At 44.1% G+C, this 68,111-nt stretch overlaps 3 protein-coding genes and 1 long non-coding RNA gene across 4 annotated transcripts in view; 2 read left to right on the forward strand and 2 right to left on the reverse strand.

The window, feature by feature from the left end:
* The window catches only part of GMIP (GEM interacting protein), a 31,904-nt gene extending 30,808 nt beyond the window's left edge, over window positions 1-1,096 (forward strand). The window contains exon 15 of the mRNA XM_075577385.1: window positions 1-1,096. This exon is cut by the window's left edge and continues 5,723 nt beyond it. The gene's annotated coding sequence lies outside the window, so the exon portion shown is untranslated.
* A 1,404-nt stretch (window positions 1,097-2,500) lies between these two features.
* ZNF93 (zinc finger protein 93) lies at window positions 2,501-19,729 on the reverse strand. The gene is made up of 4 exons (XM_075577386.1): window positions 19,646-19,729; window positions 14,842-14,907; window positions 14,403-14,519; window positions 2,501-7,917 (listed from the first exon to the last, which is right to left on the reverse strand). Exons 2-4 carry the CDS (start codon window positions 14,870-14,872, stop codon window positions 6,614-6,616), a joined length of 1,452 nt encoding a protein of 483 aa, XP_075433501.1. The 5' UTR covers window positions 14,873-14,907; window positions 19,646-19,729; the 3' UTR covers window positions 2,501-6,613.
* An 11,713-nt stretch (window positions 19,730-31,442) lies between these two features.
* Window positions 31,443-57,854, reverse strand: LOC142470966 (uncharacterized). The gene is made up of 4 exons (XM_075577771.1): window positions 57,721-57,854; window positions 54,982-56,102; window positions 52,301-52,502; window positions 31,443-32,472 (listed from the first exon to the last, which is right to left on the reverse strand). Exons 2-4 carry the CDS (start codon window positions 56,033-56,035, stop codon window positions 31,443-31,445), a joined length of 2,286 nt encoding a protein of 761 aa, XP_075433886.1. The 5' UTR covers window positions 56,036-56,102; window positions 57,721-57,854.
* LOC142470724 (uncharacterized) lies at window positions 42,491-49,971 on the forward strand. Its single transcript, XR_012789316.1, has 2 exons — window positions 42,491-42,711; window positions 48,620-49,971. It is a non-coding gene; the product is annotated as an uncharacterized LOC142470724 (long non-coding RNA).
* Window positions 57,855-68,111: the final 10,257 nt, after the last annotated feature.

The raw sequence follows: 68,111 nt of genomic DNA on the forward strand, positions 1-68,111 counted from the left end.
CATGGCGCCTGATGGCCACCATACAGCCTGCAGCTTTTCGGAGTATAGTGGACATGTCAACACGATGTTCACTTACATTTGCCCTTGATAAAAGTGCCACGCATGATCATTTTGGTGTTTATATTTAGCATTGGAGTGTTCACTGTGTCATCGTCTGTTAACGCCTCCCTTCCATTATGTTCACATGCAATAAAGAAATGTAACCTATTTTTAACACACGCTCACTGTCACAATGTCTCATTGGTCTTATACGGGACTGCCCCTTTCACCCACTAAACAGGTCACTATGGTCCTACTGTACGTGGGCCCGACTCTTTAACCTGTAATGCTATTGACGCTTGTTTTGTTTTTTTGGCCGATGGTTTTAGGTAGACTTTCACTTTATTGGTTCACTTCGGTGAGGTCCTCACTGACTCCGTAGGGTTGCCAGGTGTCCAGTATTGAACCGGGCTGTCCTGTAATTTTGGAAGCTCTGTCCAGTATAAAATGAGTGGTAATGCTCGACATGTGTATACATACACATGTATGGGTATCATCTCTCTGAACATAGTGACCTGATTGGCTTGGGGGGGGCGCAGGACTTCCCTGAGCAGGGATGCTGCTAGGGGGCTGGGCAGCTTCCTCCACTGTGCTGCTGGGTAATGCAGCCAATCAGGAGGAGCTGTCATGAGCCTAAGGGTGGGGCCAAGCAGAGGAGGAAACAGCATGGAGCAGTGTGGTGTGTGTCCCGAGCGTGCGTGCGCGTTTCTTGAGCATGAGTGTGTTTGTGTCTCGAGTGTGTCACACCTTTCCCCATTGTGTCCAGTATTTTTGGAGATGCCACCTGGCGACCCTCTTTATCTGGTGGGGTTTTAGTTCCTGTTCTTGATGTATTTATACTGTTCCATACGTTAGCATACCCTGATGAAGGTCCCACTTTAATGCCGAAACGTTGGATCATTAATTCTTTAATACACTGCCTCTTCTTTTATCTGGATCCATGGGGTTGGGTAAGGTACCTGTGTATATGATTTCTATGATGTGTGCACTTGCCAGTTTTTATATATAGTGCTATATTTTTTATCATGTTGGATGCAATAAACGGTTTTTAAGTTTATACTTGGAGAGTGCGTTGGGCCTTAATTTATTTTTTTATATATATATATATATATATATATATCAGATATACCAGTCCACCTGCTAAGGAGCAGAATCCCTAATGGGGACAGGCAGCCTAGGAAAGCTGTATGGTTCGTCTTCCAAAAACAAAAAGTACTTGATTGTAGTTGTCCTTAAATGCACAGAGCAATTAGCAGCTATTGCTGCTTCTCAGATGTAGCTGTATGTATGTACAGGTGGTCCTCACTTACCGATGTCCCGGTTTCCGACGAATGCCTTATCCGATGCCCCATAATGCTGTCCGCCGGACGTATTATCCGACACCAGACTCGCTTTTCGGACGGTCACCACCGTTGATTAACATGGGACCTGCAAAACGGCGGTCTGTTAACCGACGGTGGTTAGCGGGACGCATTTCGTCGGAAAAGTGAGGACCGCCTTTATGTATTTATGTATATATATCTTTATTTTTATAGCGCCATTAATGTACATAGCGCTTCACAGCAGTAATACACGTGATAAATCATATAAATAATACAAATAACACAATGGGAAAAAGTGCATTCAGACATAAAAGTGACATTTAGCAAAAGGAGGGAAAGGTACCAGAGTAGAGGGAGGAGTTAAAAATGTGTGTGAGCGTAGGGATTATAGTAGGAGCAAGAGGTTTTAGGAGATGGGAGGGAATGGGGTCAAGAGGGCAAGTGGTAGAGGGAGAAGAGGAGATCAACAGCGACACATCCTCCTCTCTTACAGTGGAAAGAGAGTTGAGGAAGGCAGGAGGAGAGTTAGGAAGAGGTGTAGGATGGGAGGAAGATACACACACAGAAAAGTACGCAGAGCGCAGTAACGTTCAAACACCTTCACATCCAATTAGCGCTTACTGGAATTTACTCACACTAACAATAGTGTTGATTGAGGAGTATTTATGACTTGCATATAGGTGATGAAAGCTGCTACAGTGCATCAGTGGTAACTCCGTGATAGACCAAAAGGAGAAAAATGCAATAGAGTAACACTAAAACCACCATTTAATATGCACTTCCAGCCAATTGCACTTACAGTTTGGCTGGGTAATGCTGCCGTCCGCAGCATGCGCAGGCAAAAGACAGGCGTCACCGTCTTATACCAGGATGATACCTCTGGTCACACTCGCACTTGCTCCGGAGTCACCGTGTGAAGTTAAAATGCATCTGATCTCAGACGCGCTATTAGAGAGTGTCGGGGTTCCTTACAATGCATCTGATCTCAGACGCACTATTAGAGAGGGTTGGGGTTCCTTACAATGCATCTGATCTCAGACGCACTATTAGAGAGGGTTGGGGTTCCTTACAATGCATCTGATCTCAGACGCAATATTAGAGAGGGTTGGGGTTCCTTACAATGCATCTGATCTCAGACGCACTATTAGAGAGGGTTGGGGGTTCCTTACAATACATCTGATCTCAGACGCGCTATTAGAGTGTTGGGATTCCTAAGGCTAAGTCCATGCTGCCGCAGACCTTAAGGCATTGATCGCGCCCATAGACCGCACGGGCAACAGCAAGAGGGGGCATGCGTTGAAACTGATTTATCGGAGCGACCGGCAGGTTATGTGAGCAATTCGCCCAATGAGGACGAACCAGCTGCGTGACGGCACTGACACGCCCTAGACACGCCTCCGATGGCGCTTCTACCATGTCTGGAAAACGCACCCGCACGGGCGAAGGCAGTATGGACCTGCCCTTACAATGCATCTGATCTCAGACGCGCTATTAGTGAGGGTTGGGGATCCTTACAATGCATCTGATCTCAGACACTCTATTACAGAGAGAGAGAGAGTTGGGGTTCCTCAAAAGGCAATATGGAAAAGACAACAGAACAACAATAGTGCAATACAAATTGATATACAGTAACGGGTGAGAGGAATGGGTGGATGTATCACACTCACACCAGCAGATGAAATCAAGCGTGTAGAATGACTTCTAGATGCAGACAAGCGTTATTCCAAATCAGATGTTTCTCCGAGATCCAATGTTGAATACCATTAAAGAGAACACTAAAGCCACATTGTGTAACACAATTTATGGAAAAATGACATGGGTAAAAATGAGAGATATGCCCTCACAAAGCTGCGTTTTTCATGCGCCTTTGGACCACAAGATGAGTCCCTCCCTGCACACCAAACCCTCACATCGTAACACCACAAGAAACTGTACTCTAACACCATAATAAACCTAACCTTACCCCAATCCTCATCATACCCCAATACAACTGGAACTCCCCCCTACATCCCAATTTTCATCCTTCCCCAACACAACCAGAACACACTCCCTACCTCAACCTTTATTATAACCCAATACAAACAGAACCCAACCCCTCCCATAACATTTAACCTGACCCTCACAATAAGTACCCCAAGAAACCCAACCCTCACCCTGCCTTAACACAACCTGAAACTGCCCCGTGCCCCAACTCCTGGAGCACTCCTTCCCGCTCTAGCATCGCATCCCCATCCTCCCATGCCATAGTACGTGGCGCCATGTCTGACTTAGCAGTCTGTCACCTCCGCGACCAGCTGCAGGGCTTCTGGTCATTCTTGCAAAGCATGCTGGGGTCGCGTTACTACCACTCGCAGCGGTGAATGACAGGTCAGTCAGCAGTGCACTCACCATAGGCACCAGCGGTTACATTTTAGGAGCCCGGCCACATTTTTCCATCCCCGAAAATCAAATAGAGAACAGCGAAACAACAGTACAAGCCAATGTATTTATTGAGGCATTGGGCATTGAATATTAATGATGAAATATCATTGCATTTTGTAAAATCTAGGTTTTTTTTTACACCAAGCCCTACTACTAACACTGCTACTAAGATATACAGTGTTAGCAGGCTCAAAACCCAATACACACTCACACACGGTCCCTGAAGAAGCCACTCACGTTGGTGAAACGCGTAGGAGGAGCCTACTGAGGGTCACCAAGCATTGAACATTTGAGCAAGCACTGCTCTTGAGCCTTGCCAGCTCACTTTGGGACTGGACTTGCTAGCCTCGTGATGACTTCCATTGCACACGGGTTTCACATCCGGTGTCTGATGTCACGCCCGGAGTCCGACGTCACTTCCGGGTTCACGGAGGAGAGGCGTTAGAGCCAGCCGCAGCAGCCTGAGCAGCACGAGCCAGGACAAAGGGTTCAACTGAGGATTCCTCCTAGGAGACAACTACCCAGCACAGCAGCTTAACAGAGCGGTAATCAACACGGCACTGAGTGTGACAAGAAAAGGCTGCTAAACACCCACTAGATGCAGCAGCCCCATTATTCAGGCCAAGTGTTTGTTCTTATTTTTGCACCCACGTTTTTTATTGCATTATTGTTTCACTTGTGTCTGTATCACCCATGCCATTTTTCCAATATAAAGGCACTTTTTTGCGCCTCTCTATTTTTCTCTTTGAGGACACACACATTGCAGTGGGTTCAGGTTTTGAACTTGCTAACACTTGTACACTTTGTCCTTTCACCTACACTTGTACAGTATGTCCAAATGTAAACAATTGTTGGGAGGTCCGTGACAGGATGGGATATTTGGTGGCGACACTGGCTTCGGGACTAAATGGCCGCTGGTGCTTCGCCGTGACTCACCTCGCTGCTGCAGCCGATCCGCCGCCGGACGCTTCTAAGCTAAGTTTAATTACTGTTTAGGGTAATTTTATGGGTTTTATTGGTTAGGGTAGGGGTTTAATTTGAGGGGGTTTAGCCATTAGGGTAGGGGGTTCATTTAAGGGGGTTTAGTGGTTACTGTAGGTTGATAATTTAAGGATTTTAGTGGTTAACTTAGGGTTAATTGAAGGGGTTTTAGGGTAAGGGCTTAGGCTAGGGGTTTTAGGATAAGGCACTTAACTTAGCAGCAAAGTTTCTGGTGGCGGGGTGAGTCGCGGAGAAGTTTCCCGGTGACTATTTGATCGTGACGAAACGGCCGGGACCAAATATCCTAGACCGGGCCTGTGACCCCCTCCTCCTTAGTTTTAAGCTCACTCCTCTCACCTTTAATGAGCAGGCCCTAATACACATATTTGAATGAGCAGTCTATGGAGAGAGTTCTTCCTTCAGGAGAGAAGTGGAGAGAACAGTTGCTGTTGCCACAAGCATGAGGGAAGTACAGCTCAACCCCCTTATAACGCTGTGCCTGGGGTCCAAAGAATCACACCGCGTTATAAGCGGATCGCGTTAGAAATAATGTACAATTGTATGCATTGTACAATAAAGAAACCAATAATCGTGTGGTAAAGTATCCATAAATATGAAAATTGGGAGCCACGCTCGCATCGCGCTATAAGCGGATTCGCGTTGTAACGGATCGTAGCTTTATAAATATAATTTTTCTTGTACTTGATATTTTTGATTTTTTCCCCCCTATATTAGGGCACTTCTGGTTTTTAACCAGCTTTAACTGCACTGTAGCTCATACATAGCACATACAGTTTGTCTTCATTTTAACCCTTTAGGCACTGGATACATGTCCCGCATCCAATGCTGTTGGCTATAGTGTGTCATTTCCTCTTCTCTCTATGCCAGTGTTTTTCAACCAGAGTTCCTAGGAGTCCTTGGGTTCCCCCCGGGCCTCCCTAAAGTGTTCCCTGCAATTTTCTGGTCATTTGAAAATGGTATCAAATACAGAAGAATTTACAATGCATTCGATCAGAGACGTTAGAGAGGGTTTGGGTCCCACAGAATTTCACTTAGGGTTCCTTAGCCACAAAAAGGTTGAAAAACACTGCTCTCTCTGCAGTGGAAGAAATACACGAGACAGTATAATATTGGTGGCGTGGGACCTGCTGATAGGGTCACACCGTGACGTGGTTTCAAGTTTAAAATGCTTTGGCCAAAGCTTTTAACTAAATTACTCTAATTATGAGAAGAAACTGATAGTATTGAACTAAATAAGTTGTCATATTGGATGTAGCATCTGGGCCTTTTAGTCTATTGCACTCTACTACAAAAATAAAACACCTATTCCAAACTAATTCTATTAGAGACACAACATGAAAATTTGAACCTATCAGAACTGCTAAACCTATAACAAATCCAGATCCCCGACCCTATTACAAATTCGTAAGCTATTATTACTATCTCCCCCTCTGATAGAGGAGACTCATTAAGGAAGGGACCACAGATGGCAACCAAAGAGACCTTGTAGCCCAGTACGTTTACCATTTAATTTAATCCAGGGGGACACTAAATGGGGCAGGAGAGGGATTGATTTCCTCTGGCTTCTCCATTTTGTTTGATATCACGGTGTGTTCACAGGAGTTTGCACAGGCAAAGAACCATCTCTCCCCCTTACGTTTCTTGGCTCCCCAACAATGGCAGAATAGGCTACTGGTAAATAAACCACTTGACTGCCAAACATTCTCCCATTAAGACCACCCGAAGAAATTGGCATCTGTAATCAATCAAAAGGAAAAAATACCCCAGCCAAATCTTGCCTTTAGCACGTTTAGCTACCTTAAAAGTACGTGTCGGCTACTGTATAGGGTTTAAAGAGAATTTGGGGTGGAACGATCTTTAGGCTTGGACTTCTCTCTAGTGTGGATTTTCTTATGACCAATAAGAGCCGAGCACTGGTTAAAACTTCTCCCACACTCATCGCATGTGTACGGTTTCTCCCCAGTGTGGATTCTTTGGTGCTTATAGAGGTCTGAGCTCCGGCTGAAGTTTTTCCCGCAGTCGCTGCAGGAGAACAGCTTCTCCCCCGTGTGAATTCTCTGGTGCATGTTCAGGTAGGATCTGCAGGTGAAGCTTTTGCTGCAGATTCCACACGTGTACGGTTTCTCCCCCGTGTGTCTCCTCTGATGCACGTATAGATCGGAACTCTGCCCAAAGCTCTTACCGCACTCACTGCAGTTATACGGCTTCTCTCCCGTATGACTCCTCTGGTGCGTACTAAGGTTCGAGCTACACGTAAAACTTTTCCCACACACGCCACATGAATACGGCTTCTCTCCCGTATGGATTCTTTCATGTATATAAAGATCTGAGCTACGAGTAAACCTTTTCCCACACTGGCTGCATGCAAAGGGTTTCTCCCCCGTGTGAATTCTCTGGTGCTTAGTAAGACCCTTTCTGCTAGTGAAGTTCTTTCCACAATCGGCACATGGATACAGCATCTCTCCCTCATGGTCTTTCTGGTGCCTCTTAAGATCTGAACTGCAGTGATAGCTTTCTCCACACTTGCTGCAAATGAATACATTCTCTCCCGTGTGGATTTGCTGGTGTTTAATAAGCGTTGAGCTGCAAGTGAAGCTTTTCCCACACTCTGTGCATGGATACGGTTTCTCCCCGGAGTGGAATCTCTGGTGTACAGAGAGATAAGAGCTACGGCGGAAACTCTTCCCACATTCTCCGCATGTATACGGCTTCTCTCTGGTGTGGATTTTCTGGTGTTTATAAAGACCTGAGCTACAGGTAAAGCTTTTTCCGCATGTCCCGCAGATAAATGGTTTCTCTCCTGTGTGGACTCTCATGTGTCTATAAAGATCTGAGCTGTACGCAAATTTTTTCCCACATTCAGTGCAGACGAATGGCTTTAACTCCCGTGTATTCACTATGTTGAGTTTCTGCTGGGCTTGTTGTCCTACATTCTCTCTTAGATCGTGTCCCTGGGTACTAGTGTCGTTGCGTGTTCCATGTGCAGTGGAACCCTCCAGCGGAGCATCTCCTGCGGCATCACCTTGTGTCCCACTTCTCCCCTTATCTGCTTGTTTGTTTTGGGAAACATACTCTGCCGAGTGGAGAGGGCGGCAATATTCTTCCTCTTTACTCCAAACCGGGAAGCCACAATCTAGTAAAAAGAAGCATGAAGATCAAAAAGGTCATTCAAGATTTGTGAGTTATAAAACAGTCTTGTGATCACATCTTCGATGTATCGTGAAACTCACAAAAGACCACGCTGAACGGATGGAGATTTATTTTCTAAACACTCTAATTGGCTTCCTCAAACAAATGTAACCACCCTAAAAAGCAAAGACCCGGCTGTTTTTGATTATTTGGAAATTAATTACACACTACATTTCCTAGGGATCCCGTGATGGGGGAGGGGAGTGCTTGTCAATTAAGTGTTTTATTTAGCCCTGTCCCACCCTATCCTTATCAGAGAGCTAATAAATATAACGTAGGAATAACAAACCCTCCCCAAGTCTTAGCACACCATATTTACAAACTGTAATACATTATTACAAATCCTAAATGTTAGATTTGGGTCAAAAAAGGCCTCAATCACCCAGATGTGACCCCTTAAACATGTGACTGTCTTTAATACACTCTGGTCATAGAAAGAACGGGCCCCTTAACATGTCTCTGCCGCGACTTACGGGAAATAGAGATCTAAGATGACTGTAACTTCTAGGAACTCCCGTTCGGCCTAACTATATCGGCAAACCTCAACGTTTTAAAAGCATCAAAAAGTGCAGATTAAAAAGCTTTTGTTGTGGAGAGTACCTCCTGCCTGCTCTACTTAGACCGTTAATGGACGATTTGGTCATTTCCCTGAAAGTATATGCTTAAACGAAAATATTGAACCTATCTAGGGGGAGCATATTTGTCCTGGCAAAAACCCGGGACAAATGTCACCTATGCGCATGCGCGGCCGGCTCAGAGAAAAATCGGGACAGTGGCTAGCAAAGTCGGGACGTCTGGTCACACTTGGCTTACCTCATGGTACCATAGAAGCCAGCATCTGCTGCAGGTCTATCTGTTCCTGGTGTTTGTCTGTGGGAATGGCTGCTGAATTCAGCCTCTGGATTTACAAGTTAAAAACTTTGAAACCTCTGGGTCTGAACGTTGAATGACATCAATGCATTCCTCAAGTGATGGTTCAATGTTTTATCTTTCATTTCCCTTTTTTAAGTCCATTCCCTACTATAGCACCTCTTTTTTAGCTTTGGTAGCTTTTTATTTAGCTATTTTTATTAGCCTATTAATTAGCTAGTATTTATCTTTTTATAGCCTCACTTTATATTTATAATTTAATTTTTTTGATGTAGTCCTTTTTATGCAATTGTCCCGGTCTAATATCATTGCTGACATTGAATCATCAGTGAAGTGTATTGAGTAGCTTTATTATGAGTTGTCTGTTTTTAACCCTTGTTGTTTTTTTACTAATCCATGCTGTTTATGTGTTTCAGCATTCTCCGCACATCCTTTTTTAAATTTTGGAATGATTATTATGTGTAGGATGAGACAGGGTTTTTAGCACTTGTTTAATAATACAATATTTCATATCAATTGTATACACTTCTCTATTACCGCATACAGTCCATGATAAAATCCTTTTTTATTTTATATTGTGTTTTTGTAAGCTGATTGTTTAATTGTATTTTAAATATTAAAGATTTGTATGTCTTTTTAAAAACCTATATTAGCTTACTGCATAACTTGTTTTAGTGCATACTAATTAGGCATTCAAGTAGGGAGGCGCCTGGTGCATTCCAGCTCAGGTTTTGCTAATTAGAACAAGCATTACCACCTCTGCTAATCACTGGCTCACTATGTAGGATCCAGCTGAGTTGGCTTTATTTCTGATGCCTAGTTTGGTATATAAGTGCGCCAAAGTTAGCATTAAACATGACCCCCAGATGAAGTCCGGTAGGACGAAACATGCTGGGCCTTTTTTGATGCTTTGAGGCCACCGTACCCAATCTCCTGAGACGCCCTGATTGGTAGGAGACTGCTGAGACGGCCGTGACGCGGCGGGGTGCCCCCACTGCGGGTGAGAGACGCTGGCGGAGGCAATCGCGGTCTGTTCCTGACTGAGAAGTGGAGCGGTCACATCGGGTGGTGCTATCTAAGGAGAAGGGTTGAAGTGCACCCGAAGTCATTTCTTGTTTACTTACCAGCGGGGAGAGTGTGAGTGTGTTACCATCCCCTCTGTGTTGTCTGTCATCTTAAAGTAAATGTGAATGCACTATATCCTTTGCATTTGTGTTTTTTTTTCTTCATATCAGGGTCTACAAAGAGTCTGCTGACCTGGAGAATCTTCTACTTGGAGTTACAGTATTATGTGTTTTTCAGTGCTAACTAACACTGGGTTCATTTGCACATATTAACTGTTTTATCACTTTGCGCCATGAACACTGTTTTGTTTAGGTTTTTTTATACCTCCTCTGGAGTGTCCTGACCGAAATGCCTTTGCTGCCGAACCGGTTTATGGCAAACTGACCTTTTGCAAAGGCCAGAGCAGCCTCGCAGGATCCTCCTCCCTCCCCAGGAACTTGTATTTTAGAAAGTACTCGTATATCGTCTACGAAATATATGATAAAGGGATAATCCCTGTGCCATTCCTGTAACCCCCATAGAAAACCACCATAATGTCCGACTGGTCAATGAGAGCAGGGGGTACATGGACACAGACTGGGCTTTGCACTAGGGGGGGCCGATGCAGCTGTCACCACCTTTGTTCAACAAATGACAAGTCTGTTGACTGAAAGTATCAGACAGCTTGTTACTAAAGAGTTCCTCACCTGAAAGAAGAGCTTGCGGAGGTACATAGCTCTTTTTCGCTGCAGCTGAATATGCCCTCAAAATGTGGTCAAAGGCAGCCACTATATGAAGAACAACTCCCCTCTGAACACCCATTGACCATGGTTGCCCATTGACTGCCATAGTGGCAATCATGCCCATATTATATGGGCGTGGTGTACCATTGTGCCAATCAATGGGCAGAGGGTGGGGGTAGTTGCCCCGGGGAGGGTGGTTAGGCGTCCCGGGTGGGTACTGGGGGAGGCAGCAAAAGCCAAACATTATCTTACAGCCTGGAAGTGAAATCTCTGAGATTGGGCCCAATTGTCACAGCACATCTGATGTACTAAAACCGCTCCTTACACCTGCTGAGGAATGCCCTTATCTTCCATATTTGCCCTGCAAACCTACCCCAATACCGGAAAACTCAGGCTACATGTTAAATACCCCCCAAAAAAACGCCTCAGCAGAAGACCAGTTCTGGTGTAGTGTCCCCAGTCTCGTTAAGCCAGCATGAAGGGTAGACAGCTGCAAGAGTCAACAAGAGGAAGACTGCTCTCTTCTATCTGGATCTTAAACTTTTGCTGTTTTCACAGACAATCCATTTGGTGGCGACAGAGAGAGGATACAGCCCGCGATCACTCTCCAGGCTAATCTCAGAATATAAGTAACAGTGGCTTTCAAGACCACCTGTGCTCATTTATATAAAACATAAAATAGTGATAGATAAGAGCACAGTCTATATCTGAAAGGGAACTGCTTCCTAAGAGGATTTTTATTGTATTTTTTCCATGTCCTACGTTATATTTTATTGCATACTCTAATAGTTGTTGTTATTCTCTTATTGCCCTGCTGCCTGTATCCTACTAGCAGACGTAGGCCGAGATTCTCCAAGCTGCGAGATTGCCAGATGAAAGGTCCATATGGGACCTGAATGTCTTTCCACTGTTCTTGACTGTCACATTAAATGGAGAATTGCATTATGAACTTGTGAGCAGAGCTCTACTTTGTACCTCTCTCCTAGAGGAGACCTGTTCTTTGAAGAATTGGTTGTCTATGTTGTGTTGGCTGCACAAGCAGCATTCTGCTCACCCGAAACCGTTTCCTCCGCACTTTGGAACTGTATCCTACTAGCAGACGTAGGGCAAGATACTCCAACCTGCGAGGTTGCCATTCCGTGTCATCTGACATGGAGAGAGCCCCACTGATGTCAGATTGCACGGAACGGCAACCTAGCAGCTTGGACAATCTCGGCCGCAGCCTTAGATGGGATTCACCACATCCTTTTTTATTGTTTCAGAAAGAGAGATGTCATGCAGTGACTGGGCTCACAGCTCCTGATATTATATATTAAGAGAACCCTGAAGTCCAGTTCCACAGAACTTGTAAATTAGTTCTTTTTTCGTGGATCGGGATAACCTGTTGTGCTGAATACTTGGAAACCGTGTGAGGTTCTGTTAGTAAATGAGTCAAACACACACAATCTTGGCGAGCTCAAAACCCAGAACCACACTATTATATATGTATATATTGGTTTGTGTCCACTAGAGACCCACGGGAAAGTGACGAAGTATACTACAATAGGCAAAGAGGCACCCAAAAGAGGACACATTGTTTAGTACGTTACTATATGTTTTTTCATAAGTATGGGTCATTCAGTTCAATCCTTTGGCCAAAACATATCAAGCCTGCAACCACTTCACGGTAAACCCCTTAGGCACGGCATGCATGTCACACACCCCAGGCTATTGGCTATATTATCGTTTGGTTTCCTCTTTTCTCTTTCTAGTGGAAGAATTACAAAAACACTGTATAAAATCAGTAGTGTAGGACCAGCTGAGAGGGGTTTACCGGGAAGTTGGTTGCAGGCTTGAAATGTTTTGGCCAAAGGGTTTAACTAAATGACTTGTACTTACGAAGAAGCAACATGTAGAAAAAACAAATAGTAACGTACTAAATCATTATGCCGTATTGGATGTAACATTGGGGGCTTCTTTATTTATTTTAGTAAATGACTCAAGTCTTAACATCTCGCCCATCTATACACTATGATAGACCACACACAAGGTATCACAGCTGTTCAACACTTCTTAAACACTTCACGCCTTTCTTCGGCACAAACCACTTTTATTTCAGAATCAATCTTATTCCTACTCGCCCCCAATTATTTCTTATTTGATGCACAGTATTATTTACAGACACGGGGTACTGCTATGGGCACATCTTTCGCACCGTCATATGCCAATGTATTTATGGGAAAATGGGAGTTTACACACATTTTTGGTCACACAAACCCATATATTATTTTTGTACGGTAGGTTCCTTGATGACCTCGTTCTCATTTGGGAAGGTGACACTGATGGAGTTTGTGGACTATTTGAATAAAAATAAATATAACTTATTTTTTTTACATATTTTTTCCACAGCCATCATATCAATTATCTTGACCTGTTATATGTCGATATGGACTTCCATACAAGTCTTAATCAAGTCAAGTCTTAAAATCACGCCCATCTAAAAACACGTTATCCTAAACATTTCTGATTATGGGATTTACTCTGTCGGCGTAACTGTGAGATTTTCCCCTTTCCCTTTTCCCCTTTCTTTGTGATTGTTCATTCTTCACCCAATACAGGCAGTCCTCGCTTTTCCGACACAATGCGTCCCGCAAACCCGCGTCGGATACAGGCGATGGTTTCCGTCGGATGCGCGAAAACCGCGGCAGATAATGAGTTTTTAGACTGCATTATGCGCCGCCGGAAAACGCATCCGACGGAAAGCGAAATGTCGGAAAACGAGGACTACCTGTACTCATATTTTAAGACGCAGCCAGTTTTCGTTTCTTCCTTTCATTTCTAGCTCGTAGAGGGCATAAATATTATTATTATTGTTATTATTATTAAAAAGAAAGGGGCTTTACGATTTATCCTTCTGTATATTCACACGAAACACATAATATGGTTGGAACTGGTTACCCTGCATTGTTTTGTCAAATATAGTATGTACATGTTAAAAATCATGTCAATTATGTAAAATGTGAAAATAGATGCTATTATACTTTATTGAAGGCTACCACTAAATAAAATAAAAAAAACATGTCACTACCATTATGTATGTAAATCTTTATTTATATAGGGCCATTCAAGTACATAGCGCTTTACAATACACGTGAGATAATATTATAACATATGATGGGAATAAGCGCTTCAGACACAAAACAATAGGAAAAGGAGTCCCTGCCCCGAAGAGCTTACAATCTAAGTGAAAAGTGGGACGTACAGAGACAGTAGGAGGGCGTTCTGATAAGTGCGTCTGCAAGGGGCCAAGCTTTATGTATGAGGTGTATAGTATCAGCCACGGAGCTACTCATATGGTTCGTTAAGCAGGTGGGTTTTAGATAGGGCCTAAAAGGTGGATAGAGAGGATGCTAGTCGGGTATTGAGGGGAAGGGTATTCCAGAGGTGTGGGGCAGTCAGTGAGAAAGCTATAAGGTGGGAGAGGGCTTTATATTTAAAAGGGGTAGAGAGAAGAAATCCTTCAGCAGAACGCAAGAGTTGGGCTTGTGTATTGTTGTTACACTAAAGTCTTAGGCGGAATGGACCCCTTAAATATTAGGAGGAATGGACCACTTAGACATGTCACTGCTATTAATACATGTCACTGCCATTAGTACATTTTGGTCTTAGAGGGGATTGAGAGCAAATATTGCCTCTACGGCAGAGAGATTTAGATAACCTCAAGTAGGAAAAACAGATTTGCAATCTCACTTTCAAGATCATTTGAAGGTCATTTGGTGGGGGATCTACTTGCCTGTATTAGTATATCGATGGACTTCTTGATCCTTGACGCCCAGCTGACTGCTCACACACAACTCCTCTTCTCCGTCATTAGATAATACGATATTAGGCTTCATGTTGCCACAGGAGTCTGCGCAGAGCAAAATAAATAATGTCTTTGACTTTATTTTTAATTCACAGCATTTATTTTTCACTGCCATTAAGTCCATAAGTGGGGCTGACCCTTTAACCCATTAAACACGTCACTGTCATTAGGTCACATTGCACCAACCTGGGACTGACCCTTTAGCCCATTAAACACATCCCTGTCATTAGGTCACTTTGCTCCTACGTGGAATTGACCCTTTAATCCATTAAACATGTCCCTGTCATTAGGTCACTTTAGTCCTACCTGGGACTGACCCATTAAAAGTTAGATTGCACCAACGTATAAGGAATAAAATGAGTCTTACCTGCAGAGCTGAGATTATCATGATTTTCCATTCTGACACCCCTGTAACTTCCCTTATATTCTTTTTCTGAGTACAAAAAAAACAAAATAATATCAATTAATTTAAATATCCGTATTTTCACCATTCATTAAGCAACGTTCAAAAATGTTTGTCATCCAAAATTAAGATATTTCACTGGAAAGGAAAATAGCAAGATCTGTAATAGGGTCTAAAGTCAGATTAAAACCTTCAAGAAAAAAAATACAGGAGGGCCCCAGTCATGCGGCGGGTTCCGTTCCAAGGACCCTCGCCGCAAAGCGAAAAATTGCTGAAAAGCGGATCCGGCGATTTTCGTTATGTGTGCGTGCACAGGCCGGTAATGCGCCGTTCTACGCATGCGCAACTTCGGCAAAGCCCCTCATTCTGCGCATGCGCGAACCCGGACAGGCCCTTTCTGCGCATGCGCGACATTGGACTGGCCCGTCCTGCGCATGCACAACAATGGCGGCTCCCTTCTCGGTATCGCCGAGCGGGGCGCCGAGAAGCGGGGCCTTCCTGTATATCAGTTCATAGGATTTTAATGGGTTCGTCAAATTCAGAACCAAACCCGTTGCCCACATGTAATGTAATGAGATGAACCTCTTACACACATCAACATTTCCATCTCTACGCACAACAGTTTATAGGGTTTTAATGGAATCCTACAACAAGTCAACCTTACACCTTATAAATCAACATCCCCCTAAATACCAGATTATAGGATTTTAAGAAGCCTTTTAGCAAATCAGTTGCATATACATACATATGCACATCCAATGTAATGAAAATGGTGGGGAATATTAAGTACTGTATTTTAATCAATATGGTGCTTATGGGGTTAATGTGGTTACCGTTTGTCTTAAAAATAGAATATATTGGGTTTATGACAGCTCAAGACTCTTCCTGGGTCTGCGCAGATCTTCAAAGAGTGTTTCATTGGTGGGTTATCACTTATGGCCCCCTAAAAGCACCACGTGTGTTATATGGGACTGATAGAATCTAGAGATAAGGGCATTTGTTTTGCCAGAGATGGGATTAAATGATGGCTCTCTAGACATGTTTATAAACAAGCCACTTCCAAAGGAAACTGTAGCAGTCTTGAATGATCCCTTGTGCATCCCAGAGAGGGGTGACAACCAGGTCGCCACTTAGTTGGAGGACTGTATTAAATATAAGAAGTGACAGCAATTCATAAGGGTAACCACTGAATATCTGCCACCGTTGCGATGATACAAATCTAAATCATACCACAACACTGCGTGGGTAAGAGGTGCCAAGGACAGATAACTGGTTCTCCTGCAAAAAATAGACGTTAGGCTGTCACACAGATGCAAGCGTGCGTGGAGAGAGCACAGACGCAACCGTGAAAATGGCGACCGGCTAAGAATTCGGTAAACGAAGTTATGACTGTTTCTATATTCAGTCACAACTTCTATACATTAGAATGCTTTCGTGCAAGCGTGTGTGGAGAGCACTGACGCAACCCTGAAGATGGCGTGGGTGTGTAAGGCGCACGACGGATGACGTCACCCGTCGCCGCTAGCGAAAGTTGTAATTCGCTTTCCGGCGATGTCCCGGGCAACCAGGTCTTTGATTGGTTCAGAGGCTGTCACATGTGGCGACAGCCTCTGAAAAATCAAATTTGACCGGCTTCAGAAATTCGCGCCGCCAGCGTGGCGCTTACTATAAGTGCACGTGACGGCGGGAACACATTTGTTTTGCCACGACGTCCGCGCCACTATAAGCGCAGCCTCAGTATTAGCAAAAGGAGGTTATGAGCGTTTATATATTGAGTCAAGATTTTAACCGCCTTTATAAATCAGGGTTTTTTTTTTAAGTCGTTAAACCATCAACTAGCAGCTAATTTACGACAGGGGTGGGCTTATGTTGTTTCAATGGGAAGAAAATAATACATAAGTCTTAGGAAGGTATTATGAAAATAAGAATTCAACAAGGAGGTGTGTTTTGGGATTAAACCCGTGAAATTTTTATCTTTCTGCGCCGGTCACCTCTCTGGTGAAAAATCTATGACATATGGTAACGTGCTGTACAGGTATAGGGATCCCTGTTGTATGTTTTAGCCTGTTATTATAAGAAACTGATCTGCAGTTATTGTAACTGTATGTTCTTGTAATATTTTTTCTGTAATCTAAGCACTGTATTTTTATAGGTATTAAAACATTTAATATGTGAAGCTTTGGGATCTGAATGAACTGATGTAGAGAGTAATTTACATTTTCGGGCACATTTTGCTACAACAGATTTGTGTGTGTTAAGTGCATAGTTTTTCTTTAATAAAGAGGGTCCTGAGACCCTGGCACATATACATTTTACATCTTTTATTTGCATAATTGTTGGGTGGTGACAGCATATAGACATGATTGCAGTTGAGTAAGGGGTTAATATTAACTCATTGAAAGTACCTTGCGGGGTTGATGTAACGAAGTGCTCACCACAAACAAGGCGTGACCGCGAGGCCGAGGTGGGGATTTGATATAACACCAACCCACAGCCGCGTGGGCGGGTCTGGAGTGTAGATTGGTCGAGGTAGCCGGGTCAGGGTAGGAGAGGTCTGGATGGCCAGTAATACTTGCCGAAGTCGGTGTTGGAGAGTAGCGGATCGTAGGCGGTACTTAGCCGTGGTCTGGATTGGAGAGAGGCAGATTGTCGTGTTACTTTGCCGAGGTCAGTATTGGAGAGGTGCGCATCGTCGAGCTGCTAGTCGGGGTCAGGAGAACAGAAGAGCAGAGTCCTGAGGAAAAGCTAAGGTTAGGAGCAAGGATCTGGAAGCACGACAAGACTGCGGAGGCAAGACAGCAGTGAACACTTCGCTCAAAGGAAAGTTTATGCTCAGCCGATGAACCAGTGAAACGGCTGCGCATATAATGCAAACAGGAACCAATGAGAAGAAGGCAAGAGGAGGCGCGTCAGGAACGCTTGCTGCGATGGTGCAGGAGACAGGTGTAGGAGGCCATACAGGCGGAGGCTGGTGACGCGGTACCTGCGCACGTAGAGCGCGCGTCCTGCGCATATGTCCCACGCGTGATGTCGCACACGCGCCCGTAGTCCGACGGCTGACAGATGGCCCAGGTGACGCGCCGCAGGAGGCGGGGGAAGCGGAGCACCCGAACGCGGGCCGAGGTAAGGAGGGGGGCGCGCTGAGTGCAGCGGGACTCACGGATCCTTACATTTGGAAAGGTGAGTTGGCTAGAGTAGCCGTGTGTATTAACCCTGGCTGCATATGTAAGTCACGTGCTCACTTGTGTGCTGTTCGTTACAGATAGTATATGGAGACGGACTGATGGGGAGGTATTGCTTATTTGATGGACCTTTGCGAAGGTGAAAAGTGGGTCAACTTCCGATCTGTGTATTAACCCGTGTCCTGTATGTATGTCACATGGTCATATACATGTTATAAGACTTACCCTATTATAAATCAGTCCCTCTTTACATTATTAATATTATGTCCAGTATCTTACACCTGCACCGATCAGTTTTACCCATAGAATCAAATATGATTCCAGCATTCATTTTAAAGAATCACCATTAATAGGTCACTGGTCTTATAAATAGGTTTCCTCTCTTAAAAAATACTGGTTTCTAAGAAATGAATAAGATCCTACTCACATCAGACTTTAGAATTTTAATGTTGTAGGATATTAACGGGATAACGGATTATAATAGGAGCCTTCTAACACACATACACATATATATATATATATATGATCTTATTAGGGTTCGTTTTGTTTCCCTCTTAACACACGCTGACTTATAGAATATTAATAGGATCCCGTTGCACGTCCTTTTATACAAAAGTAATGGGGTTTTACGCTTTCAAATCAGTTCATCCCCTCCTCAAATAAGTCAGTATGCCCTTTTAACATACACTGATTTGTAGTATATTAATAGGATTATCTTCTAATAAGTCAGGATATAGGATTTTAAATGGACCACTTCTTACAAACATGCATATATCAGATATTCATAGGATAACTACCTCACACATCAGATTATAGGATGTTGATGTTTTTTTTCCCCTCTTTAAATCTATTACAAGTCTGAACACAGGATTTTAAATGGTTGTGCTCCTCAAAAGTCAGTATACATTCTTAACACACTGATTTGTAGGATATTAAAAGGATCCCCTGCCATACATTATTAGAGTATATAACTTGAATCGGGTCTTCCACTTCTAAGTCAGTTTCCCCCATCTAATTAAGTAATACACCCTCTAAACACCCACATAATTATATGATATTAATTGATTCACCCTGTTATATCAGGATATAGGATTTTAATGCAACTACCCTTACACTCATTAATAAATAGGACATTAATAGGGCCAGTGTCCTTCTTATGTGATTGTAATGGGACGCCCACTTATACATATTCATACATAGGATAATAATAGGACCTGCATATTACAAGTCAGAGTATAGGATTTTAAGGGGTTGTACCTCCTATAAATCACTATTCCGTCTTACCACACTGATTTGTAGGATATGAATAGGTTACATCCTCTTATAGATCAGGATATAGTATTTTAGAGGGGTGTCCCTCTTATAAATGAGTATCCCCATCTTACCATACACTGATTTGTAGGATATTAATAGGTCCAGCCTCTTATACGCCAGGGTATGGGATTTTAATAGGGTCCCCTTCTAAAGACACGTTGAGCTATAGGATTTTAATAGGATCAGCCTATTACAGGTCAGTGATGCACTCTCCCACCCATCATATAAACGCCTCACCCCCACATGTATATTATATAAACCCAAAGACTCACCTCATAGCCACAGACAATAATAATAAGGCATGCAAAGCCCCTGCCCGCTGATTGGCTGCGGCGAGTCTTGTGACGTCCTGTTTGCCCATTACAGAGACGTCCTTGTGAGTGGTAGTTCTGTGGCCGATGAAATGAATTGACGCCAAAGCCAGCAGAACTACAAGTCCCAGAGGCCCTTGCGATCCCAGGCTTTCACACAGAGGGTAGCCCAGACTCCAGGCATGCAGGCAGTGAAGTGCTATCAGTTTGTTCTAGTAAAGGTGAATCATTAAACTGAAGCAAATAAGCAGCAGTCTCATGTATTGAAGGGCAAGGTTTATGTATCCAGAGAGTGTGTATATGTGTGTATATATATATTATACACACACCGTTTATTACATACACAGTGTATGCATGTATGTATGTATACTGTATGTGTGCTCATTTGCATGATATTTCCCAGAATCCCTTGCTGCAGTGGGAGCACTGTATGCTAGGTGATAATTGTGAAAGGCAGAGTTGCAGAACTGTCTATGGCTTGTTATATAGTGTGTGCGGCCGTGCCGCGCGTGTGTAAGTGCGAACGCGCGTGCACGTGCCGCATGCTTTTTGTGTGTATGCTGTGAGCTGTGAGCTGTGAGCTGTGAGCTGTGAGCTGAGACGGTACTGTGTGTTTATGTGTGTATGTAGGTGTATGTATATGTGTGTGTGTATGTATGTGTAATTTATTATTTATTTAAAAAAAACACATTGGTAAAAATAAAATATTTATTAACATTGTGCAGACACACACATACATACATTTCAGCGCCAGTAGCGACGCAAAATCATTCTATTCCCCGTCTTCCCCGCTGTCGGCCGTATGCATGCTCACTGCGTGCGCGCTCGGCTAACCTCAGCCAATTATAAGTCCAGCGCACGCGGCCACTATATAACAGCCCTAAGACATGTGAATGTGCTCACAAGTAATATTTTTATATGATATATATATATATATATATATATATATATATATATATATATATATATATACAGTGGTTGACAAATCACCAAAAAATCTACTCGCCACACAAAAAAATCTACTCGCCACCTAGTACCAAACGTGTGCTGCTTGGGCCAATATTTACTCGCCCGGGGGTTAAATCCACTCGCCCGGGGCGAGCAAATGTATAGGTTTGTCGAACACTGTATATATATATATATATATATATTGTGACAGAAACCAGGGGATGGTAATAAATTCCGTATATAGGGCTCCCAGGATACTAGACAGTTTCTATCCTGTTTGGCCTGGGAGTGCAGCCTTATAATACATACACTCCATCCCACAGTTTGGCAAGCGCTGGAACTGAGGGATGAGAGATCCAGACCAGAGTTTGTCTGCTGCCTGATTTCTGTCACCTGTCATGCTAATTAGGAATCAGGTATGAAAGACTGATTTCCTGTTTGCTCTGGTCTCCCCACAAGAGCCAGGAGGCTGGAAGGCTGCTGAACTACAGAGGGGAGAAGCCTCTTCCCCAAACAGGTTCAATCTTTCTGTTCATTTGTGTAAGACTGCAAAAGTACCGTGTTTTGATGTTGGAAGTGGAAAAGCCACTTCCAACCCTGAGTCAGGGATATCTAAGTTAAGTTATCGCTCAGGTGAGCAGCTTTTGTTTTGATCTGTTTTCTGTTGTATGCACTGTGGCAGTCTCAGTGCCTGGGACTGAATAAACCAGGCATAGCCTGTTTAAAGGAACTGTACGTGACGCCTCATCATTTAACCTACCCTAAAAGACCGTGTTCTAAACAGTCCCGGACAAACGACGGAGCCCCGGAGTAAGCCGTTTGTCACATATGGTGGAGAATGCGGGCAGAGCACTAGGGGGTCTGCGGGTTGAAGAACTTTGAAAAAAAAAAAAGAAAAAAGTTTTTTCATCCTCTGCAAACAAGATGGAAGACGTGGTCGGTGCGCTGGTACGCAATGTCGCTGCCCAGAAAGACGCGAATGAAACCCAGCAACAGCTGTTAATAGCCCAGCAAGAAACTAATGCAAACCAGCAGCAGACGAATGCAGCCCAGCAACAGCTGCTAATAGCCCAGCAAGAGATTAATGCCAACCAGCAACAGGCGAATGCCAACCAGCAACAGACGAATGAAGCCCTGCAAAACGCGAATGCAAACCAGCAAGAGACAAACCGCTTGCTGAGAGAGGAGCAACAGCGGTTCGCTCAGGGCTTACAGCAGGAACTCGAGATCCTGAGGGGGACTATCAGTAACCTTCCACTGGCAGCGGCAGCCCCAGTACCGAAAATGACCAGGGCAAGCCACTACCTTCAGAAGATGGGACCCTCGGATGATGTGGAAGCCTATCTTCTCACGTTTGAACGCACGGCACAGAGAGAGGGATGGCCAGAAGCTGAGTGGGCTGGTCTAATCGCACCCTTCCTAAGCGGCGAACCCCAGAAGGCTTACTTTGATCTAGAGCCAGCCGAAGCTAACGTCTATGCAAAATTGAAGTTCGAGATCCTCGCCCGCCTCGGCGTAACCACGGCTGTTCGCGCCCAAAGGTTTCACGCATGGTCCTTCACGATGGATAAAGCCACCCGAAGCCAGATGTATGACCTCATCCACCTCGCCCGGAAGTGGCTACAACCCGAGATCAACTCAGCCAGCCACATCGTGGAACGGTTGGTCATGGACCAGTTCTTGAGGAAACTTCCCTCTGCCTTACGCCGTTGGGTCAGTCGGAGTGACCCCCACAATGCGGATGAGCTTGTGGCCCTCGTAGAAAGGTACAATGCAGCAGAAGAGCACCCGCAACCCACAGTCGTGGAGCAACCCCACTACCCGAGGTTCCAGGACTCTTCCAGAGACGGTAAAAGGGTACCGGGGTTAAGGGGCGCTGAAGAGCGGCGACCACCTTCACGCAGCACCAGCAATAGTGGTTCGCACACTAAGGGCAATAGCCAACATGGGGAGCCGGGAAAAGGCTCTAAGTGGGACACAGACTATGTACCTAAATGTGTAAATTGTCATGAGAGGGGCCACACAGCAAAAATCTGCCCACTAAATGATGAGCCCATGCAATGCAACAGCGTGGAACCTTATTCGCTGTTGTCCCAATGTATGGGCCCTAGCCCAGAGGACCCCTTGAATAACCATCTGTGGGCATTTGTAAAGGTTAATGGTAAGAGGGTTCGGGCACTTCTTGACTCTGGGAGCATGGTCACACTAGTGTCCGAATACCTCTTGCCCATTAAGAAGAAACAGGGAAACAGTTCACAAAGAGTGGCAATTTGTTGTATACATGGGGATAATCATGAATATTCCACTGTTGATGTTTTTTTTGAAACAGAGTTTGGTTCTTTAGATTTCAAGGTGGGTATTGTACCCAAACTGGCACATGATGTGTTAATAGGGACCGACTTTCCCCATTTTCTAAAAATGTGGTCCCCCGCTCAGAATAGCGCCCAGAGTTCAATAGCGGACCATAACGAAGTATTAGAAGAAACAAATCCTTTCCCTTTTTCAGAAATGGAGGTTGACGAGGGCCCAAATAAGAAGGGGGAAAAGGAGGAGTGCTGTAAAATTCCCTTCCCCATCACTACTTTGGTAGGGAATACCCCAAATCAAGATGTTGAGCAGACACTTACCACCCCAGAACCGGATAAGACCCTCGCTGACCTAGAGGTCAGTCCTGGGAGTTTTAAGAAGGCCCAGTGGGAGGACCCCACATTAGCGGTAGCAAGGGGAAATATACGGGACCAGAATAGTACTCCTGGCCAACCAGATAGGTCACTTGCTTACCCCTACTTCGAGGTAGAGAACAACCTAGTATATCGGGTTGATAAAAGGAAATCAGTTACAACTAAACAATTGTTGGTACCACGGACATTCCGTAACGTAGTATTACACCTCGCACATAGTCATCCATTGGGGGGGTCACCTAGGGGTGGAAAAGACAAAAGAAAAGGTTCTCCGAAGCTTCTATTGGCCTGGGGTTCTGGCAGAAATTACGAATTATTGTTCCTCATGCCCAGAATGTCAGATCACCGCCCCGTTCAAGGCGTACCGCAGCCCATTGGTACCCCTTCCCATAATAGAGGTACCATTTGACCGGATTGCTATGGATCTAGTAGGACCCCTAATAAAGTCTGCTAGGGGACATCAGCATATATTGGTAATATTAGATTATGCCACCCGATATCCGGAGGCAGTTCCCCTACGTAGCACCTCAGCTAAAAACATAGCAAAAGAGTTAGTAGTTCTGTTTTCCCGGGTCGGGATTCCTAAAGAGATTCTATCTGACCAGGGAACACCATTTATGTCCCAAGTAACGAAAGAGCTATGTAAACTCCTAAAAATCAAGCATCTCAGAACCTCAGTCTATCATCCACAAACAGATGGTTTAGTGGAAAGGTTCAATAAAACCTTAAAGAGCATGTTACGGCGGGCGGTTGATAAAGATGGGAAAAACTGGGATTGTTTGTTACCGTACCTGTTATTTGCCATTAGGGAAGTTCCCCAATCATCCACTGGCTTCTCCCCGTTTGAACTATTGTATGGCCGACACCCAAGGGGCTTACTGGATATAGCCAAAGAGACTTGGGAACACGAGGTTACCCCTTACAGAAGTGTAATAGAGCATGTTGCCCAGATGCAGGACCGCATTGCTGCAGTCCTACCCATAGTGAGGGAACACATGGAGAAAGCTCAAGAAGCACAGAGGAATACATATAATAAGGGTGCTAGGGTCAGAATTTTTTCTCCAGGTGATAGGGTACTAGTTCTGGTTCCCACCGTGGAGAGTAAATTCCTTGCTAAATGGCATGGGCCATATGAGGTCTTGGAAAGAGTGGGAGAAGTAAATTATAAGGTAAGACAGCCAGGTAGGAGGAAACCTGAGCAAATTTACCATATAAACCTACTCAAGCCCTGGAAAGATAGAGAAGTCTTGTTAACCCTAGTACCCCCAGGTCCGTCAGAGAATCAAGAAACTGACCCAGAGGTTAGCATAGCTGAAACCCTGTCTGTTCATCAGAAACGAGAGGTTCAGAATTTAGTGAAAAGAAACAAAGAAATCTTCTCTATACGGCCAGGTAGAACTAGCGTAATTGAACATGACCTAGTCTCTGAACCGGGGGTCCGAGTTAACCTTAAACCGTACCGAATCCCAGAGGCCAAAAGAAAGGCTATAAGTTTAGAGGTTAAAAAAATGCTAAAACTAGGTGTAATTGAGGAATCCCAAAGTGGGTGGAACAGCCCTATAGTCTTAGTCCCAAAGCCAGATGGTACAACAAGGTTTTGTAATGACTACCGGAAACTAAACGCGGTGTCAAAATTTGATACTTATCCTATGCCCAGGGTAGATGAACTTGTAGAGAGACTGGGCAAAGCCCGATATCTCACAACCCTAGACCTAACAAAAGGGTACTGGCAGGTTCCCCTCACAGAAAGGGCAAAAGAAAAGACAGCCTTCTCAACCCCAGACGGCCTCTTTCAGTATAAGGTGTTGCCTTTTGGCTTACATGGAGCTCCCGCCACATTCCAAAGAATGATGGATAAAATTTTAAAACCACATGCTCGGTATGCTGCCGCCTACCTGGATGATGTGGTAATCCATAGTGAAGATTGGCAATCCCACCTTCCAAAGGTCCAAGCTGTGCTTGACGCAGTCCGGTCTGCTGGACTAACTGCTAACCCCGCTAAATGCACTATTGGTCTGGAGGAGGCCAAGTATCTGGGATATTCTATTGGCAGAGGTTTACTCAAACCCCAAACACTCAAAGTGGAGGCGATACAAAATTGGCCAAGGCCAGTTACAAAAAAACAAGTAAGGACCTTTTTGGGGTTAATTGGGTACTATAGAAGGTTTATTCCCAATTTTGCAACTAAGGCAACCCCACTAACTGACCTCACAAAAGCAAGAGGACCGCTAATGGTAAAGTGGTCCCCCGAAACCGAACAGGCCTTTAGAAGCCTGAAAGAAGCTCTCTGTGCCCAACCAGTGTTGGTCACACCTGACTTCTCCAAAGAGTTCGTAGTCCAAACCGACGCATCTGAGGTAGGGCTGGGGGCGGTACTCTCCCAGGAGTCTCAAGGTGAGGAGCACCCCATCCTTTATTTAAGTAGGAAACTAAATCCCCAGGAGAAAAATTACTCCATAGTAGAGAAAGAGTGTCTTGCAATAAAGTGGGCTGTAGAGACGCTCAAATACTACCTGTTGGGGAGAAAATTCCGGTTGGTCACAGATCATGCACCCCTTACCTGGATGTGTCAAAACAGGGAAAAGAATGCTAGAGTGACCAGGTGGTTCCTAAGCCTACAACCCTTTAAATTTTCTGTGGAACACAGGTCAGGGCACAAACATGGCAATGCTGACGGGTTGTCAAGGATGCACTCCCTAATATCCATGGTCGCTCATCCCTCGAGGTCTGAGCTGGGGGGGAGGATATGTGACAGAAACCAGGGGATGGTAATAAATTCCGTATATAGGGCTCCCAGGATACTAGACAGTTTCTATCCTGTTTGGCCTGGGAGTGCAGCCTTATAATACATACACTCCATCCCACAGTTTGGCAAGCGCTGGAACTGAGGGATGAGAGATCCAGACCAGAGTTTGTCTGCTGCCTGATTTCTGTCACCTGTCATGCTAATTAGGAATCAGGTATGAAAGACTGATTTCCTGTTTGCTCTGGTCTCCCCACAAGAGCCAGGAGGCTGGAAGGCTGCTGAACTACAGAGGGGAGAAGCCTCTTCCCCAAACAGGTTCAATCTTTCTGTTCATTTGTGTAAGACTGCAAAAGTACCGTGTTTTGATGTTGGAAGTGGAAAAGCCACTTCCAACCCTGAGTCAGGGATATCTAAGTTAAGTTATCGCTCAGGTGAGCAGCTTTTGTTTTGATCTGTTTTCTGTTGTATGCACTGTGGCAGTCTCAGTGCCTGGGACTGAATAAACCAGGCATAGCCTGTTTAAAGGAACAGTACGTGACGCCTCATCATTTAACCTACCCTAAAAGACCGTGTTCTAAACAGTCCCGGACAAACGACGGAGCCCCGGAGTAAGCCGTTTGTCACAATATATATATATATATATATATATATATATATATATATAAAGCAAAACAACAAATGTGAGCACACAATCCTAAAGATAAATAATAACAATTTAATAAATGAATTATAATATAAAACAAATAAAAGTGACCATATACTGTATATAGTAAATGGGCAAGGCAAAACATATCAGAATAAATATAAAAGAGGGTAAATTGCTGCAGCAGTGTTGATGATCGAGGGGACCCCAAGAAACAAGCCCAAAGTCTGCTGAGCCCTTGGATGTAAAGCCTTGAACTACTTCCTAAGAAGAAATGAATAAACGACTCCAATATCAGTAGTACTGCTCAAGCAATTCCAATGTGATAGATGATAATAACAGACTCCTTAGCACAGTGTCTTGATGTAAGCCAACCCGATCCTTGCGCGGTCTGCGCGTCTGTTAGCTGATAGCCTCGTGTAGGGAGTGATTGAAAGCCCAGATGTATTGCACTAAGGGGACCCGCGCATCTCACAAGAACACTCACATGGTGTTCAACGAGTATATCTCTCAGCTCGATCAGGCCGACTCAACCCGGGCAAGTGCTATGATGGAAATTCTCAGCAGGACACCCGCAGCAGCAAGCAGTTAGAATCACTCTTCAATCGGAGGTAGTCAGGCAGTAGCGGTACTCAACAGAACAGCTGACTTCTCAGGGGATCCTCACGTAACTCCGCCCTCAACGTGATGACGCACCCTTAAATATATATATATATTTTAGATGAAGAGATATCTGTAGCGTGTTAGCCGAGCTTAATAATCAAAAACGAATAGACGATACCGTTCTGCGGCTAACGAAATGCTTTTATTTGTGCGAGCTTTCGTGATTCACTGATCTCTTCTTCCGGCGGTGTTACAATGAATGAAGCCAAAAAAGGGTTTTTACTTTAAGACAGTGCATCCGGGAATGTGATCTGTGATTGAAGCTTATCCCTTCCCCCTGTATTCGGATGGTCTGTCCAGTACAAAATTAGAGGTAATAATGGACATGTACAGTATGTGTCCCGTATTACCTCTCTGGACATAGTGACCTGACCGGCTTGGGGAGCCAGTAGATTTCCCTGAGCAGGGCTATTGCTAGGGGGCTGGGCAGCTTCCTCCACCCTGATGTGCTGCATTACCCAGCAGCAGCCAATCAGGAGGAAGTGTCAGGAGTCCTCGGGGTTGGGCCAAGGATAGGAGGAAACAGCATGGAGCGATGAGAGGTGTGTGTCTGTGTGTGTGTGTCTCTAGCTCATTACAGCTTCCACCACCGTGTCCAGTTTTTTGGAGAAGCCACCTGGTAACCCTAGGTGGTTAACATATGCAAAGATCATTGCCCATATTTACTAAGAGATGCTATTCCATAAGACACCTGCCCGCTCCAGAAGACCTTAGTCCAGTCACTTGATTGGCTCATAAAGGTTTCTCCTGGCACTAGAAAAGTGCCAAAGCAGCTCTTATTAAAATGGGCCCATATCACCAATAAAATATGTATACTTAGATTGATGTGGATATACTGATATACAATAGAAATGGTGTTAAATGTCCCCCTAGTCAGCTGATCATTATCAGATCAGACATCAATTAACTGAAGGTTCCGAGCTTCAACCATTGGCAATCAACTGAGCCAGTCTAAATAGGTTACAGGACCTAAAAACAGACACAGTAGGAGTATATGATCTACTTCTAGATGGTCCTTGTCAGTGAAGTGTTACATAAGCATCTTTCCAAACCTGGAAAATGGTCAATTCAATGGTAAAGGTCATTCAAGGACGTAAAGTCTCAGAGTGGGAGGGGGGGGAAAGCCCAGAATATGTACTGTATGTACACCCTTATGAGATATGAATGATCTAATTCAATGGATCGTGGAAAAAAATTAAATAATCTATGTCATAAAATACTAAGTATAGTTGTAGTCACCTGTTCCCCACCCTCCCCTCCCCCAATATGACTTATTCTGAAAGTGAGCTCAATGCGGCTCTTTGAAGCCGATTACCAACTTTATTTCTCTTTTTTTCCCCATAGTTTATTGTATTATTTTTATTTGCAAAGGCCCAAAAGCCTGCAGTAGAGTGTCCACACGGCAACCCCTGTTGCTTATTCTCACTTGCTCCACTTCACCATTCAGCACGATGCCGTTTTCCATACAGGTTACACATGATCTCATTGAACAAATACCTTTTCTTAACCTTCTCAGATAAGTATCATTGAGGTCTACAGATGTCGCAAGCGAGATATTAAATTAGATTTTCGGGGTGGGGGATTCATGGGGTCTGGCAGTCCACGGGGCCACATGATGTAGTGGCTACATCATGCCCTTTTTTCGGGGGCGATCGCTTTCTGTGCTCCTAAGGCTGGGATTATGGTGCCGGCGTCAATGCGTGTACGCGCTTGCGTGCACGCACCCGGCAACCACTCTGCTGTATTTTCTTATGGGAGCTACCGCCGTGCCTGCGCAGTGTTTTGAAAATACAACCAATTTTGTATTTTCAGGCGGCTGCCACGTGACGTCAGCGCAAGTGAGCTGGTTCAGCCAATGAGGGTGAAACGCGTCTACGATATCCTGCAGCCAAGTTCACAAATCGCTTGGGCTGCAGGAGTGCGCGCGGGGGGGGGGGGGGCGCACTAGTTTGCACACGGCCGCGCAGAAACCATAATGCCCACCTAAAGTACGCGATCTGAAACGTAAGGGGACTCCTCTTGTTTCCGGATTAAGCGACGCCGCGATCATGCGATCTCTCCGTGTAGCGTTCGCGTGCTCGCAATTTGCCGTGGCGTGCGGAAATAAACAAGAGAGGTGAAAACAGACGCTGTGGTGTACAATATGGGGGAAGTGAACCTCTTCCATATACAATACACATAAAAGGAAACACTTTATCACTCTGTGGACAATTCGCCGCTGGATGTTTCTGCCACTGGCAGAAGTTAAGGAAACAAACCATTTAAAAAAAAAAAATAAGTTTAATACAATTACAAGACATGAAGAATATAATCTGTAACAAGTTTGAATGGAATGCCCCTTAATTCTGTTCAGTAAATCCTAAATACTTGAGCGTTGACACTGCTGTATACATGGCGAGTGTTTTGGAAGAGCTGATTCATATTGGTCTTCCAAAATACTCAGGATCGCTACTTAATTTCAAGAAAAGATATCTTTTAATGTTTTTGGTCTAATGAAAATAAACACACCCACTGTAGCTGGTGTCGTTAAGGGATCAGTCCATCGAAGGACCCTAGTGTACTAATGGCAGTGACGTGTTTAAGGGATCAGTCCCTCCTAGGGGCAAAGTGTACTAATGACAGTGACATGTTTAAGGGGTCAGTCCCACCTAGGGGCAAAGAGTACTAATGGCTGTGACTTACTTAAGGAGTCAGTCCCTATTAAGACCACAGTGTATTAGTTGCAGTGATATGTTTAAGGGATCAGTCCTTTTCTAGGACCAAACTGTACTTATCGCAGTGACTTGTGACGGGGACAGCCCCTCCCACTTCCAAATTGTACTAATTGCAAAGATGTTTAAGGGGTCAGATCCTCCTAGAATCGAAGCGTACTAATAACAGTGACATGATCAGGGGTCAGTACCTCCTGGGGCCAAGCTAATGGCAGTGACATGTTTAAGGTATTGCATCGGGGTGACATACCGTTTTAAAATCTGACACCTGTAAGTATTTTGAAAAAAAATGTTATAGACCGTTTGCAAAAATTGAGCTGAGACGTGGGAGCGGTTTGATGTCCTCTGACTGAAAAAAAAAAAGAAAAATGGAGCACCCCCTTCTCCCTCCTCCCCCCCCCCAAAAGTAAATAAATAAAACAATCATGCAGTGCAGATTGATGCTTTAAGGAAGATAATTTGATTTTTAAAGTTGGTATAAAAGGTTGGGGATTGGCCAGCTAAATGGGATTGCATCTTAAATGAGGAAATCTATTTTGCTGTCTTGCACCTCGCACTACACACTGCATACAGTACGTACGGATTTCCCTGGAGTGGCAATTATTATACCTTACTGTATTAGACTTATTTGTAGAATGCTACTAAGTGATTAAACACTGTACAGCATATCTTTAATATAGAATAAGTTGGTGGAACCCAAGGGATTATTTTCAGACCTTATATTAATCAGAAGAACCGTTGTCTGCTCTTGTGAAATCAGACGGTGAATGCAGTTCCATCTATAAAATGTAGTAGTCCTTAAAAAGGAGCTGGGGCTCAAGAGGGAGTAATAAAACACAGAAAAAGGAGGAAAGAATTGATGCTATTTGATCAATTTTTCTTATTCCTTTGTATCCTTATTAGTTTTCATATTATAAAGGGATGTACCCTTGCAAAGTGTCCGTAAACCACATGTAGTTGACAAGGGCTAGTTAACAAATGAGAACGACGCCTACGTGGCTCTTTCTATATAAGAGTGTGTAGCCGACAGGCGAAGTGAATGGCATACAACATTTCCTATAGGAATTCTGATGGTTCAGAAAACTGAGCCCAGTATAATGAGTCAAAACTCAAAAAGGGGACTCACTATAAAAGTTGAGCTTAGAAAAAAAAAGATTTATCAAGGAGGTGAAAACTCCCACTCTTTTGATAATTGGGCATCGTTTTACTTACAACAAGTCTTACACTACAGAACTTTTGCCAACCGGGAGATGTTGCTACGTAGAGTCCTCTGTGTTGAGAGCATTGACCAGAGCAAGTTTGTAGGGTTTAACCACTCTAATGTCTCTAGTGAGGTGTCAAACTGGCTTGAGACAAACATACCCGCTCAGTTGACCTTCACTGCTTCTTCTGTGTGTGTTTTCTGGTGTGCTGCAAGATGCGAGTTGCGGGTATAACTCTTCCCACATAAGACACAGATAAATGGTCTTTCCCCTGTGTGGGTTCTCTGATGCATAACAAGGAACGAGAGGTGAGTAAAGCGTCTCCCGCATTCATCGCAGCCGTGCGGCTTCTCCACCACATGGTTTTTCCGGTGTCTCACAAAAGCTAAGTTGTTGCTGAAGCTTTCTCCACACTCTTTGCAGACGTGGAGTGACTCCTCCAAGTGAAACAACTCTTCCGAGTGGACTATCTTGTGCCCATCGAGATGTGTCTTGCTGATAAAGCTCTCCCCACACTCAATGCAAATATATGGCTTTTCTCCAGTATGGATTCTCTTGTGGACCAGAAGACGGGAGCTGTGGGCAAACATTTTGCCACATTCTGTGCACCCAAAGAGTTTTTCCCCCGTGTGAGTTCTCTGATGTAAAACAAGGTGTGAACTGCGGATAAAATCTTTCCCACACTCTCTGCATGTAAAAGGCCTCTGGCCCGTGTGAGTTCTCTGATGTGTAAAGAGGTTTGAACTTTGAGTAAATCCTTTCCCACAGTCTTTGCACACGTGGGGTTTTTCTCCGGTGTGAGTTCTCTGGTGTGTAACAAGCTGAGAGCTATAATTAAAACTCTTCTCGCACTCCGTACACACATACAGCTTTTGCCCACTCTGTATCCGATCTTTTGAGTTACTGTGAGATCTTATATTTTGATAATTGCTCTTGAATTTGTTGGCATGTTTGCTTTTGAATAGATTTACATCATCTTCCTCCCTCTTGTCGCAGTTTTCATTCAAACTAGACGCATAATGCATTGCTATACGTTCTCTTAGGTTATACGCTTGGAAAGTTTTGACATTATTAGTCACACGGAATTCTTCAGTTGATTCACTTTCAGGGTTTCTCTGTTGGATGGATGAGGTGCAGCTCATGAGGTTTTCTTCCATTACCCACTCTGGCGCGTGAAGACTTTCTATAGAGGTTCTGCTAAAAGTACATGGAAGGTTATCTATGGTCAACTGCTTCTCTGGTGAACTCACGGTAGTTCACCAAAATATATCACAAACTACACCAAAATGATGCTTCTCCAGGACCACCAACATAAAAACACTGTAATCGACGGCAGATGAGAACCACTCTGCCCATTCTCCTATCGGCTGGGAAACCTCAGAACCGTCCAGATCTTTGGAGTTCTTTGATATTTAAGATCCCCGTGTATCTATCTTGGGCATTTGGATCTCCCTAACTTGATCAGCCTCCGCCACTTCTGCTTGGAGGCCATTCCATGACCTCATCGCCCTTCCGTGAAAAATGACTCACTCACATTTACCCCGAGTCTCCCACCACTCAGCTCAGAGCACGACTCTTCTTTTTCTCTGAAATATACTTCCCTTCTGTCCCGTGAGGAAACCATGGACATGTTTGCACATTCCTATCGTATCACCACTCGCCCTCCTCTCTTCCAAGCTGTACCTATTGAGGTCCCTTAGTCTTTCCTGTAAAATGTTAGAATGTAGACCATGCACCGTTGTAGTCTCTCTTCTTTGTACAACATCTCGCCGATGTCCTTCTGGAGATAGTCTCCAGAACTCAACATAGTCCTCTAGGTGCGGTCAAATCCAGAGTCTATAAAATATGTTTTAAATAAAAGGAGAGAGGGGGATATGGCAGACGAAGAAGGTGAAGACGGGATCTGATAGATAAAATGGGTATGTTTCTTCCACTGACCGCGCTATACAGAATAGGTCTCCTGACAAGACATCACAATGCATGAATTTTTTATTGAACTGCGTCCAGATACCTGCAATAAAAAAAATGAATGCAATAAGATGCCTTGTCATGAGACTAATTCTGTATAGTGCGGCAAATGTAAGAAACATACCTATTTTACTGTTAACCAAGGCGGAGGGGAGATCCCGGCTATTCTTACATAGGCAGCACATAGAGAACAGCTACATATCACCATTTGAAAGTGGAGGGCGTAAGACAATTTGTTATTACGTACAGGGATCTGATGTGATAGAGAAAGGAGAGAGAGAGATGGAAGACTTATGGAGGACGAGAGAGAGAGAGAGAGAGAGAGAGAGAGAGAGAGAGAGAGAGAGAGAGAGAGAGAGAGAACCAGAGAGAGAGAGAGAGAGAGAGAACCAGAGAGAGAGAGAACCAGAGAGAGAGAGAACCAGAAAGTAAGGAGGGAGAAAAGAGAGAGAAGGGGATATGAGAGAGAAAGGAGGGAGAGGGGGACGTGAGAGAGATAGGTGGGAGAGGGAGATGTGAGAGAGAGGGGGGATGTGAGACAGAAAGGAGGGAGAGGGAGATGTGAGACAGAAAGGAGGAAGAGGCAGATACAAAAGAGAAAGAAGGAGCACACAAGAGAGACCTTTTGGGGTACGAGAGATGAACAAGGGAGAGGCGGATACGAGACAGAAAGGAGAACATGACAGAAACATTCAAATACATTTATTAGGGGTATTTGCAAGGTGTGGGATGAAAGCATTTTCCATAAAAAGAGAACTTGTAGAAGAGCTCACGCTCTTAAGCTGAGGATGGGAGGCTCAGGACTGGCCTGGGCAGAAAGATTTCCGTAAAAGAGTAGTGGATGCGTGGTACAGTCTCCCAGCCGAGGCACGGGAGGTAATACAGCAAAGAAATGTATAACTGCTTAGGATTGACACAAAAGGAATCCTAAATACAGAAGCCAGAGATAATTTGGGGTCTGAAATTTCTGCTGACAATTTGATATATATATATATATATACATACTGTACACGCATAAAAAGGCACAGAAGCGCACCAAGGGTCAAGATTTATGTATTAGACATTTTTTATTAGACATTTTTTATGTCTAATACATAAATCTTGACCGTTGGTGCGCTTCTGTGCCTTTTTTTGCGTGATCATCCGTCGTTGGAGTTCCTCCGCTGCGGATCTTGGTGAAGGAGGGGTGCCTTCCCGTTACAGCAGCAGCAGCAAAAGGGCAGAGTGGATCTACTTCAAGATCTCCATTTTAGGAAGCATGAGCGCGGATTGATTGATTTGTATATACATGTAGCCCTTTTTCTGAACACCTTCCAAAGGAACTACTAGTGCTGTACACAACCTGTAGGTTCAGAAGATCTGGGCCTCCGCTAGCAGGGAGCCTGGGGTAACGATTCTAGCGCAGCGCCTCCACTTACCCAGGATCCCCATTATGTAAGATTTACCCTGGGCAAGAAACATACCATACATTGTGTGTGCAACCAAGCTTTACTGTGATTATACTGTGGTATCCCGCTATTCACATAACATGCATATATAACATAACACTGACATCACTCATAACACCTAACACATTATTTCAACTGGATCTTATACTACAGTGGCTCGGCCACACCCCGAGGGGAATATCGTCCTGTACAACCGTGTCTCCGCCACGCTCTCATAGAGGATGTCCTTGAGAATATTTAGTAGGCGAGGTTCTATCCGCTAGCCACTTGCTAGTGTCTTATCAAAGTTACTCCTAAGGCGGGATCAGCGCCTGATGACCGGTGTCGGTGCACTTGCTGTTTACAAAGTACCTTCCGGTCACGGCGGTGACCGGCACCTCTTCTCAAAGGGTCAGTCGCATCCGACCCTTGACCTTCCGATGTCGCGCGGCTCCACCGTCTGAGCCCAGACAGCAGTATCCGACCACAACTCCGTGCGCTTTATTCCTATCTAAGGTGACAATTGCTTTCCACTATGGGCGTCCCTGCAGTACTGCAACCTACGGTGACTCAGGGAATGCTCCTATGGTCCTGGGGGTAGTAGCTGGCCTGTGCAGGCGGGTCACGGACCCCCTGCACTCGCACTACCGCTTGCAGCACTGTCCCGCTCTCATCTCCCAGCGTGGTCTCTCCCCCACGCTTCCTGTTCTCCTTCCCTCCAAACCCAGCCTTTCCATTGGCTCCTAGCGTCAGCTGACTCCTCCGGGGTTCGCGGGGGTTATAGTTCATTACAGAGCCCTTTCTCATTGGCTCGTCGTTCGCGCGCTTCCAGAGCGCATGCGTGACCTCTTCCTTTGATTAGTGACCTCGGCAACACTACGTAATAACATGGCGGCTCCCTGTACTAGCTTGCCGTCGCGGAACCCGCTGTACAAGTGCATACATATACGGTATCTAACACATCCTTACATATACATACACACACACACATATATATGAACAACACCTGGTAATGTTCAAATCGGTTCGCGGCTGGGGGGGGGGGGAGAGATTGCGGATTCCACGGCTGGAGGTCCTTCACAATTCTGATCTCTCACGGGCACAACAAACTTTTTTTTTATCAGACTCTATAAAAAAAATTTAACACAATTATTTTATGTTCGGCCCACAATTTTTTCTTCAACCACGGGGTACGGCGATGGGGACTTCATTCGCCCCACCATATGCAAATGTATTTATGGGTTTTTGGGAGAGCACTCAATATCTATGGTGGTAATAATTCTTTTTGGCAGTCACATTGTATTTTATAAAAGATACATAGATGCCCTTATCTTCATATGGAACGGGGAACAAATCACTTTGGATAAATTAATTATATCACTTAATATTAATCATTGTAATTTAATATTCACTCACGACTATCACCATAATTCTATAAATTACTGGGGATGATCCTTTTTTGTATGGGTACATCTATACTCATTTTATTGCTATAGATAAGCTTATTGCTATAGATAAGCTTATATCTGTGTGTGTGTCTATGATGTGATAGAGATGGACTCTTTGATACACGAGTACGTTGATAGTTACATTTTTAGGATGACTCATGACTGCCACCTCCTGGCCTGTATTGGGTCTCTTTAGAAGTACACACGAGCGCAACATAGTTACATATATTATAATCTATTGTTTAACATGAACCTGTCAAATATGGCCAATTTATTATAACAAAGATTTATATCTAACATTATTCTTACTATGTTGGTCTAATGTGTGTTCTGAACGTTTGTATGCCATTCGTTGTTCTGCATCTGCATTTCTAAGATATATATATTGGTGCAACACAGTGACATAAATCTGAAGTGGAGTCTCACAGTGCATCAGATCCAGACAGGGACATGGGACAGGGGACAGGGGAGCAGAGGCAGGGAGGCTTGGGTCCACAGCCAATAACACACCCCAGAACTCCTACTCCTAGGGTCTCAAAAGAAATGTCCGAATAAGTGTAGGACAAAATTAGATACCAGTATCAATCAAGCTCTCAAAATTGGAAGCAAGAAAGCCACAATGTGGCAAGTAATAAAGAGGTTTGGTAAACCATACTGATATACTGTATGTAAGGTTCCAGCTTGAAGAGAAACCTCAATTTAATGCTGAAAGGGGACGTACACTACAGCAGCTGATAAATAGCCTTTAAATCACATATTGTATATATACTATATCTATATATATCTATATATATAGATATATATAGCAAATGGAAATATTACTGTATGCTCATTTGCATGTCTTAGACAGGTCTGCAACCCTGCCTTTCACCATTATCACCTAGCATACAGTGCTTCCACTGCAGCAAGGGATTCTGGGAAATGACATGCAAATGAGCACACCATGGGGAGCATGGAGGGAAATAGAACAAAAAGACAAAAAACAATCTAAGTGTAGACAGTTTTTTAAATTAGTGTAAAATTCTATGTCTTGTCTTGGCTCGTATGTGATGCCTACTTACAAGATGTAAGTTGAAATCAAGCGGTTTTGACACACAATGGTCTCTGCTAGGAATGTTGTTCTCCACTCAGTGATGGGGTCTCCAATTCTCAGCTCAGCAACAGTGTATATGTAAAAGAAATGATACCAGTACAATATAAAACTCGACTTTATAGGGTTAAAAAATGAACACTTACAATAAAAACAAGTAATTTAAGCATGTTTCACAATCATTGTGATCAAGGAGAGAAGAGTTTGTTAGCTTCAGGCTCACCCGCCTCCTCCGATGTGACTTTGTGTAGTTCACCTCTCTCTGGGACTGTGTCTCCGGCGGTGGACGGCGTCTTTCTGGGCTGTCTCCCCTCGTGGGCTCCCTCTTCTGTGGGTTGTTAGACTCCCATTAAGCAGATGTTCGCAAGTACTGCGCTTGGAGCTGCCTCTCGGGTGGATGATTCTGCCTCTCTCTCCGCCGGTGCGTCACTTCCGCTCCGTCCCGATACGTCACTTCCGGGCGCGGCTAGGTGAGTATCTGTATGGCAATCTCTCCTCTCTCCTCTCTCCTCTCAGGACGGCTACCACTCTACGCGTTTCGCCAAAAAGGGTGTGTGGCTTCCTCAGGAGTGTACCGCCCCTTACTCTAAGGTGTCCTTATACTGTATATCCTCAACAATTGGTACTTAATCCTAAACACTTGTAAAAAACACATGGTCTGCACTAATTACCATCTATACATCTATATACATGGTGGAGCACTTTAGATAGGAATCAAATCCTCTGTCTAGTTGTTACGGTTTAACCTGTTCCTATCTGTATAGAAACATGGAATGAGATGATAGGAAAAATAAAATCCTATTGCTATTTTGGTATGGGTAATCCTGTTACATGAAGGGTAATAAAGTGAGCTCGAATTTTGTCCACATTGTGGAACTCTTTAGATAGAAGCAATATGTTGTATTGTGGGTCAATTTTGATTGGATCTGACTTAATCATAATTGTACCTTACAGGGAATAGGTTTCAACGCTTGATTCAAATGTCAAAAAAGGGGGGCAGAGCAAGGGGAAAGAACGGGGAAAAAATCTCATTTATGAACCCTGGGGGCCTCAAATATATTATTATTAATAAAATATTTATACCTCACAATTATCAATGTGTGGTATATGCAAAAATTACATGGGGAGTCCATCATATATATAAATTGATATATTTTCATTGCATATTGTACATTTGTATTAAAGAGGGGTTGGTTGTATATTCAATATTCATATTTACAGTATAGACACGAAAGTCAATAAACTCGTGGGAAATACATAACCTCTCGGTTATATGTTCGATATTCATATTTACAGTGCAGATATTGATGTTAATATACTGATGGGAATTAAATAACCTTATATTCTGCAGCACAGCTCCAATAAACACTTATACATAATCTTTACAATATTTATACAAATGTAGTAAAATCTCATTTTCATTATGTGCATAACCTGGGGGAAATAGGCTAGAGTTATTACAGTGACATGCACATTTTCTACTTGAACAGCAGATATCAAGTGCGTGCTGCGGGAGAGAAAAAAAGGAAGAGAAAACAACAGATGGAGAAAGCAAATGAACCGGTTAGTCCAATCAAACAAATCCAAGTTCTAATAGACCACAAAAAGGGTGCTAGCTCTATTTCCATGTTCAGGCCCCTGGGGGAGAGGGTCCGCAACCTGAGAATCCAGAAAGTCTCCCTCCTCACGAGTTCCAGATTGCGATCTCCCCCCCGCCAGTGGCCCGCAACATGTTCTATAGGCAGTGGTTGACAAATCACCAAAAAATCTACTCGCCACACAAAAAAATCTACTCGCCACCTATTACCAAACGTGTGCTGCTTGGGCCAATATTTACTCGCCCGGGGGTTAAATCCACTCGCCCGGGGCGAGCAAATGTATAGGTTTGTCGAACACTGTCTATAGGCATGTAAGTCAGACCCGTCGTGTCCCCCTGGTGCTTTTCCATGAAGTGTTTGGAAAGACTGTGTGTTAAGAGAGATCTTTTAATGCTACTCAGATGTTCAATAATTCTAGTTCTTATTGGTCTCTCAGTCTTCCCCACATACTGCAATTTGCATGGGCACTCCAGGAGGTACACCACATGATCTGACCTGCAAGTCAGACTTGAATGTACAATAAATCTCTCCCCTGTGTTATTTGATGTAAATTCCAATTTATTGTTGGATTTAAATTGACATGCTCTACATGTCTTACATGCATGAAAACCTTTATTAGATTGCAACCAGTTCTGAGGTTTTGCTTTTTGTTTGAGGATACTTGGGGCTAGTGTAGTTTTTAAGTTGCGCGCCTTCCTGAAAATGATGTTAGGGTACTCTGGTAATTCCCTTCCCAAAACTGGGTCATTCTTAAGTATGGCCCAGTGTTTGTGTATGATCTTCCTAATTTCCTTAGCTTCCCCATTGTAAGTTGTGAGGAATGCAAAATCTGACTTATTTGTTGTTATTTTGTCTTTCCCCTTAGATTTCAGAAGGTCTTCCCTCTCCAGTTGGTCTATTTTCAGTAAGGCCTCATCTAACTTCTCCTCTTTATATTTCTTCTCTATAAATCTCTCCTTTAGTTTTGTTGATTGTTGTAAAAATGTTTCTCTCTCGCTGCAATTCCTTTTAATTCTGGTGAACTGACTGGACGGAACCCCGTCCATCCACCTTGGAAGATGACAGCTAGTACTCAAAATGTAGTTGTTTTTATCTGTTTCCTTGAAAAATGTTTTTGTCTTTATTTGATCATTTTCTATATAAATTTCTAGGTCTAAATAGTTGACTTTTTTGTCACTGTACTCACTCGTGAATTTTAGATTCAGCTCTTCGTTCTCTATGCCTGTTAAAAATTCTTTCAACTTACTTTCTCCGTTCCCCCAAATTAGATACACGTCGTCGATGAAACGATGAAACACTGGCGTTGCATCTGCATGTCTCAGACAGGTCTGCAACCCTGTCTTTCCTCATTATCGCTCAGCAAATAATCAACATATGACCATGGACTTCTTCGCATCGGCTGGTTGAGGAGCATCGCGTCGTGGGTCAAGAGTTGCTGACGGAGTAGGATTCGGAGGGCGAAGACAGCAAAGGTAAGGAACACATTGATTGCATGTTATTTGTGTATTTTTTTTTAGGTTGCCCATTGACTGCTAATGTATTTATCTATGCTCCTTTCTGGGAACATTTTCCAGGCAAAAGGTGACGCAGTGTGTTTATTTGCATGTCATTTCCCAGAATCCCTTGCAGCAGCGGGAACACTGTATGCTGGGTGATAATGGTGAAAGGCAGGGTTGCTGACCTGTCCAAGACATGCAAATGTGCTCACAAGTGATATTCTTTACTGGCTATATGCTAACGGTGGAGGTTTTTTGTTGCCTTTTTCACCCACCATAACTTAAAATATACACACACACACACACACACACACACACACACACACACACACACACACACACACACACACACACACACACACACACACACACAGCGCACCAGAGGTGAGTGTCCAAATAGGTATATATTACAACACACAGAACATGTATCAGAAACTTACATTTAAAATAATAAAAATGCGCTCAGCTGAAGATCCAGAAAGGAATGAGTCCGTAGGTGGAATTCAGGCACAGGGTCCCCGGACCACAACTCCCAGCGGACCGCAGTGAGGGCACAAGCAGGCACAAGCAGCGAGGCCACAAGCTACGTCATAGCGTGTAACGCACAACTCCCAGCGGACCACAGCGAGGGCACAAGCAGCGAGGGCACAAGCAGCGAGAGCACAAGCAGCGTGGGCACAAGCAGGCACAAGCAGCGAGGGCACAAGCAGGCACAAGCAGCGAGGGCACAAGCAGGCACAAGCAGCGAGGCACAAGCCACGTCACAGCGTGTAACACACAACTCCCAGCGGACCACAGCGAGGGCACAAGCAGCGAGGGCACAAGCAGCGAGAGCACAAGCAGCGAGGGCACAAGCAGCGAGGGCACAAGCAGCGAGGGCACAAGCAGCGAGGGCACAAGCAGCGAGAGCACAATCAGCGAGGGCACAAGCAGCGAGGGCACAAGCAGGCACAAGCCGCGTCACAGCGTGTAACGCACAAACGGGACAACGTATGACGTGACATATGATAAGGCTAGCATATCTAGCTCAACCGGTTTCGCACGTACTCCGCGCTTCATCAGGGGTCAACATTGCAAAGAGGAACTCCCTATTTTACACCCTCGCTGGGCACTTAATACAGAGTGCAGGTGATTACCACTTAGAGGCCTGTCGAGTGTTATCTGATCAGGCCTCATATCTGCTTCTGGATTCCGATCCGACTAACATCTGCCTTGTCAAACTCAAAGATATGCTGAACATTGCTAATAACCTTATTGATAAGAATTTAAATTGTTGTATGTTAAGGAGCCAATGATTCCCATCATGTACCCCAGGGGTGCGCAAACTGGGGGGGTGCGAGAATTTTTTTTGGGTGGCGTGGCGGTTACAGAGGTCCCGCGATCTTCCACCAAGGCATTTAAATTAAATGCCGGGGAGCGCGCAAGGCCTCTGTATCTCACTTACCTTCTCTCCGTCGGCTTCGGGCGACGCAGCGTCAAAGGACGTCACGGGCTCATGTGACGTGACGCCACGTGACTCCGCGGCGTCATTTGACGCCGGGTACCAGTTAGGCGGGCGCGATCACTGGGGGCAAGCAGGGGGGGGCGCAGGGCCAAAAGTTTGCACACCCCACGTCCCTAAAATACATATAACTCTGATCTATCCAATGCCCTATAGTCTCGGGGATTAATTCCTTTACCAGCAATTTGTCACCTTACATTGATTTTTATTTACAACCTTCGGTTTTTAAAATTCCGTCTTTTTTTAAGAAAAAAAACGCACACATCATCCTGATACTGTCTGAGATTGAGTGGGCGGACACATACAGATTGGCGACACTACATGTCGTTTCTCTGTATACCAGTATCCTACATACCGAAGGTGCTCCAAGCAGTTGGGCACTTGTTGGGTTGTGATAACACGCTCCCTACCCAGCAAAAGGAAGTTTTATCTTGGACGTGGATTATGTTTATTTTACAGCATGACTGTGACAGGGCGAATGAACGCCACGCTGAGACAGATTTAGGAAAGAGCAGAGTGATTCTAGCAGCAGCGTTTAGAATAGATTGTAGGGCAGACAGGTGAGAGGCAGGAAGGCCGGACAGCAGGAGGTTACAGCAGTCAACATACAGACATATTTATTGTATCTGTTGGTGGATCCACAGTTGAGGTTATACCTGCTTGGCACCTGGTGCATCTCTACATTCCACTGTAACCTCATGAGCTGACATCATCAAGTTTTCCTGCAGATACAAAAGTAAACACAGGTGTCAGTTAGTTTCTCAGTGTCACTGAGACTAGTTAGTAGAAGCCTCAAGGTCCTTTGTATACACGTCACCTGGCATCTTCCTGTGTATGAGCAGAGGGCTGTAATCCTGTCCTGGACTCTATACCGTCCCCACTCAGAGATAACCACATCATGGCAGGTTAGATAGCGATCGCAGACTGTTAATGTCGCCAGGTGTCCAGTATTGATCAGACTGTCCTGTATTTGGATACTCTGTCCAGTAAAAAATGACAGGTGATACTGGACATATGTGTCCGGTATTACCTCTCTGGACACAATGACCTGACCAGCTTGGCGGGGGGGAGGGGCGTGGGATTTCTCCCCGAGCAGGGCTGTTGCTAAGGGGCTGGCTGGGCAGCTTCCTCCATCCTGATTGGCTGCTGCTGGGTAATGCAGCCTAGGGGATGGGGCCAAGGAGAGGAGGAAACTGCCTGGAGCAGAGAGGGGTGTATGTGTGTCTTGAGCATGTTACACTTTTCACCATTGTGTCCAGTATTTTTGGAGAAGCCACCTGGCGCCCCTAATCACAGTATCTAAATTGCTGCATAACATTGTGTTATTGGGTCTGATCCCAAGAGGTGTTAAACATTGGGAAATAACACACTCACACGCACACACAAGCACATAGACGGTATGATAAGCTTGCCCATTTATATTTGGGGGATCATTCTGATTATTAATATTGATATAATTATTGTAATAATACAATAATACATTCAATTCTAAATAATGTGCTGATTATTAATCCTAAAAAATAAAACGAACTATTATGTAATAAATGTATTGCGTAAAAATAATTGAATGGATTTATTATACCTGTATAAAAATGACTTTATTATGTAAATATTGTAGTATATTATCTGTTGCTTATTTAAATAATAATCTAAAAATAGGAGGGGAGGGGGAGGGAAGGGAAAACTCTCGCTACAGCCTAATGAAAAAATGATGAATATTACAACACAATGGTGCAAAAGGGGATAAGGGGTAATGGTGGAAACTAGAAAAAGCAAACCCTATTACAAGCACTTAGGGGCCTATGCAGAGAGCAGCGCTATTTCGAAATTCGCCATTTTTTGGAGAAAATCGCGCAGAAAACAGCAGAAAATGGCGAGTTCCGAAAAACGCGCCAATTTTTCTTTTCTATTTCTAAAACTCGCCTCGCGGCTGGCGAGAACCTCAATCTCGCCAGTTTTAAAAATATCCTAATGCAGAGAGGCGCGAACGGCATCTAGCGGCTGTTCGCGCCAATAAAATGGCGCGATTGTCTCCTTTTTGCCTCGCCAGAAAAAATTGGCAAGAAGCTGCCGCTCGCGGCCATTGCAAAGGGAAAAAAAAGGCGCGAATTTTTTTTTACACATTTCTGAAGCGCGCATCTCGCCAATTTAAACTCGCCAGACGCATTCATGTTAAACATAGCAGAATTCGCACATTTCTGCATATGGAGAATAAAACTCTCCAAAAAAGCTACTTTTTAATAAATTCGCCAATTTTAAAATTCGCTGCTCTCTGCATAGGCCCCATAGTGTGATACGGATATGATTGTATATTTAAAATAAATTTTAATGATATTAAAGTAAAAAGTATATACATAACAAAGTGAATAAATCACTATGGTGACCAAACACATATAACAAGACAAACACTGTGTACATAAATATCAAAAACTGAAACCCAAGGTGTAACTAGATATTAAGTACAAATGCTCTTACTGATAAGTAGGACTCTAATAGGTCACAGTAAATTATTACTAACCCTTGAGTACAGCACTAATAGTGTGAGTAAAAAGAAACCTGTATATAGTGGACAGGTAACGTGCAGACTGAAGATATATATATAATTAAAAGACAAATACTTGTTCCTCCAAAAAATCTGTGATAACTAAATGTAATAGATACTCTACTTAGGCACACAAAATAGTGTATAATGCCTAGAGGCACGGATCGAAGTCTGTATCAATTTATAGCCCCTTGTAACAGCTGAAGTAGCAAGATGCTGCTTGAAAAGTGTACATATAGAACGACTAAAAGGAGCCCACAAAATGTGTTTAGGTGGCTCAGAGGCACGGATCGAATCCGTATCAAGTTATAGCCTCCTAAATAAACATATAGGGGCCTAAACAGAGAGCAGCGAATTTTAAAATAGGCGAATTTATTACAAAGTAGCTTTTTTGGAGAGTTTTATTCTCCATATGCAGAAATGTGCGAATTCTGCTATGTTTAACATGAATGCGTGTGGCGAGTTTAAATTGGCGAGATGCGCGCTTCAGAAATGTGTAAAAAAAAAATCGCGCCTTTTTTTTCCCTTTGCAATGGCCGCGAGCGGCAGCTTCTTGCCAATTTTTTCTGGCGAGGCAAAAAGGAGACAATCGCGCCATTTTATTGGCGCGAACAGCCGCTAGATGCCGTTCGCGCCTCTCTGCATTAGGATATTTTTAAAACTGGCGAGATTGAGGTTCTCGCCAGCCGCGAGGCGAGTTTTAGAAATAGAAAAGAAAAATTGGCGCGTTTTTCGGAACTCGCCATTTTCTGCTGTTTTCTGCGCGATTTTCTCCAAAAAAGGGCGAATTTCGAAATAGCGCTGCTCTCTGCATAGGCCCCATAATCGTTAACAAGCAGGTAAGTAGCTATCACACATAATAAAAAAATGTAATCAGGAACAAGGATATCGCAAGCAGGTAGGGTCACTTATGTAGGTAGCCAAGAGTGTGTAAAACAGCAAGCATATTAGCTGCATGTAATACCAAATACAAAGGTCAAACAACTCTGCAGTATGTCTAAAATAGACAGCCTAACATGTTGCTGTTAACACCCTCATGAAGTGGTGTTAGGCACATCCCTTAACGCAATGCGTGGACAGTGCAGCATCAGTGTTTTAAAATGAAGGCTTATAGCAAGTTTAGAGTTTCAGACCTGAATCTCGGCGACTTGTGAGTCCGACCAGCAATCCGATGTGCTCAGCCCCATTTAGTTATCACAGATTTTTTGGAGGAACAAGTATTTGTCTTTTAATTATATATATATATATATATACAGGCATACCCCGGTTTAAGGACACTCACTTTAAGTACACTCGCGAGTAAGTACATCTAGCTCAATAGGCAAACGGCAGCTCGCGCATGCGCCTGTCTGCACGTCCTGAACAGCAATACTGTCTCCCTGCCTGTACCGAAGCTGTGCGCAAGCGGGGAGACTATAGAGCCTGTTACACATGCGTTATTTACGTCAGTTATGCACGTATATGACGATTGTAGTACAGTACATGCATCGATAAGTGGGGAAAAGGGGAGTGCTTCACTTTAAGTACATTTTCGCTTTACATATGTAGCCCCGAGGTAAATTTGAACTTTCTGGCCCCCATCCGCGAGTGCCGTGCGGTAGCGGGTGCCGCCGGAGGCTGCGACGGACCCGCCGGCACTTCGCGAGGGTGGGGGCCAGTGCAGGGAGCAGAGCGCGACTGTGAGGCGCAGGCCGGTTGCCGGGGACGCGATCGGGCCGTCGCTAGGGCCGCGATCGCGTTGCCACCGGCTCGGCGGCTGGAGGAGAGTGCGCCGCCATTGCGCGTTAGTTCGCGCATGCGCAGGAGGTGGCAAGCGCGCGATAGGACTCCAGGGATAGGGAGAGATCGCGCGAGAGTAGGGAAGTGTAGAGGGAGATTGAGGCGGCCATTAGGGGTTCGCGCATGCGCAGGGCAAGTGCGCACGCGGCCCCAATGCTTTAGGCAGCCCCTGGGGACTACAACTCCCAGGAGGCTTAGGGAGACAGAGGTCAGGTGCTCCCTTGCGGCCAATAGGGCTGGAGGAAGCTCAGCCCGGGAATATAGATACATTTCCCGGGCTTTGGAGAGTGAGTCAGGAAGAGGCAGAGGAAGGAGTAGGAAGGGTGCAGGGAGCGCGTGGCTCCTGTACCAGGTAAGGGTTCTCCCTAGATCCCCAGGCAGGCCCCAATTCCCGGTAAGGGCAGGGAGTAACTGAAGAGGGACGGCCCTAGATAAGGAGGTTACCCTTAGGTGCGGAAGGTGCAGGTTTGGCAGTGCCACAGCGGAAAGGGCTGTGGGCACTGGCAAATAGGCACAGCGTGCAAGCAGTGGATTTGCTGCGGGTTCCAGTCAGGTGGCTGTGTGTGTGCAGCTGTGTGTGTGTGTCGCTGCATGTGCTGGGCGCAGTGTGTGCAGTGTGTATGAAGTCTGCAGGCTGACGGTGTGAGCGGTGTGTCAGCTGCAGGCGCTGTTAGTATCAGTAGAGTTACAGATAGGACTGGGTAGCTAAGGGAGTGGGGCAGGTTATTACTCCGCCGGCCCTATGAGTATTCCCCAAGCCATCCCAGGTTGCGGTTCATCAGGGACAGGCCCTAGGTTAGGGTTCCTGTCCTGATAGGGTTAGTTAGGGATAGCGGCGGTTGCTGTTCCCATGCGGTTGGTGTTACCGAGAGACGGTTGAGTTCCCGTGGAGCGGTGGGACCCTCGTTGGGGTCCACGGCAGAAGTACCTGGAAAGGATCAGACGGACGTCTGACCCTTTGAGAAGTGTGTTGCGGTCCCGAGCATCGGAGTGCTCGGAAGGTACCTCTGAAGTATTATAAGTGCACCAACTGGGCCCTAGCTTAATTTAGTGACTGCGCAGTCACCCACGACCTACGTAGGAGTACGGGACATTGGGTGTGGGGGATCACCGGACACTGGGTGGGAACACCAGACATTGGGCTGAGGTGATGCGGATAGAGCATCAGGTTATGTTATGTTATGTGATGTGTGATATGTCGTGTTAAGTAAATTGTTAGTTATTGGTTATCGTATACGTGTGTTATTGTATTTCTTACCCAGGGCTATCTTTCATAACGGGCATCCTGGGTAAGTGGAGGCGCTGCACCAGGTAATGGTAAGGGTTTCCCCAGGCTCCCAGCTAGCGGAGGCTCAGATCTCCTGGAGCCACAGGTGTTATACAGTCACCAGTAGTCCTTTAGAGCAGGTGTGTTGCGGGGAAAGGAACCGGTTAGACCACGAGGGGCCAATGTGAGATTGGGTGGGTCGGCCGGTTCACAAAAAGGGCTACACATACATGCTCCGGTCCCATTGCGTATGTTAATGCAGGGTATGCCTGTATCTTCAGTCTGCACGTTACCTGTTCACTATATACAGGTTTCTTTTTACTCACACTATTAGTGCTGTACTCAAGGGTTAGTAATAATTTACTGTGACCTATTAGAGTCCTACTTATCAGTAAGAGCATTTGTACTTAATATCTAGTTACACCTTGGGTTTCCGTTTTTGATATTTATGTACACAGTGTTTGTCTTGTTATATGTGTTTGGTCACCATAGTGATTTATTCACTTTGTTATGTATATACTTTGTACTTTAATATCATTAAAATTTATTTTAAATATACAATCATATCCGTATCACACTAAGTGCTTGTAATAGGGTTTGCTTTTTCTAGTTTCCACCATTCCAATATTCAGGACTAACAAATTAAATAATAAATAATGTAGTAATGAATAACAATATTTAGCAAACATTTTACTATAATTTGTCATTCGGTTAATACATTAACTCAGGGGGGGCGCAAACTTTTTTCCCTGCGCCCCCCTGCCGGTAGTCCCCCTCACTCCCGCTTACCTCGGCTCCGGCGTCGGCTTCATGATGTCACAATGCCATGGCGACGCGTGCAAGAAGCCGCCGGAGCCAAGGTAAGTAAGGTTTACAGAGGCCTTCGCCGCTTCCCCGCCACTTAATTTAAGGGCCCTCGGGAAGCGCGCGGGGCCTCTGTAAACCTCGCGCCCCCCATGGTGATCGCGCCCCACAGTTTGCGCACCGCTGCATTAACTGTCGAGTTATTCCGTATCTTCTTTACATTATACATATTTATTTTTTATTTTATATTCATATATGTGTAATGTTTCTTTTAATGTATGTTTAATTAAAAAATACATTAACGTAAAAAAAAAAAACAGTTTATTTTTTTTGTGCTGGATATTACAGTACCGTTTCTCATCTAAACCTTATTTGTACCCTGGGGCGTGTTAGAAAGTGTCTCTCGTCTCCTACCTTTCAGGATACACAACACCGAGACCCACTGTTTCTGGAGACCAGAATCTACCCGTTTCTTCCTCATCCAGAAGAATCCGTCGCCCCCCTCTTTCTGCGGATGTACAAAGGAACATTCTCCATGGACTTAGGCTGCTGATGGAAACCAGACCTTTTAATCGACAATTGAGGCTACCCTACGCTCTCAGAAATGAGGAATGATCTGCTTCTCATCATCCTACATCTATGTGATGTACCAGGAAGTCTACCTTCTGTATCTAGAAGTACTGTATATATGGAAATATGTTGGGGAAAGGGCCTACCCTAAAGATGAACTCACTGTGATGCCCTGTAAAAGCAGACCCCCCCTTATTTTCTTCATAACCATTGTTGATATTATTTAAAATGTGTTTAAACAGGCCCAAGCCTGTGTAGAGTGTCTACATGGCAGCCTCACTTGCTCCACATTGACAGGAAGCAGATTGCAGCCTCAGAGTATTATCCGGAGCTTCTCTAACCAGTCTGCATAAGGTCCTGTGAGGTCAAAAAAGTAAATTTCCATGGTTTTGGACACATTTTAGGAGTAAACACTTAACTTACCTTAAAGTATCCCTTGGTTTTCAAACTCCAGAAGAAGATGTATGTACAGCATGTAATTGAAGTGCAACAAACTTGTGAATTTGCCACATCTCAGTGTCATCTCAGAAATCAGATGTATAGACAAGTGGCTAGGACGATACTGCTTATAGTGCTATTTGCCTACAACACCGCGTGTGTCAGCCATGTTATCCGATCTGTAAATCGGACTTCACCTATTGCTTCTCCCCCATCGGTAGCTCTTTCTACACAGTGTAAATCGACATTAGACAACACCAGTTTATTTCTATAGCTAAGAAATGACTGCAGCACACCTAGTCCTGAGTGTTACTCTTCCCCTGCCCTTATAGGTATTCTGCTTTACCAGCCTGTGTAGGTTACATCACACTGCCATCCCTATTGCTTTCATTACAGAGATCAGGCATATACTGGACTGCACTCAGGGGTATTAACGCTGCTTCAACAAGAGCCACCTTCCAAACCATAGCAATACTAGGTACTATTCCTTGGTGTTATCAGTCCTTCCTTGTTTTTAACCTGTTGATTTATTATTTGCACCTTTGTATTATATCCCCAGTTTTTGATGTATGTATGTTTTGATACTTTATTTGAAATTATCCAATTCAAAGTTAAGTTCTAATTAGCCCAGATGGCACCACTAATGCAATTTTTTGGGGGGATTATCTGTGACTCATCATAGGTTCTCCTTACCCAGTTTGTATCTCAGTGTATATACCTGTAAATATGTTTCTACAATAAATGGTGACAGTCTTTTCACATCTATTAATATTACGTTTTCTTTGGTGTCAAAATCTTGAGATAAAAAAAAAAACACACAGAAATGTCCCTACAATATGTATATATCATAATTGGGATACTGCGAAGTCAAACGTGAGCTATGTAGGGGTGGCACATAGATAGCCCACTATCCAATCACGCCCACTCAGTGCAAATCTCTTGAGAAGTTGAAATGGCCATTCACAGGACGTTAGCAGCCATCTTTGAAGAGGGCAGATGCCCATTCTGTACGAGTTACTGTCCTTACATAGGACATCCCATTAATTCAGACTACACATCAAAAAAAGGGGTTCAACTTAAAGGAATTAGTTGTTTCCCAACGCTGCATTGCCAGTGTCCCTAAAAATATAGGGCAATTGCTCACCAAAAGCAAAAAAAAATAAAAAAAATATTGAAGTTTAAAAAAAACGTTGATGTTCACAATTCTTTTATTTATTTTAACCACTAGGTGAGATTGAACGTTTACAAGGGTCAGTCCCTTGTAGGACAAAACTGACTAAGGATAGTGTCGTGTCATAAGTTAAATTCGGTCGGCACTTCCGATTTTAAACAATAAAAAAAAAATACGTATACCTATATATTTTAAATAAAAAGATCACTTGTGAGCACATTCACATGTCTTAGACAGGTCTGCAGCCCTGCCTTTCTCCATTATCACCTAGCATACAGTGCTTCCACTGCAGCAAGGGATTCTGGGAAATGACATGCAAACTAGCATACTAGGTGACAATGGTGAAAAGCAGTGTTGCAGACCTGTCCAAGACATGTGAATGTGCTCACAAGTGATCTTTTTATTTGCTATATGGTGAAGGTTTATTGTCGCCTTTTTTACCCACCATAACTTAAAATGTGTATGGTAAATCCTACAGCCTTGAAAATTGCAAAGCCAGTACAACCAACCTCACACTGATGATACTCATTAAGGTTGAAACATGTCTGTGAATGGTTTCTCTGGCTTTTCATCCGATTCCCATGCTGTGCTTAAAAGCTGTGTTAACATCAAGCATTCGCTTATAAGGGATCCATGTAAAAAAAGGATTTCAGGCAAAAGGTGACACAGTGTGCTCATTTGCATGTCATTTCCCAGAATCCCTTGCTGCAGTGGGAGCACTGTATGCTGTGTGATAATGGTTGAAAGGCAGGGTTGCAGACCTGTCTAAGACATGTGAATGTGCTCACAAGTGATCTTTTTAATTGCTAGATGCAATACGGTGGAGGTTTCTTGTCGCCTTTTTCACCCACCATAACTTAAAATGTGTATGGCATATATTTGAACATATTTAGCTTTAATCATAGCATTTCCACAGTAAATAAAAGCTTTGGGAGCTTTGTGTTTTTACAGTCTTTAATGGTTTCTGGTGATAAGAGTTTGCCAGTCATCAAAATACAGCTCAACCCCATTATAACGTGATCCGTTACAACGCAAATCCGCTTATAGCGCGATGCGAGCATGGCTCGCAATTTTCGTAATTATGAATACTTTACAACACGATTATTGGTGTCTTAAATACTTTATTGTACAATGCATACAACTGTACATTATTTCTAACGCGATCCGCTTATAACGCGATGTGATTCTTTGGACCCCAAGCACAGCGTTATAAGGGGACTGAGCTGTAGTTAGTTTAACTTTTGTTTGCAAAGTAATTATGAAGCCATCGTTAGCCAAAACAGGGAGAACGCAGGAAACGATATTCTTTAATTCAGTGTTCCCGGTGTAAAAGAGATTGAGATTCCTTTTTTTCACAAATTAGAAATAAGTACGATTGTTACTTTAAGGGGGAATGAATCCCTTCAGGAGCCAATTACACTGACACATGGGATTAAACCTTTGTATGAGGAAATAAAAAGGAGGAAACAAATGTGTAATCTCACCGACTACCAATAAGCCGAAGGGAACGCTCATCAGGGAGAAAGCAGACAAAACATCACCACTTTAATCTACTCATCACAGAGCAGACCCTATAAATAATATGGGGGGTGGGTGGGGGGCATACATCCTAGCCATAGTAAGAAGGATGTGCACTATTAAAGTGTTTTCACCCTTTAGATATGATGGCGTGGGAAAGTGCTACGTTTATTAGATAAGCTTATCAAAAGGGACTACAATCACTAAACAAAAATGTACTTAAAAACACAAAATTGAATCTGAAATAAAATGGAGTAGTCCTTATGTCCTGGTTAGCACATGGCCATCATGGATTTGTGTCTAGAAGGTTGAAGTGCGTGGACCTTTAATACTGATTGCTCTGGCATCGGCTTTGTTTGTCATTCTTTGGGCTGATAACCTCCTCGCCATCCTCTCTTTCCTCACTTTATTTCCGCCTCTGCCCATCCGTGAAGTCCGCAGTAGAACTTGGAAGCGTAAACGTTTGGTAACAAGCCCATGGTTGGGTTGTGGTCCCGGATGTGGTAACCAGGCAGAAGAGTCCTGAATCCGTGTGTCTCCGGTCTCCACGGAGTTCTGAAGAGCCGCCCTTGGAGTGATGATATTTTAGAGCGGACCAACGTGAGTTCTTCAAAGTTAAACACAAACTTTCATAAGACTAGAGCTGCCGGAGAGACTTGTGAGGTCCCCACAGCTCATGAGTAATTACACATATTGTGAACATCTGAAGAAGACTGACTTCAAAAGGGTGTGTGAACTACGTTGTGGAGAACATCAGTAGAAGACTCGAAAGTTTGTGTCCTAGTAGATCTCAGAGGCACTTCCAAAGTCGAGACTTGTGAGGTCTTTAGAGGTTTTGTACAACTACACCTGATAAAAACATCTATGTAAAAGTCACGAGGTCTCAAAACCTTGTGCAATATATATATATATATATATATATACATATATATATATATATATACATATATATATATATATACATATACATGTAGAGGTATCAGTACCGTGTTAGCCAAGCTACAATAATCAAAAAATAAATAGATGATACCGTTCTGTGGCTAACGAAATGCTTTTATTTGTGCGAGCTTTCGAGATACACGGATCTCTTCTTCCGGCGATGTTACAATGAATGAAGCAAGCAAAGGGAATACTTAAAAACAGTGTCTCTTGGAATGTTATCTGTGCGATCTGAGGGTTGCCATACTCAAAGGTAATCTTAAAACCCCGAAAGAGAGACGGTTGCATGAATACAAATTTATGCAACTGTTCGGGACACTTAGCAGTGGCCTAAACAGAGATCGAAATTTTATGAGTCATTACTGACACTAGCGAACTCTCTTCCCATGAGCGCTAAAGGCCATGTCTGTACATACTGTGCTATATGTATGCACACACAGCTGTCTCTCACACATACTAATACTCCTTATTTTTCCATCCATATACACCAATAGGGACCACATAGTATCCACACACACTTTTAGTTGTGCTACAAACTCTCACAATTCCACACCCACCCACACCATTTATATCCCCTCTCACTCCACACACACCTTGTGTAGAGCACAGTTTATACTGTGGGCTCTCCATTCATTTTTATTCACACTGATACACATACACACTCTTTCTTCACTTGCTTTCAGTTACCCTTTGACACCTCTAGCCATAAAACACATCCACACCGGGGGTAGGAGAAGCACAGATAACATTCAAAGAGACACTGTTTTTAAGTTATCCTTGCTTCATTCATTGTAACATCGCCGGAAGAAGAGATCAGTGTATCTCGAAAGCTCGCACAAATAAAAGCATTTCGTTAGCCACAGAACGGTATCATCTATTTATTTTCTGATTTTATATATATATATATATATATATATATATATATATATATATATATATATTTGTATTATTATTATTTTTTTTACACATTCTTACACACATACATATGAAAATAAATACACACACACACACACACACACACACACACACACACAAACACACAAACACCCTGCAAATTCAGAACCCAAATTAAGCACTTGTGTGTCAAAAGGAGTGGTGCTGTGATTGTGACCTAATCTATACAACAAAAGACAAAAAGTCCCAATGTTAAATCTAATATAACAAATTATATAATTAAACAGGTGCATAAAAAGACCTGCTATTTAAAAATGGGGTGTTTGTGTGTGTGTGTGTGTGTGTGTGTGTGTGTGTGTGTGTGTGTGTGTGTGTATGTATATATATATATATATATATATATATATATATATATATATATATATATATATATATCTCATGAGATGAAGACTCATACCTTATATATACACTGTAGCCCGTTCAGATCTCTATTTATACACTATAATAAAGCAGATATCCCCCGGAAGTTCAACTCGCATAAAGTTATTATCTTACCCTCTGAACAAATGTAAATTTTTGTGGGTGTTCAAAAGAATGTTTCTCCTAATCTCCAGCTCTCTGAGGTTACCATGGTAACCTGTAGACAACATTGGGCCCTGGGGGAAAGCTTCATTTTAACCTCCTGGACACTTCCTATTTCAAAATGCTCGAGTTTAAAAAGCTCACTAGATGTTGTGAAGAACTGCTGAAGACCTCACAAGACACCTCTTCAAATGTCTTTCCAAAGACATAGTTCTACACAAACATTCTAGACTAAAAATGTCCTTCATGGGTCTACATCACACAAGTTTTTTTAATAACTCACGTCTCGTCTTCAGATGTTTTTCAAAGGTGTAGTTCTACATAACCTGTTCAGACCACCACAGTCAGCTCTTCATAGATGTAATATGTAGACAAGGTTTTTATACATCACAACTTATCTTTAGATGTCCTTCAAACTTTGAGACCCCACAACCATGAGTATATAAGGAGATGTGATTTCAGAAGAATTGAAAGCTCTTCTCAACTACATCCAAGAAGAACTCGTGTGCTGGTCCCTCAAAGGGTATCACAACCTGCAACAAGTCTACCATGAACCATCATCTGTCGACCTTGAGACGTTCTGCTAAATTTCCATGGAATTTCCAGGCCCTGCCCTTGTTTTCAGCAAGTTGAAGCATTGAAAGAACGAAGATGGTCTATATGGTCTCATGTGTGGGTCAGCCGATGTCTTTCCAGACTTGACCTCTTTGTGAAACTGTTCCCGCAATCATCACACACATACAGCACCAAGTGGGTTCTCTGATGCGCCACGAGATGGGAGTTACGGGTGTAGCTGCTGCCACACTCTTTGCATACGTAAGGCCTCTCTCCCGTGTGCGTTCTCTGGTGCATAACCAGGAGTGAAATGTGAGTGAAGCTTTTCTCGCACTCCCCACAGGCGTGTGGTCTTTCCACTGTGTGATTCTTCTGGTGCCTGGCGAAGGTCAACCGGTTACTAAAGCTCTTACCACAGTCAGTGCAGATAAACAACATCTCCTCCGTGTGAAGAATATGGTGGGTTCCCAGGTGCGTTTTGCTTTTGAAGCCTTTCCCACATTGCCCACACACATATGGCTTCTCACCTGTGTGGATCCGCTTGTGGATCACCAGGCGTGAGCTGTGGGCAAAGGCTTTGCTACACACTGGGCAGACATAGGGCCTCTCTCCTGTGTGGCTTCTCTGGTGTAAGACAAGATGTGACCTTTGAATAAAATCTTTCCCACACTCCCCACATATATATGGTCTCTGCCCCGTGTGAGTTCTCTTGTGGGTAATAAGATTGGAGCTCTGAGTAAAACTCTTTCCGCAGTCAGAACACACATAGGGTCTTTCCCCTGTGTGACTTCTCTGGTGAGTAACCAGCTTTGAGCCATCAGTAAAACTTTTCCCACAGTCGCCGCACAAATAGTGTTTACGTCCCATTTGGGTTTTACACTCAACCGCAGACTTGGAATTGCCGGAGTTTTTTGTTTTATCATTGCTCTTCTTTGCTAGAAGATCCTTGTGCATATTCTGATCCATCGTATCACAGCTATCATCGTCATCATATATATAATGCGCCTTTATACGATCTCTGAGATTATACACGCGAGTTGCCGTAATATCTTCTCCTTCACCAGAAGTAGATCCTACGGGAGCTATTTTGGCAGGTTTCTTCTGCTTCCTGTGTGCCCCAGACTTATTTAGCTCTTCTTCTCCATGGTTTTGAGGAGAGTCTTTATCCATGCTCAAGCTTCACCCGTGAAACCGGTTACGAGAAGAATGGTCTTCGGTTTTCTCAAATGCGTGTAATCTGTTAAGAGGAAAATAGGGTGAATGAAATATATATATATATATCAGCTGTAGAGGAATTTGGTCTTTACTAGGTCACGTCTTGTGCTAGATGTAAACTATATTGACTGTAAATGATAGTTCGATATATCTCTTTATACAATATCAATATATGTACATTATGAAGCTATATCTATATACACACAGAATGGGACAAGGTAATAATTTTGTTGAAAAGAGAAATGTGTTGGATGCAACAGTCGAGAGCTTTTTAACTTTGTTTTGTGCTCATTTGCACATCCTTATTACCCAGACTCCCTGGCTACAGTGAATGCCCTGGCTGCAGTGGAAGTATTCAATGCTAAGCGATAATGGGGAAAGTGACAAAAAAAAAATGGTATACCCTTTCCAATCAATTGGGAAGGGCCGAATGGGAGGGGATATTACATGTTTGCTTTGTGTCCTAGTTAAGACAGCTTGACAAAGGTTCCAAAGGGGACCGTAATGTTAATCACCACATTAAATATTTCTCGAATGAAAGTCCCAAGATTGCTGGATCTATTTTTGAATTGATCTATTTTTGAATTGAGATTATATATATATATATATATATATATATATATATATATATATATACACACACACCACACACACACACACACACACAAGGGTTACCACCTTCTACTGAAGGCCAACCCGGAGGGGAGAACAAAACAATGCCTTACTTGATGGCGCGGTGCGGCAGTGTCTCCTGGCATCCTGCTGCAATTCTCCCTCCAACTGCAGTGAACATGACTGCCTGGAGTCAAATGACGCCGTGTTGCCATGGCAACCGGACGCTACGTGACGTCGTGACGCGGCGCCATTTGTGACGTCCATGTTCACTGCAGACGGACAGGGAATTGCAGGAGAATGCCGGAGTCGCCCGCCGCACCAACACCTGGAGATTGACAGCGGCAACCCGTAACCCGGGGGTAAGGTGGCAATCCTGATATATACACACACACACACACACACACACACACACACACACACACACACACATATAATTCCCACAGATCTCTTTGGACTACGCCACTGAAATTGTATGAACTGATTTCATATATTGACTCTTTTTCACTTTACATATTTTTCACACTTGTACTAATCTATGTTTCCTTGAGTTATATTAGTCATATTTTGATATATTCACTGCCACTATTATATGCATTCACAATAAAATATAAGCGCTGACATATATAATAGATTAGACAATTTTTATATATATACACATACATATACACACACACACACACAAGATGTATATACATCTTACATATACAGCAGACCAGTCACAACTCACTCTCTCTCTGTGTATATAAGTTTATGTTTTTATATATATATATATATATATATATATATATATATATATATACAGATATATACATATATATATACACACACACACTGTGCATAGTTTAATATCAGATGCACATTACAGTGTATATGTGTGTGTGTGTGTGTGTGTATATATATATATATATATATATATATATATGTAATCATGAGATGTATATACATATCTTACATATACAGTAGTTAATAGACAGATCTCTCTCTATATGCTATAATATATATACTGCATGAGATTGCACACATACCTTATATATACACTACGGTAGACCATAGTCACACCTGTATATACACTACAGGTTCATCTCACACACCAAGTGAAGTCAGGGAACAGACAAAAGGGCAGGACGTGCATTCCAACCCTCAACCTCCCCTGTCATTGGCTACATCTCTCACGTGACCTCCTTCCAAGCAAGTGGGGATTGCTGCGAGTTGTAGTCTTGCTGCCCACAACGATTGCCAGACGCAATGCCCAGAATGACTACAAATCCCAGCATCCCCTGGGCTTCTCATAATTGCAATGACCTAGCTTTATTGCCCTATCCCAGGACTCCACACAAAGGACATCCGAGCCTCCTTTTTTTCCCCCCTAAAGCTTTATTAACACAACAAAATAAGCATGGTAACAAATGTTAAATGCTACTTGTTGATTATATGTCATATTTATTTATATATATTAATTAGGTCTTGGAAAAGGCTCCATGGAAGCGAAACGCCAATCTTGCACTAATAAACGATGAATTTTTTATATACAGACCTGGAGTGTGTTATTTATTCCTGTTAACGAATAATTAGGTTATATAATAGCTTTATTTACATAAGTCCAATGACGCTTCACAATTACAAAAAGGAAAAAAGAGACGAAAACATTTAAGGCAGACGCACTTACTAGAATTCCCTCCTCCTGTCTCTGTACGTTCTCCCTACCTACCAATTAGATTGTAAGCTCCTGGGAGCAGGGACTCCTTCCTTAATGTTACTTTTACAGTATGTCTGAAGCACTTATTCCCATGATCTGTTATTGATATTATTTGGTATTTATATGATATGTATTACTACTGTGAAGCGCTATGTACATTTATGGCGCTATATCAATAAAGACATACAATACAATACAATACGGGACCAGACACAAGGAAAGATACAATACAGGATGGGGCGGTGCTGTAGCCCAGCGGTGCACAAACTGGGGAGCGTGCCCCCAGTGCATGCGGAGTGGATAGTGTTATTTCACATTACTATTTTTTTTATTATATAATTATCTGTATGCATGAAGTGTCATTTTATTTATCCATCTTAATTACAATACGGTTTAGTATTTTTTTAAACTATTTTTAGAATAAATAGTGTGACTAATATGTTATAATATGTCAACTGGATTTAGCACAACATCTATTATTGTATTGTATTGTATGTCTTTATTTATATAGCGCCATTAATGTACATGGCGCTTCACAGTAGTAATACATGTGGTAATCAAATAATTAACAGATAATATAAATAACAGGTCATGGGAATAAGTGCTTCAGACATAAAAGTAACATTAAGGAAGAGGAGTCTCTGCCCCGAGGAGCTTACAGTCTAATTGGTAGGTAGGGAGAACGTACAGAGACAGTAGGAGGGAGTTCTGGTAAGTGCGTCTGCAGGGGGCCAAGCTTTATGTATCGTGTTCAGAATATCCACAGTGCTATTCATATGCTTCTTTAAGCAAGTGTGTCTTAAGGTGGGTCTTAAAGGTGGATAGAGAGGGTGCTAGTCGGGTACTGAGGGGAAGGGCATTCCAGAGGTGTGGGGCAGTCAGTGAAAAAGGTTTAAGGCGGGAGAGGGCTTTAGATACAAAGGGGGTAGAAAGAAGACATCCTTGAGAAGAACGCAAGAGTCTGGATGGTGCATAACGAGAAATTAGGGCTGAGATGTAAGGAGGGGCAGAAGAGTGTAAAGCTTTAAAAGTGAGGAGAAGAATGGAGTGTGAGATGCGGGATTTGATCGGAAGCCAGGAGAGGGATTTCATGAGGGGAGATGCTGAGACAGATCTAGGAAAGAGTAGAGTGATTCTGGCAGCAGCGTTTAGGATAGATTGTAGGGGAGACAGGTGAGAGGCAGGAAGGCTGGACAGCAGGAAGTTACAGTAATCAAGACGGGAGAGAATGAGGGCCTGAGTCAGAGTTTTAGCAGTCGAGCAACAGACTAGTAGATAGATCTCTTTCTGCTTCAATTTGATGACGAGATTGAGGTTCAGAAACTCTGCAGGATTGGTGGAGTACTTGAGGGCAATTAGCTAATCAAATTGAATCTACACCTACAGTATATGGGGAGGGTGTAATATTACATGTCATTACCCATGAGGACGTTTCAACTGAAACGAAACACGTAGGGTTTATGCGTTTGGATAACCTGTTGAACTGCCAGTTAGACTGCATTCGCTATCAAAGTGCACGATAGTCTTAACAGAGTGCAGCAAGAAGTGCATTATCGGCTGTAGGACTATCACAGCCTAAAGATCTCCCACATCCCATCGTCGTCATCGCCAGGTGACAAGAGAGAAGAAAAATGGCAGTGAAAATATGGATTCCTGGACCCGATCAGCTGTTCCAGAGCGTCCCGGCGTGGAGGCAGAGACGATTACACTTACCATCTCCGTTGTGCTGGGATTGATATCCGTAATGCTGTTTATTATCGCTACATTGTAAGTATCTGTCCACCATTGCGTGTTATAAATTCAGTTTTACAGTACTGCACCATATTGGCTTCCTTCTTATCTTTTTAAGGACTGCACCCACCAGGACATCAGTAATACTTATCTATGTTATACGGAACTATCTGATTATGCCCATTTAGTCTATTGAGAGACATTTTCTACTACAGTATCTCAGTTGCGCCTGTGTCTTATTTCCCTATTGTGTCTAACTTTTGGTTTTGTGTAGAACCCGAGTCTTTGTGGCAGCATATACAGATACCTGTATATCCATACTAACAGGTGTTTTGTTTGTTTGCGCATCCACTCTTCTCACACCAATCTATTTATGTATGTGTATCTTTATTTATATAGCGCCATCATGTACATGGCGTTTCACAGCAGTAATACACGTGACATAATAATAAAACACTGAATGGGCACAAGAGCTTTAAGACATAAAAGGACTACTAGGAAAAGGAGTCCCTGCACCGAAGAGCTTACAATCTAAGTAAGGAGAACTTACTCTTTTTGTAGGTGTAGGGAGACAGTAGGAGGAGACGGAGAGAGAGAGAGAAAGAGAGCGAGAAGTAATCAAAAAATGTGACAAGAGAGGCTTGTAACCACAGTACCGGGAAGATCCTTGGGGAGGCTTCATCCAGCTGGGGATCGGCGATGGCTGCAATTGGTTTTATATACCTTTGGCAAGATACCATACAAGTGAATACAGCATTCCAGTTATTTATTTATTTATTTATAACATGTTGTTACCAGGAAGTAATACATTGAGAGTTACCTCTCGTTTTCAAGTATGTCCTGGGCACAGAGTTATAACAAGACATGGTTACATTAAAAGAACAGAGGTTATATAGTCAATTCACAGACATTTCATGGACAAGTAAAGTTGGAAAATTGGGTGCACGGGATATAGGGCTGGTGAGTTTCAGATTGAAATAGAGAAGCTTAAACATCACCAAACGGCTCACACCCTTTGGCTGCCCGTTCGGCTGTGCCAAAGGCTGTCCGCCTTTGGGGCGACGCAGATTTACACTCAAGGGGTTCAGATTGAATGCAGCTGCGAATACAAAGTTCTTTGTCCTCTTGGCTCATTAACATTCCACCAATTACAAGCAAATCTTAACCCTTAGCACGCTGGTCCTGTGCAGAGGGGAGCAGCTGTTGGGGAGCCCAATCAGGCGTCCGCCTTTGGGACGACGCAGATGTTCTCCCTCCAACAGAGGTAAAAGAGAAGTTTCAACAGTTTAGTGTTAGGACCTGCAAATTTGGTTATGCCTTGACGTTGGCATGCCGGCTTATAAACGCTTTGGCTAAAGGGTTTTAACTAAATGACGCCTATTCATGAGAATATTATTGAAGTATTTAACTATATACTAATTACTATATATTTTGTCAATTTGGATGTAGCATTGGTCTTTTCTGTCTTTTGTTATGTACACTCAAAGGGTTCAGATTAAATGCAGCTGCGAATAGCAATTTCTTTGTGTCCTTATAGCTCCAGAACCCAAGTGCAAGGTGAAACAGGTGACCCGTGTTATCTGTAATTTGTGCAGTGCAATAAAACAATCAAACAATTAAAAGCAATGATCTGTGACATGAGCTGTGTTTCAAACTAAGCTAAGCATGTAAATTAGCTTGTACAGTCAGGTCAGTGATACAATACAAGGCTAAAGTAAATAAGAGCAATACATGTCCACCTGTAGTACTGGGATCCCCCAGTTTAAACAAGAGGGCAATTGCGCTGTCCTGCGGGGAGTAGCCCCATATAGGGTGAGATATGTCATAGGTTCTAAGTCTAAACAAGGGAATATGCATCATAGGGTTTTAATCATGTATCCATATATGGGTCTCAGCGTGAGCAAAGGAGTCTACAATCGTCACAGGACAAAGATGCATCTACTGCAGTGTGGTCATTAGAAGGTAACTGATTTAGATAGAACATACCAGATCCACAATAGGGTTCTGTGTGAGAACACAGAGCCATGCAGGTGATATAAAATAGCAATCACATAGTTGAAAAAGGCAGAGGGCTATGTCCAATGCCAGCCTTTTATACTCAGGTGTGAATGCGTGCTGGGACAAAGTATTTCCAACATTAACTCACGAGACCCATCAGTGCCATAGCAGACTGAGGACTGGCACCAAGTCCTTATTCAGTAGCCACAACATGTTATTGTATGACCTTCCCTTTATTGTCCTGTATACACGGGCAAGACAGGGGTCAAGCAGGTGAAAGCACATTCACAAGTTTATCGATGCTATATACCAGCGTGATGCAAATTGACATACTAACAACTGATCTTGAAGGACAGGGTGAATCTTAGGCAGACGGAGACAGGCAGAGTTAGTCAGCGTGCAAAGTGGCAACTTGGCACACAGCTTGGCACCACTCAAGGCCGGCTTCTAATTTGGCGAGACTCGTGCTGGGGGAGAGCGCGGGTGCTCGGAGCCGAGGGAGAGCGCGTGGCTTCTTACCATCTCTCCGACATCTCTTCATCTCTGCGACGTCATGCCACCATCAAGCTGGCACTGACGCTACTGAACTGTCAGGCTGTGCGGAGAACAACAGGATATCTAAATATAACATACGGGACGGCTCACAGTACTCCCACAGAAATAAGAAAGGGCACGATACCGTGTATACAATGCATATGAAACCAAATACATGATAGGGAGGACACGTGGAAGGCATGACTCAGCGCCTATCAAGGGAACAGTTCAGAGAGAAATTGGGGCCCATCGTGTCAAGAGTATAAACCCAAAATGCCTCCAGAGCAGTGCTTATGTTGTGGGGGGCGCTTAATCTGCTCAATGGGCATATATCTGAAGTTAGCAACCGTATGCTTTTTCTCCATAAAGTGTCTCGCAATGCAGCTGGTTGGTCTGATGCGTTGTCACGGATTCACGAATCGCCATTCTGATACTTGACCGTGGTGAGCCATTCTATCTTTAAATTGGCGGTCCTTCTTCCCCACATAGTCCACACGGGCATTTTATGACATAAACAACTCCCTTAGAGGTACACCTTAACCTGTCTGGAGGTGTGGCCCTTGCCACTGTGGGGGTGGTTACATTATTTGCCCAGTATCAGGCTTCTGCAGTTAATGCATCCGCAGCATATATACACGCTCAGCTTTGGGAATAGAAAGTGTGCATCCACCTTGGTGGGTGGTCTGATGAAGCCAACCATATTGGCGAAATGCGTAGGAGGTAGCACAGCGAACCAGAGAACAGATGAGCACCTAGTGTATCCACCTAGAGAGGAGGCCAGGAACACAGCAAGCCAATGAGACTTTGTGGATGAAACCTCCTGTGGCGCTGTAGGAAGAATGGACGCTGATTCTCTTGCAACAGATCTTTTCTTTGAGCTGAAAAACCTCAGAAAATGGAAGACAAAAAAAAAAAGGCAAAAAACACCGCAATAGTTTATTACCCAGGGATAGGCTAGTGTATACAAATCAAGAGCAATTTATTAAAACATGACAATTAAGACATATAGCATTTAGACAATTAATAGATTAATCAGATATAAAACTTCCAAGCGCTTGTGCTATGGAAGATGTGCTGCTCCGCCTTGGTAAAATTGAAATCCTACTCACCGAACATGAGTAGGACATGTGCAAGGGTTTAGGGTCTTTTCCTCCAGAAGACACCGCTCGCTGTGGGGTGCGTCCGTCTATTCATGCGGGGGGACCGGCTTCAAAACTCGTGGGCTCGTTGATCACTTGCCGCCGCCCGAGTTCGCCCGATCGTCTCCTCCGATGACGTTACCTCCTGGAATCCAAAGCTACGGTGTCCCTGAGTTGCCAAAAACCACTCCTACGCGTTTCGACATGCTTGTTTTACACTATTGGTTCCTTTTTTTTCTTTTTTTTTTGTCTCCTGTTTTTTGTTATTTGTGTGTTTGTCCTTGTTTTGTCTGTAACCTCCCCTCAATGGGGTTACCAGTTTGATGCAAGGGGTTTAATGGCAGAGCAATATATGCTAGGCCCCACCCTATGTTGCCACAGGCATACTGACGACACAGGGAAGTGTATAGGTGAGGGTGAAGGTTCTGAAAGCTAAGTTCCTGGAGGACAAGAGTAGAAGAGCCGCGTGGAGGAGAGATAGGGATTAGTTTCCGGAAGTAATAGAAGAGATCAGGCCTCCCTGTTTGTAATGGTACAGATAGGGACAGTGCCCTTTTAGCAAGGATTCCAATGAGATGGCCAACGGAAACATGCAGAGGGCTCCCAGGTGACAGAGGATCAGCTCTACAGGCGGATCCACATTGTAGAGGGAGAAAGGGGGTTGGCCCGGGATTAAAGGGGTTACACCCCATTTGGCCATCCCCTGACCTCACCCGGGAGTCAAAGGGTTAACTGGGCTAAGACCCAGAACGGTGATTTAACCCCTGTAATGACATGTACATGTGTATTCCCCTGTTTCCCCTGTTTTATTGTAACATCTGGTCTGCAGCACACACACACTGGGATCCATCCGGGAGCACAAGGGTTAATAGTTGTATAGTGATTATAGCCCTTTGTGTAATTTTCCTGCCTTTTCAGGCACCATTTTGCAGGTTCCCATAGGCCGCCATTGGGGCTCAATGCTTTTTAATGGTGAATCTTGCTGTGGAGTCCTGTTCCTGAGAAGACCAGCAGATGGCGTCCGAGAGGGAGAGCGGCGGTTTCCCATTGAAAGTCAATGGGCTCATTGACTTCAATGGAGAAACCCTCGAGAGAGCTTTCCAGGAACGAGTTGGTTGCCATCCAAACCGCTTAACCGCAAAGCGGATACAATTTCAATAGGAGAGCTTTGATCACTTACAAGTCAAGTTCAACGACAAGTGGCGTGGGAATAAACAGTTCTAGGGCCCCTAGGAATAAAATTCTTTCTGTCCCTAGTTCCTAGACCTCTCCCCACTCGACCACAACCGGGTCCCCGTATCCTGGACCCCCGATAAGGGTCGAACCAAGAAGAGCGGGCCGCGCCATAGGTTCCAATGGCGGCGGCAGAAACAGCTCAGGAAAACGGTTAAGTGTCAAATACTGAAATTTGGTAATCCATAGCTCCGGTTCCGGAGGGCCCAGCGGATCAGGGTTTGGGGTATCTGTAGCCACTGCTCCGGCATCGCTGCAGAACCATCCTTGACCCGCTTGGACCAACCCAATGGAGAATGGACTCCCTTGAAAGTTCGGGATTTCTCCCATAGGCTTCAACGGCGGCCAAACCCCATTGACCGGCTACGGCGGAAAACTCCCATTGACTTCAACGGCGGCATCGCCCCGTTGAAAGTCTATGGCGGGGATTCCATAGCTGCCAATGGCGGCGGGATGCCATTGAAAGTCTATGGCGGCGGAACCCGTTGTTTTCAATGGGGATTTAGTGAAAAACCGTGATTTAATTTACAGCGGAGATTTGTGTATTAAAATGTAAAACGGTTTTAAGTGTATTTGGGTATCTCCGGTTTCCCAGGTCGTAGCAGGTCGCAAATTGGACCATAGGGGGTCCCAGTTCCGGCATTGAGAACTGGGAAGTTTGGACCTGCTGGACCCAAAGGAACCGGATATTTTAATATGTTCATGTTTTATCCAACATACTGTATTCCAAGATATGGGTAAAACTCAGAGGAAATTCCTTTGCATACCAGAGTAGCATATGGCCAGAAAGGCGACCCAATGTCTAGGACCTGAGTATGTTTCAAAGGATTTTGTCACCTTCACTGTTTGCATGAGGGTGGAGACTACTCAAACCAGAGCAGTCTTCAAGTGTTCCATTTCACACCTCACAACAAAGGATTTCCTGCCAGGTACTCCATTTGGTAGACTAGCTGGCATTCCTGATATAGAGGAGGGGTTATAGAAATGAGACCCCAGAGCTCTACTGCGCATATCCCAACTAGCCGGGGGCATGGGTCAAAAAGTGTTCCCACGTTAACCACTGGCTAGAGTTAATTGCAAACCAATCCACGGTACTCAATGTTAAGGATAGGGCACAAAAGGTTTATAAACTGATGTTCACCCTGTATCCTTGGTCTTCAATTTATCATCTGATGGCTACCTGATTGCGAGAGAATTGCTATGCTATATACTTCTCATTCCCCAACCTTAAAGTAAGTGTACTTCTTGTCTGTTACTGTATTACTCATGTGTTCACCTATCCAAAGGAATAAATATACTTTATTATATCTAAGACTCGTCCCAGTTCAGACCCAGTGATAAATATATATAATCTGTTATATATATTTATGTGTGACTATACAGCCTGCCATAATCTCACCGCGACACACATATGTTGTCTCTTCAACCTGTAAGGTAGTCTGAGTTCCCAATCAGGAATTGGGTATAGTCGTTACCTGACACACAAAACAAAGCAAGCTCTTTTTGGGAACCCCTGAGCCCCCACAAAATATATATGTACAGTGGTGTGAAAAAGAAAGTACACCCTCTTTGAATTCCATGGTTTTACATATCAGGACATAATAACCATCATCTGTTCCTTAGCAGGTCTTAAAATTAGATGGGGGGGGGGAGAAAACATGTGGGGGGGAGAAAACAGATGGAGGGGGGGGAGAAAACAGATGGAGGGGGGGGAGAAAACAGATGGGGGGGGAGAAAAAAAAGAGGAGTGGGGAGAAAACAGAGGGGGGGTAGAAAACAGGGGGAGGGGAGAAAACAGGGGGGGGAGAAAACAGGGGGGGAGGGAGAAAACATGGGGGGAGAAAAAACAGAGGGGGGAGAGAAAACAGAGGGGGGGGAGAGAAAACAGAGGGGGGGGGGAGAAAACCGAGGTGGGGGGGAACCGAGGGGGGGGAGAGAGAACAGAGGGGGGGGAGAGAAAACAGAGGGGGGAGAGAGAAAACAGAGGGTGGAAAGAGAGAAATGAGAGAGAAATCAAGAGATAGAGAGAACAGAGGAAGAGATTAAATAAAACGGGGTGAGCGAGAGAAAGCTGAGGGGAGAAAGAAAGCAGAGGGGAAAGAGAAAGCAGGGGGGAGAGAGAGAAAGAGGGGGGGAGAGAGTGAGAAAGCAGGGGGGAGAGAGAGAAAGCGGTGGGGGGGAGAGAGAGAAAGAGGGGGGAGAGAGAGAGAAAGCAGGGGGGAGAGAGAAAGAGGGGGGGAGAGAGAAAGAGGGGGGGGAGAGAGAAAGCAGGGGGAGAGAGAAAGAGGGGGGGAGAGAAAGAGGGGGGGGGGAGAGAGAAAGCAGGGGGGAGAGAGAAAGAGGGGGGGGGAGAGAGAAAGCAGGGGGGAGAGCGAAAGAGGGGGGGAGAGAGAAAGAGGGGGGGAGAGAGAAAGAGGGGGGGAGAGAGAAAGAGGGGGGAGAGAGAGAAAGCAGGGGGGGGAGAGAGAGAAAGCAGGGGGGAGAGAGAAAGAGGGGGGGAGAGAGAAAGAGGGGGGGGGAGAAAGAGGGGGGGGAGAGAAAGAGGGGGGGAGAGAGAGAAAGCAGGGGGAGAGAGAAAGAGGGGGGGGGAGAGAGAAAGCAGAGGGGGGAGAGAAAGCAGGGGGAGAGAGAGAAAGAGGGGGGAGAGAGAGAAAGAAGGGGGAGAGAGAGAAAGAAGGGGGAGAGAGAGAAAGAGGGGGGGAGAGAGAAAGAGGGGGGGGAGAGAGAAAGAGGGGGGAGAGAGAGAAAGCAGGGGGGAGAGAGAGAAAGCAGGGGGGAGAGAGAAAGAGGGGGGGAGAGAGAAAGAGGGGGGGGAGAAAGAGGGAGGGAAAGAGAAAGAGGGGGGGAGAGAGAGAAAGCAGGGGGAGAGAGAAAGAGGGGGGGAGAGAGAGAAAGCAGAGGGGGGAGAGAAAGCAGAGGGGGGGGAGGTAGAGAAAACTAAGGGGGGTTGTATTACAGATACATTTCTATGGAGGGGGGTTGCAGCTAGAAATCAATGCGAGCGGGAGGGTGCTCACCCTAAATCTGCCTATCTGATTGGCTGCCGCCTATCATGTAATTGGCTGTCTCTTTCGGCAGAGGCATG

This window comes from Ascaphus truei, chromosome 20 (assembly GCF_040206685.1).
Source record: "Ascaphus truei isolate aAscTru1 chromosome 20, aAscTru1.hap1, whole genome shotgun sequence".
Taxonomy (NCBI): domain Eukaryota; kingdom Metazoa; phylum Chordata; class Amphibia; order Anura; family Ascaphidae; genus Ascaphus; species Ascaphus truei.

What these genes read in the sequence shown, in the direction of transcription:
- ZNF93 (XM_075577386.1), bottom strand. Translation starts at nt 14,872, where the DNA reads ATGGAAAATCATGATAATCTCAGCTCTGCAG. An exon ending in TGATAATCTCAGCTCTGCAG is followed by an intron (nt 14,520 to 14,841) that starts GTAAGACTCATT and finishes TGCTCTGCGCAG; the next exon opens with ACTCCTGTGGCAACATGAAG. An exon ending in CCATCGATATACTAATACAG is followed by an intron (nt 7,918 to 14,402) that starts GCAAGTAGATCC and finishes TCTTTTTACTAG; the next exon opens with ATTGTGGCTTCCCGGTTTGG.
- LOC142470966 (XM_075577771.1), bottom strand. Translation starts at nt 56,035, where the DNA reads ATGGATAAAGACTCTCCTCAAAACCATGGAGAAGAAGAGCTAAATAAG. An exon ending in AAGACATCGGCTGACCCACA is followed by an intron (nt 52,503 to 54,981) that starts CATGAGACCATA and finishes TTAACTTTGAAG; the next exon opens with AACTCACGTTGGTCCGCTCT. An exon ending in TGGGCAGAGGCGGAAATAAA is followed by an intron (nt 32,473 to 52,300) that starts GTGAGGAAAGAG and finishes TACTTTTAGCAG; the next exon opens with AACCTCTATAGAAAGTCTTC.